This window comes from Propithecus coquereli, unplaced genomic scaffold (genome assembly GCF_000956105.1).
Source record: "Propithecus coquereli isolate 6110/MARCELLA unplaced genomic scaffold, Pcoq_1.0 Scaffold248, whole genome shotgun sequence".
Taxonomy (NCBI): Eukaryota; Metazoa; Chordata; class Mammalia; order Primates; family Indriidae; genus Propithecus; species Propithecus coquereli.
Window position 1 is genome coordinate 3,201,444 of NW_012148041.1, and position 61,564 is coordinate 3,263,007.

Here is a 61,564-nt window from a genome sequence, read left to right on the forward strand (position 1 = left end):
CCTTTCACCCCATCTCCATTCCAGGGAGAAAAAAAAGAAGGAAATGAGAAAGAGGAAGAACCCGTCATGATCATCATTTTAATTGAGTAACTTGAGTTCTGAAGTGTGGTAGAATCCATGCTCTCCCTCCTATAGTTTAGAGTTGTTTCTGGGAAGTGGCTGATCAACCAGGGGCTGCATTTCCTAACCTACCCCACTCCACCCCACCTCGGATCTGCGTGGGGTCGTGTGACCAGTTCTCTCTAATATAACTTTTGGGACAAGACAGTTAAGAAGCAGGTGTGCCTTCTCCATTCTTTCTTCCGCTGTTTTGCTCTCTGGACGCGGAGGACTCCAAGCCCTGGGGAACAGCAAAGCCACAGGATGAAAGTAGTCTGAGTCCCTGAATGACATACTGGAAGACTGGCCACCTCCCAGGAACACTGCACTACACGAATACATGAGAAATAAGCTTTTATTGTGTTAAACCACGGAAATTTGGGGTTCATATGTCACAGCAGCTAGCATTACCCTTACTAATACATAAAGCACACGCCAATGACTGTTCCAAGAACCCCCAGCATGTCCCTACACCCTTCCTGTTCCAGTTCTTTATTGCTGCATAACAAACCACCTCAAAACTAAGTGGCTTAACACAACTGTTGTATTGTGTTCACAGACGTTGCATTGTGTTCCTGTTCACAGGAATTCAGATGGGGTACAACAGGGATGGGTACCCTCGATGTCTGCGGCCTGAGCTGGAAAGACACAGGGCTGGGGGTGATTCATTGTCAGGGGCTGGTATCATCCAGGAGCATCTTCATTCCCATGTCTGTCATTGATGCTGGATGTCAGTTGGGACCTCAGTTGGGGCTGTTGGCCAGAACATCTGCATGTGGCCTCTTCATGTGATCGCTCCACTTCTTCATGGTGACTAGGTTCCAGGAGGGGGCATCCCCCAAAGACCAGATGGAAGCTGACTCACCTTTTATGACATAATATCACTTCTGCTGGAGTCACCTGCCCACCTAGTTTCAAGAAGAGAGAAAAAGACTCCCCCTTGCACTGTGAGCAGTGTCAATGCCACATTGTAAGGACAAGTAGGTGGGAGATCTTGCTGCAATCATCTGGTAAAAGCGTAATCTGCCACACTTCCTTTCCATATTTCTCTCTTCCCTCTCCCTTTCTTCTTGCCCTGTGCTTCCTCCCGTTCCTGTCATTCCCCCCAAGCCCAGTCAAGCCTCTCCATAGTCAGCTCTTTCTACCATTCCTCAGCTCTGTTCAGTTGACGTTAGTTGAGCATACATACTGTGACAGTTGTCAGAGCCACAGACAGATAACACCCTGCTTACTTTCTGCGTCCTGCTCTCTCTTTCCCCTTCAGTTTTCCCTCCTGAGACGGGTGTAAGATAGGGTTTCTCAACCTCAGCATTATTGACATTTTGAACTGGATAATTCTTGTTGTGGGGCTATCTTGTGATTTATAGGATGGTTAGCAGCATCCCTGGTCTCTACTCATTAGATTCCAGTAGCACCCCTGTCCCTGTCATGACAATCAAAAATGTCCCCAGACATTGCCAAATGCCCTTGGGGGAGCCAAATCACCTTCGGTTAAGAGCCACTATATAAGAGAGGTGGAGTTAGGAAAATCCCCAAATCTTAGAAGTCAGTAGTCTTTAAATTGTTTTGATCATACACTCTTAGCAACAACAATGACTGAGAATACAGCCCATATGGGCATATTTATTTATTCATAAGAGTCTACATATCCTCCATGTTCCTTTATGTAATTATAAAATATTCACAAAAATGGACATTTTTAAAAGGATGGGATAAAAACCTAGTTAGATATTCTGTTATATTCTTTCCACAAACAAATGAACCATCTTGTGCACTCCTAAGGGTGGCATTCCTACTCCTAGACTGTAACGAATGCACCCTTTGGGCTAGATAGGTCTAGGCTTACAGGCCTGGCTTCAGTTCCCTGACTGCCACTTACTAGTTGAGCTGCGTTCATTCCTTCGTTCAGTAAAACGTCAGGAATACAGTGGAAAACAAGACAACCCTCACTAAGCTCATGGTAATGAGAACTTGGGCAATCTAGTAGTCTCAGGTTTCTCATAGGTAAACGGGAATGTCTTGCAGGATGACAATGAGGATTAAGTAAGATAATATATGAAAAGCATATAATAGGTACTCAAAAGTGGTACCTACTAATTCATTGCAGGGCTATTTGTGACAGCAGAACCCTGCTGTATGTCAACATGGGACTGGTTGAGTAAACAATGGTACAGCTACACAATGGAGTGATATACAGCTATAATGAGGAGGGAGGAATATATGTATATATTGCTATGGAGTAATCTCCAGAATATATAGTTAAATAAAACAAGCGAGGTGCAAGGGACAGGAGTGGGACTGAACAGGTGAAGCCTGGAGGATTTTTTTTAGGGCAATGAAACTATTTTCTATGATACTGTAATAGTGGATACATAACACTATGCAGTAAGTTTCTATCAGAACTCACGGAACTTTGCAGTAAAAGTGAACCTTAATGTATACATTAGTCAGTAATTTTTCATGTAAAATGTATATAAATTTAAAAAAATCATTTAGCAGGACAGGGAATCCCAGATAGAATGCAGATTATGTGGCAAAAGAATCTAATTTATTACAAACATATGAAACAACCTCTCTGAAGGGTGTGGGGAAAAGGTGCTGACCCAAGAGACTTTGGAAACGGGTGGAACCTGTCAAGACTAAAGGCAAAAGACCTGAATATAAGTACTGAAGTTATTTCCATGAGCGGAGGGTTAACCATTCTGAAACCCTGTACATACACACTGGAAGGGAACGATTAAGTAAAGGAATGACAGATGGGGAAGCCAGGTTTATCACTTTTGAAGTGGAAGGTTATAGATAAGCAAGGGGGGATGGCTAGAATGATCCGGGTAGAATAGAATAGAGTTGTTTAAGACATCAGGATGAACTCATGTTTAGCTTACAGGTATATATATATATATATATATATATATATATATATATAGAGAATGAACATGAATATGTGTGTATATATATATACACACACACACACGTGCATAAATATTCATAAATATGTATATATGGAGGGGTTAGTATTCACCTATATATTTGCTTGCCCTGTCAGCTGAGAGGGCCTAGAAGCAACAACATTCCAGTACCAACAAGTGCACCTAGTGCCCAGATTTTGGTTTCTAATGCCATTTTCCAATAAAAGGAACCAGGACTCCTTGGAGAAATGGCCGATTCTATGTATAGGGCATCTTGTGCCAGAAAGTAAGGAAGTGCCCAACAAAACACAATGGTGAGAGTATGTCAAAGGGATGCCACAGCCAACTGAAAGAGCTCCCTCCATGGCCAAAGTAGGAACAATTTGAGTAACAAATAAAGCAGTATTGGATTACAACCCAAAGTATAAAACAAATACCCACAGGTCCATACTGATATAAATAAATGAATGAATAATCATTTGTAAATAATCAAAATTGAATAATCAAAAGAAGAGACAAAATTCCTGTGCAGAAAAATTCCAAATAGTTTATGCAGAGACTCTGCCCTTAAGGAAATGGAGCACAATTCCCTGTTTCTTAAGTGTGAGCTGGGAAGGGAATAGTGACTTCCTTCCAAAGAGTACAGTATGGAAAGAGTATCCAAAGAGTAAGTTTACAGTGGAGAAACCTGACAAACAGGACCTCAGCCAGGTGACCAAGATTAACACTGACAGCGATCATTCATGTTGAGAGCACATGCCCTTGATATAACATGATGAGAATGGCACTTTACCTCTGTGGTCTTCCTCCCCCAAACCCACAACCCCAGTCTAATCAAGAGAAAAACATCAGACAAATCCCAACTGAGGGACAGTCTATGAAATATCCAGCCAGTACTTCTCAAATCGTCAAGGTGATCAAAAGCAAGTCTGAGAATCTGTCACAGCCAAGAGGAGCCTAAGGAGACACACAGACGTATTGTCAGGGTGGCCTCTAGTAGCACTTGCTACACCTGGGAGCTAAGGTGGGGTGGAGGCACCAACAGGCACCCATGTATAGCATAAGGAAGCACCTCCATGAGTGCAGCTGTGGCTCCCACCAATTCTTGATCTGAGAGTGCCACACGGATAAACGCTCCAGGTTGGGGCTGCAACCATGCTTAGGAAATTAGGCTTTGGAAACAGGCCTACTCCATCATTTAATTTGTTAGTTTGGGAAGATTATTCAACATCTCTGTGCCTCTTTTCTCATCATCTCTAAAGTAGGAATTATAATTGTAACCACCACCATCATATTGTTTGTGAGGAACAAATAAGATAAAGTATGTAGGGTGCTTGGCCTAGCTAGCACTCAGCTCTCAGTAAACGTTAAGCCGTTTACTATTATACTTTGTATGATTCGTTTAGCATATACATTTTCTCCTGACAGAATTTAATATAAGAAAATTCTTAACTAGGTATTGGAAAACTGAAAAGACAAAAGGGGGCATTGAGCTATCAGAGGTAGTCACTAGAGCTATCACACTATATTGGAGGATCCAAGGGAAGAGGTTGAGCTTTTTTAAAAAAAAAAGTTAACAGCTTTATTGAGGATAATTTACACACCATAAAATTGACCCATTGGAAGTATACACTTCAATGACTTTTTAGTAAATTTATACGGTTGGGTTGTGCAGTCATCACCACAATCCACTTTTAAAACATTTCTATCACCCCTCCCCCCAAAATTCCTTCAAGGCCTTTTACATTCAATACTCACTCCCACACCCAGCCCCAGGTAATTGCGCTTTCTGAATAGATTTGCCTCGCATCATTTTTTTAAGAATTCGGTAATAAAAGGAGGTCGTGCAAAATAACTGCTGTTTAGGAACAGAATAAACAGACTTAAAAAGTTATGGAAAGTTTAAAGTTGCTTAAATAACATGAGTATCATCATCATAATGAGGTCATTAAGCAAAAGTTTTTCAAAAAGAGGAAAGGTGAGGAGAAGTTCCAGTCTGGGGCGGCTAGGACTGGAGCGGTGGTTCTGGAGAGGGAGGAGGAAGGCGGGGCGGACAGGTAGAACCCCTGGGGCCCCGCCCGCGCGCCCTTGGAGTTAGCGCCTCGCCCCGCCCAACCGTCTCCGCCCCGCGGCGGCCGTCCTCTCGCGCAAGCGCAGTGCTCCTGCTTCCCTGCCGAGGAGGGGCGGGCTCGCAGCCGGAGAGTGTCTTCGCATCGATCGCGAGCGCGCAGCGATTGCTCCTGTCTGTTCTGTAGATATGGTGCTCACGAGGCGGCGAAGAGGCGGCCGGAACCCGGGTCTGGGTCTGGTTCGGTGGTGACCGCCGGCCACGGTCGAGTTGGCTATGGGGGAGCCAGGCTTCTTGGTCACGGGAGACCGCGTCGGTGGCCGGAGCTGGTGCTTGCGGCGGATGGGGATGAACGCCGAGTGGCTGCTGCTGGAGGATGGGCGCGAGGTGAGAGGGGAGGGTTCCCGTTGGGACGAGGGACTGGGGTTGGAGGACGCTGGGTGGGGGAAGGGAGCGAGGGCGTTAGGGTGGGCGGGATGGATGGAGAAGAAGAGGTGGGAGCTGGGAGGAGGAGCGAGGTGTGAAGGCTGAGTGCTGAGGGAGAGAAGGGAGAAAGTCTGGTTCTGGTGCGAGCGTTTGTGGGGGTCCGAGGTGGGAGGTGTTTGGGGAGAAACAGGAACCAAGTGGGAGAAAGTAGAGTTCGGCTCCGGGGAGACCTGCGGGGCTTCAGCGGGCGGGGTGGGGACCGCGGCCCCGGCCCGAGGGAAGAGAGGTGAGAAGATGGCCCTTTCCCAAGAGGCCTGGGCCTGAAGGTCGAGCTGGGGCAGGCGTCGGGGTTGTGGGAAGGAGCCGAGGGCAGGGGCATCGCGGGAGGGGCGTGTAGCGGAGGTGAGGAGGTGCTGGCGTTTCGAGGAGGGGACAGGGAGCTGGGACAGCCGCAGTTTGGGTCGCACGAAGCCCATCGGTGCTCAGCCTGCGGCCGAGGAACCGGGGCCGAGCCGCCCCGACTCACACCAGAGTCCGCGAGCGCCAGGGGTCTGAGGCGGAGCCTGGAAGGGCCGCCGAGGGCGCGAACTCTCTTGAGTTTGTTTTGAAAACGATTGCGAGTTTTGGGTTGTGTCTCTTAAAATACTCAGACTTTAAGGTAAAAATGTCTTCCTCCTTTCCAACTCTTTGAAGGAAATTGGCACTTTGGGATGGGCCACCTTTATCCTGTGAGTCTGGTACCCTGGAGTACACCCCAAGCGGCACCCCCTGAGGTGGGCCGGGCGTGGGTGGGGATTTAGAGTTCTCTCCAGAGACTGCTTATCATCTTCGTTAATGCAGTCACAAATGCATAGTTTTTTAAACATTTAAAAAAGGAAAGGTGAGGCACGGCTCCAGTTGGGGGCCCATTAGGACCAGGCCGGGGTCTCTAGAGACAGGGAGGGAAGAGGACGGAGGGAGAGTTAGATTGCAGTCAGTTTGGGAAGGAGAACTGGGTCAGGGAGGAGCTTGTGGCGAGTGGAACTATTTGAGTTTTGGAAAGAATTTGTATGAAAGGTTCCTCTTGCAGTGAAAGTGGGTGGGTGTTGATCGTTCTAAGTTAAAGAAGTCTTTTGACTATCGTGTATGTTTAGTTAGATTTTTTCCTGTCCGCCATGCAGCCTCAGTCTCAATTAATAGTCTCTTATTAATAGTAATGAGTACTTACGTTGTTTGGTTTACTGTGAGAGGGAGAAATAACTTCTGCACTCAAAGAGTTTAGGGCTTGAATGGGGAAAGGGTTTACACACTGAAGCAGTCTAAGAACATCCATGTGGGCTGTGTGATCAAGTGCCAAGATGTGGATTGTTTAGTGATATCCTGGGGCAGTGGTTCCTGAAATCAGAAGAGGGATTCAGGTCCAGCCTTAAATGTTGCGAGATTGGGGGGGTTATAAAAGGGTTACATGTGTGCTGTGGTTTGAGGAACACCAGGAAGACATCTCTGCCCCCAGACACCTCTTTTATCCAAGTATTAGTGCCTTCAAGCCCACGTTAGGCACTCATTATTTCAGCTTGAGCACTGACCTTCCCATGGATGGCCCTTTCCAAAAGCATATGTTGTTGTGAATTTTTAACAAATTGAGACACTAACACCTGAATAATACAGTTATACACAAAAATAAGTTATTTCACATACATTACTTAATCTGATCCCTGCACATGCACTGCACTCTCTCACACATCCCTATAAGGTAACTTACGGGTCAAGTGTTAACTCATTCTTTCAGAGTCAGTTGCTGTGGTTTAATATTCCTCTGAATAGCTCGGTAGTATTGCAATCTTGGGCAGGTGGGATGAGGAGAGAGAATTAAAGCATCTGTAGCAAGGGCAAGAGGACTGTAAAGCATTCCTAGACATATTCTAAACTACTGGATGGTTTCGTGTGGGCCATGCTATGGGGAGAGACCCATCCCCAGAGAATGGTAAAGGCACAGTGGGAAGAAAGCAGAGTGCCTCAGGGGCCTATGTGCGGGAGAAGCCTGCCAGGCCTGGCTGTCTTCAGTGTCGGGTCTTAGGCAGTAGTTGGAGCATGGCCTGCAGTGTGTAGAAGCAGAGGTCTGAATCAAAGCCAAGAGATAAAGTTGTACTTATTGTATTGTAATGGTTCCCAAACCATAGCAAAAGCAGGTTTGCACAAGATTTTGAGAAGCATGTTGATATCATTTAGTTATAACAGAAAAGTAAGATTAGTTCCCTGCCTTTCCAGTTCTCAAAGTCTCAGATGTTGCAGATAAAATAATAAAACAGGGTTTCTCTCATTGCATTGAAGAGAATCCTCAGTAAATTGTCTGCCTAGATGAGTGTCCTTAAACTTCTTAAACCAATCTAGAGTTTGGTGGAAAAACAAATAAGTAGAGATTTCTTACAAATTAGCTAGTTCCCAGGCACTGTGAATATCTAGGTCTTTGGGATAAAAACCATAGTACTTTTCTTTTTCCCCTTTTTTTGTCTTTGGTTTTTGTGAAGCTTTCTGCTCCAAGGAAAGAATGGTTCTGAAGTATTTACTAGTCATCTGGAAGACAGCAGGAGTTGTGCCCAGGAGGAAAGAGGTAGCATTAGTGAAGGTGGGCAAGGACAAGATGATCTTTTGAATCAGTAATGTGAGTAAGCTCAAAGACTTGCAGAACTGTTGTAAATGGAAACAACCCCTAACATACAGGTTGACAGTTTCTCAGCACTTGGTTCCCATGGGAAATTTAATGCTACGAGTGGTGCTAAGATTTCCAGATAAGCTCATGGTATTCTTTAACTTTAGTATAGGTAAAATATCAATAGGACCAAGGTAAATTCTAGGACCAGACAGTGAAGGGAAGCATGAAAAAGAATGTTTCCTTTTTCTTGGATTCAGAATCTGTAGGAGGCAATTTCAGAACAAGGCACTCTTCTACCTTTTCTGTACTATTTTCTCCCAGCTACCTACGATGGCAGTCTGGCTGTCTCCCTCTAGTATTAAAGTGGAAAATGTAATACTTCCTCTCTGAGAAATAAATACTTAAATGGACATTTTTGCTGAATATGGAGGACAGATAAATCCTTAAGCATTCTATTTTTAAAGGATATATGTATTAATTCAGAAGGACTTATATAATTAATGGAATTTCTGGCAAACTGTCAAAGAACTGAAAAACCTCATCATCAGAGTTTGGGTGGAGTGGTCACCACATTTTAAAGGGAACAAGTGAGATTTTAATAAGAGTCTCTAGCTGCTGCTCATATTTTCTAGTGGTAATAATATAGTTTACAACTTGTGACCTGCAAAAATGCTCATTCTAGAATCTGGGAGGACCCATGGACAAGATCTCTTTATGCTTTCATTCATTCACAAATACAGTACTTACTGAATACCGTGCCAGGCACAGAAATACAGTGGTAAATAAGACAGATAAAGTCCCTGTTTATGAAATTTGCATTTTGCTAAGTGGGAGGGGGAAAAAGTAAAACAAGCCAGATAATTTTGGATTGTTATAAGTACATCCTAACAACTGTAGAAATGTGATGAGGGGAAGCAGACGGCAACTTTAGGTAAGGGTAGTCAGAGTAGGCCTGTGAGTAGCTGAAATTTGAAAGCTGAGGTGCCCATGCAAAGATCTGAGAAAAGAGTGTTCGTAGTAGAGGGAACAAGGAGATCCTCAGGCAGGCTGGAACTGGGGGCGTGGGGGGTGGGGGTGGTTAAGGAACAAAAAGAAGACTTGAGTGGCTGAAGCAGCTAGTATTGCCACCATGGTGTGAGAGAGAAGACTAAGACTAAGCAAATGGAGGGGCTCAGGACATTCATGGTCTTATAGGCCATGGGAAGAAGTTTGAATGATTGGAGGGTTTTAAGAAAAAAGGGAAATGATCTGATTTAAAATTTTTACATTTCCACTCTAGCTGCTATGTGAAGTTTAGGGGGACTAGAGCAGGAGCAAAAACAGTGAGAGGCCAGGTGGTTTGGACTAAGGTCGTAACTATAGATAGAAATGAACAGATTTAGAACATATTTGAATCACAGCCAGTAGAATTTACTGGTGATTTGAATGTGGGGATGAGGCACAGAGGTGAATGAAGGATGGCTTATGGGTTTTGGGTTGAGCAGTTGGTTGGACGGTAGTGTTAATTACTGAATGAGCGTTTGTGGGGAGGAGTAGATTAGGTCAGAGGGAGTCATGGTGGTCTTTGAGCAACTGAGGAGGACAAGCATGATTCTGATAGATTTTCAAAAGGAGCAAAGAGGGCAGTTTTTAGAAAACCGTAGATTTTGGTTTAATGTTCCCAGTTAAGTTTGCGATATATATGTGTCATTAAAGAGGTAGCTTGTACACCGAGAAGAATAAGCCAGGAATTCTAAGACTTGGATCTCAGAAGAATTCATTTCCTTCCTTCACAGGGTTGTTATGAACTAGACTGATCCATCAGGAAAGCATGATAGATGTGAATTGGGGCTTCCTTTCAACCTTTTCCAGAGGTTCTCATACTGTCCTTGTGGATAAGATGAAGAATATATACTCAATGCAGAGACTTTGTTGAATGCAAAGACTGGTTGAAGGTATATCCAGATCGTGTGTGTTAATGTATACTAAGCTTTCCTGAAAACTTTGCCTTTGGCTACATCCCATTTCAGTATTTTTATGTGTCTTGAATGAAGGTACAGAAGGCATCATATTAATTTGGTGGGTGACTCAAAGCTGGAAGGATACTGAGTGTATTTAGTCTGATGGCAGATTAAAAATTCAGAAAGGTCTTGATAAACTGGTGTGATAGGCTGAACTAAGAAGATGAAATTTAATAGGAACCAATCTAAGGTCCTGCACTTGAATCCAAGTTTTTCTCTATTGGTTAAGTATAGAATGGATGAGACATGACTTATCTTAGCAATTCTTGGAAAAGGAGGAAACCAAGAAATTTAATCATTCCTAAGTCTGAGAGTACATTGGCAGTGTACTAGATCTGCTATGAAAGCTAATTCAATTTATATGCTGCAATAATAATATCTATAACTGGGCAAGTGACACTTGAATTTGACCGTGTAATAGAAGTTTATTTTTCTTAATGTGGCATCCAAGAAAAAAGATAAACCAGCAGTCCTTTCAAAGACTCATTAGAATGGCAGAGAGACTCAAACCCTTGCCCTGGGAGTTAGGTTGAAGTAACTGGGAATACAGAGCCAGAGGAGACTCAGTCGCTTTATAGTTGTGACATGCAAGGAGGAATGGGGATTTTCTGTTGGTGTCCAGGGCAGAGCCAGTGCCAGTGGATGGAATTTATAGGGAGAAAGATGCCAATTCAGAGCCATTAAAAAAAACTGGAGAGCCTGCCTTATATAAAGCCTATAGTTCATGGCATTGTTTAAGATGGGTAGATTTGGGATGTGTAGAAAGAATTTCTCCATCTCATGGGTAATTGAACCAGATGCCCTTTCAGGATCCTACCAACCCTGAGATTCCATGGTTAACTCCTTTTAGCTTTCTTTTGTCACAACTTGTTGCCTTTTTCTATTTGGTGGCTCCCACAGCAGCTGAAGAGGAGATAGCAGATAAACTGTTTGGATTCTATAGGAGGACCTGTGCACACTGCTAGTTGACAAGATTGACTACAATGACTGACTGTCTCCTAACATTGCTGTCTTCCTAGGTGACTGTAGGACGAGGATTTGGTGTCACGTACCAACTGGTGTCAAAAATCTGCCCTTTGATGATTTCTCGAAACCACTGTGTTTTGAAGCAGAATCCTGAGGGCCAGTGGACAATTATGGACAACCAGGTACAGGAATTCACAGGAGCCTAAGGACATTTATTGATTTTTTTGGTTTATTTTTAAATTACGTTTTTTTTTGCATAGGTAATTAATGGTACAAAATTCCAAACTATAATAGTATCTTCTTCTCCCCTAGCTACCCAGTTCTCTTTTCCAGAGGCAACTCCTTCTATATACCACCAGAGATTAGATTATGCCAAAATAATTTCTCACGATTTGGGCTGAAGTTGGTTACCGTGAAGGGAACACCTGAATTGGGGCAGTAGGTCCTATTCCAGAAACTAGACTAAGTGACTGGGAGACTAGTCCTTCTTAAAGCGAAGATCCACAGCCCCCGGGAATCTGCTGAAGCTCCTAGAGTGCACCTGAGACTCAGCAGACACGGGGAGGAGGGAGAGACTGAGCCGACTGCGCTTCGCTCCTTCCCTTCCTCACGATCCTTTCAGTCAGAGTAACACCCCGCCCCCTTTCTAAAGCCTGTTTTCCATATTGGCATTCTGAAGATTTCCTTTGAATAAATGCTTTTTCTGCGTTAAACAATTTTGAAAACCACTGGTTTAATGGTAAATGTTCTGAGGGTGGTGGAATCGTATATAAAGCCCGGCAATTAGAAAGTATCTAAAGTGCAGATAATCCAGCAACCAGGAATATAATGAAAATACAGGCTGTGAGGTGAGAGGAATTCTAATGCAAACAGTTAAGGTTTAGGAAGCATAAAATGTCTTCAGGCACCATTTCACACTGCTTCACTGCCCTGGCTAGAAGGATTTTAAAGGTACCTATTAGAAGGGAAGGATGTCCCATAGACCTGCCCAGCAGCCTCATTTTGCGTGGGTAAAACTGCTAGATTTAAGCTGGTGGAGAACAGCTTAGAATTCCTGCTCTAGAGTTGAATTGACAGTGTGTCGAAGGAGACAGTATAAATGCTAAGTAAATTCGTTCAGCACTTTTAGCAAGGCACCATGAGCAGAGGAGAAATTGGCCCTGAGATCATCTAGTTTAACTCCTTATGTAGACAGGTGAATATGAAGCCCAGAAAGAGAAACTGTTTTGCCCAAGATCTCTGGAACTGGTGAGTGGGTAAATGAGCCAGGACTTAAACTCAGGTAAGTTTCTTTACTATACTCTCTTGTCAAATACCAGTAAAGTACGTAAGTGATTTATTATACTGGCTTCATGATTTAAAAAAATTAATTATGCATTATAGCTGCAAGGTTTTAAAGCCTCTGTAATAGCTTATATCAAAACACGTTAAGGGCCATGTAAGGTAGCGCTTTAAGGGGCCAAGGCAGGAGGATCACTTGAGCCCAGGAGTTGGAGACCGGTCTGGGAAACTTAGTGAGATCCTGTCTCTACAAAAAATAGAAAGATTAGCCAGGCATGGTGGTGTGTACCTGTAGTTCTACCTACTTGGGAGGCTGAGGTAGGAGGATCGCTTAAGCTCAGGAGTTTGAGATTACAGCGAGCTACGGTGATGCTACTGTACTCTAACCTAGGCAACAGAGCGAGATGCTGTCTCAAAAAAAAAAAAACCTTAGGAGATATGGGATTACAGTATTATAGAGGTGAGTTCTCTACTGCTTCTTTCCTTGTGTGCAGTGTGGACGTGATCCAGTTATGGGATTAGCAGATTTTAGTAGGTTGGGAAGCCACCAGCTGACCAATTTTAGTGTTTCTCGAATGTCACCCACAGGAATACAGAGGCAGCCTGTGCCAGCGACAGATCATGACTGCTGTGGGCTCACTCTCCAGTGTTGCTTTGTACCCTTTTTTCTAGGGCTGTTGTTATCATATGACTCTCTTCTCAGGTCTCTGTCAGGTAAAATAGAAGAAGGGTAGGTTCCTAATTTTTCTAAGACTTTTCTGTACCATTGGCTTAAACCTTTTAGCTATGATTGTGAGGTGTAACGATTTTTTTTCTTTTTATTTTTATTTCAGTAGATTTAGGGGTACAAGTGGTTTTTTGTTATGTGGATGAGTTGCATAGTGGGGAAGTTAGGGCTTTTAGTGTACCCATCACCTGAATAATGTATATTGTAACTGACAGGTGGTATTTGGTCCTTCAGGCCCCTCCCATTCTTCCCTTTCTGAGTCCCCAAAGTCCATCATACCACTCTGTATGACCATGTATACCCATCATTTAGCTCCCACTTATAAGTGAGTACATGTGGTATTTGTTTTTTCATTCCTGAGATAATTCATTTAGTTTAATGGCTTCCAGTTCCATCCACGTTGTTGCAAAAGACATTGTTTTATTCTATTTTGTGGCTGAGTAGTATTCCACGGGGTATGTATGTGTGTGTGTGTGTATCCATTCATCGTTAATGGGCACTTAGGTTGATTCTATATCTCTGCAGTTGTGAATTGTGCTGTGATAAACATACAAGTGTATGTGTCTTTTTGATATAATGACATCTTTTCCTTTGAGTGGATACCGAGTAGTGGGATTGCTGGATTGAATGGTAGGTCTACTTTTAGTTGTTTGAAGTGAGGTAATTGATTTTTGAGTGAAGCTAGGACTGGGGTGTTTTGATGGAACAATTTTTGCAAGTAAACCTTCTGCCTCCTTTTTTGGCATAACAGATGCTCCCTTTCTTTCTGGTTTCTTCATGGCGTGATGCAACAGCAGCCCTCTTCTGCTGATAAGGGACTTGCATTTCAGCTGCAGGATATTATTATTATTTTTATAGTCATGTCTGAAGTCATTTGTCAAGTCTCTTTCAAGAGTTAGGTGTTTCTAATAATTCAGAACTCAGGGCCAGGCGCGGTGGCTCACACCTGTAATCCTAGCACTCTGGGAGGCCGAGGCGGGAGGATTGCTTGGGATCAGGAGTTTCAGACCAGCCTGAGCAAGAGTGAGACCCTGTCTCTACTAAAAAATAGAAAGAAATTGGCCGAACAACTAAAAATATGTATAGAAAAAAAAATTAGCGTGGTGGTGCATGCCTGTAATCCCAGCTACTTGGGAGGCTGAGGCAGAAGGATTGCTTGAGCCCAGGAGTTTGAGGTTGCTGTGAGCTAGGCTGACGCCACGGCACTCTAGCCCAGGCAACAGAGTGAAATTCTGTCTCAAAAAAAAAAAAAAAAAACAACTCAGAACTGAGTTCTCTCATCATAGTCTCTTTCACCTGCTGGAATGACCAGAAAGTGAGAGCTTTAAGTATAGATACAAAAATTGCACCAAATGTTATTTTGGTTTAAAATTGGCTTAAAATAAAGAAAAAAAACCTTGGCGAACAGCTAACTCTGCATACAGTATGGGGATGGTTCTAGTTGTATAGATTTCAGGTAATTGATAATCTTCAGACGGTCCGCCCTTTGTATTGGTATCCAGCTCTTCTGTAAAACCAGTTGTTTCACAGTCACAATGCGAAGTGCTTTAGAGGCTTGGATGTGTCTTATTTGAGGCTTTTCCATTATTCCTCTCCTCTCCTGTTGCTTTTCACCTGCTACTTGGTGATTCCTACCTTCGTTCTTCTGTGGGCTCCAGCATTTGAAGTCTCTGGTGAGCATACTCTATGGGAACAAACCTTGCTGCTTGGGATAGTTCATATTCTGGTCTTCCAGCAATGGGTTTCAACCCTGTTTCCAGTTTTTGCCCTTACCTGGGGTACTTTTTAAAAATAACTGATGGTAGCACAATAAAATTAAGAATGTCCATTCATCAAAAGACACTATTAAGAGAGTGAAAGGCAAACTCAGAGTGGAAGATGTTCGCTACATATTATAATCAATGAAGGACTTATATACATACAGAACTCCAAATCAGTAAGAAAAAGACAGATACAAGCTAATTTTAAAAACGGGCAAGAGACAGACCCTTCACAAAAGATTATATCCAAATGTTCAGTATCCATGGAAAGTGTTCAAACTCCTTAATGATCAGGGAAATGCAAATTGAAACCACAATGAAATACCACTGCACGTTGACCAGAATGGCTAAAGTCGAAGACTGCCGATGCCAGGTATTGGCAAGGATATGGAACAAGTAGTGCTCTTAACTCTTCTGGTGGGAGTATAAATTGGTACAACTACTTTGGGAAATTATTTGGCATTATTTATTATAGTTGAACATATGTATAGCTCATGACACAGTGTTTTCACTCCCAGGGAAACAACCCAAATGTCCATCAATAGAATGGACAAACTGTGGAATATTCTTACAACGAAGCACTATGCTGTAGTGAACATGAATGAGCTACTCTACACAGCAACATGGCTGTACCACACAAACATCATATTGAGGGAAAGAAACCAGACACAAAGAATACGATACCATTTATATAATGTTCAAAACCAGGCAAAATTAATATGTGCTGTTAAGTCAAAGTGGTAGTCACTTTATCTGGTGGAAGGAAGGACTTACTGACTGGAAGGGAGCACAGTGGGTTTCAGGAATGCTGATAATGTGGGTTTTGTTTTGTTTTTAACCTCATCGTAGTTACATTGAAATGTTCACTTTGTGATAATTCATCTATTTGTACATTATGATTTGTGCACTTTTATGTTTGTGTGTTGTGCTTTAGTAAAGCATTTTTTAAAAATCTTGACTGATACACATCAGTTAGAATTGCTAGAATAAAATTCATGATACCAAGTGCTTGGGAAGCATGCAGAGTAACTGGAACTCTTAAACATTGCAAGTAGGAATACAAAATAGTACTTCCACCTTGAAAAACTATTTGGTGGTTTTGTGGGGGTTGTTTGTTTTTAATTTTTTTTTCCCTTAAGAGATGAAGTCTTGCTGTGTCACCCAGGCTAGAGTGAAGTGGCCCAATCATAGCTCACTGCAGCCTCAAACTTCTGGGCTCAAGCTATGTTTGGTGGTTTGTTTCTTTCCTTCCTTCCTTCCTTCCTTCCTTCCTCTTTCTTCCTTCCTCTTCCTTCCTTCCTCTTCCTTCCTCTTTCTTCTCCTTTTCTTTTTTGAAACAGAGTCTCGCTCTGTTGCCCGGGCTAGAGTGCCGTGGCGTCAACCTAGCTCACAGCAACCTCAAACTCCTTGGCTCAAGCGATCCTCCTGCCTCAGCCTCCCAAGTAGCTGGGACTACAGGTGTGCACCACCACACCCAGCTAATTTTTCTATTTTTAGTAGAGACGGCATACAGGTGTGCACCACCACACCCGGATAATTTTACTGTTTTTAGTAGAGATGGCGTCTTGCTCTTGTTCAGGCTGGTCTCGAACTCCTGACCGCAAGCAATCCTCCTGCCTAAGCCTCCCAGAGTGCTAGGATAACAGGCGTGAGCCACATGCTCCACTGATGTTTGGTGTTTTCTAAGAGTTAATCATCTTGCCCAGTGATCCTATTTCTAGATATTTACCCAAGGTTAATGATAACTTATGTGCTCATAGAAACTTGTACGTGAATATTTATAGTAGCTTTATTCATAATTACTAAAACCTGGGGCAAAAATTAGGGAATGGATAAGCTGTGGTCTCACATAACCTTCAGTATTACTCAGCAATATAAAATAACAAAATACCGATAATGTAACAACATGGGTGCATCTCAAAGGCATTATACTGAGTGAAAGAAGCCAGATTCAAAAGGGTATTTACTGTATGATTCCATTTATGTTACATTCTAGCAAAGACAGGTCTATGTAGGGCGCAGATGAGCAGTCGCCTGGGAATGGGGGAATGGTTAACTACAAAGGGGCATTGTATCTTGACACAATTACACAGCTACATGTGTTTGTGTATAAACGTGACTTTAGTTCCCATGTCAGACCAGTTAACTCACTCTGAAGGTGAGACCCAGACACTGCTATTTGTTTTAAACTTTCCTCAGGTGATTTTGCTTTACAGCCAGGTGATTTTACTGTACATTCAGGGTTGAGAATCACTGAGCTGCATAACTCATCTAGAAAACTTAAAGAAAACATTGCCTTTTGGCGTTGAGTTTCCACTGTCCTCAACAACTGTGTAAAAACAGCTGGACAGAGCATCAGGTGAAGTAATTCGTGTCTAAGGGGGTGTGGGTTATCCCACCTTTTCTCCAGTGATGGCAAGGAGACATCTGGCAGGCTTTTCTCTGAGTGTTATTTTACTGCTGCTGACATTCAAGTTGGTGGTTACGAAAGCCAACATCAAGAAAGCATTGAACAAAGCAAGATTTATTTAAACCGTTGTGTTTGAGGTCGTATCCTGGGCAGTACTTGATGGTTCTTATGTAGCCATGGGATTTTTGTCCTTTTCTATGGTCTCCTTGTGAACGGACCTGATTCAGGGCTATGGTCCAAATTATAGCACCAGGTGTCACCAAGTAGTGATGAATGGGTAAATGGAGAGGAATCCAAGGACAAAGCGTGACGGGAGGATTTCGAGAGCTTATTTTCCAGATTGAAAGGGCTCCAAAGGAGGTGGGTTAATGCAGAGGACCTAGTGGAGGGCTGCAGTGTGTCTTGGAAGTTGCCCCAGCTTTTAGGGATTCCTTGTTCTCTCTAGCCTTGGGCTTCTTCTGTAACCTTATTTATTTTACCTAATCTTTGTCTGTGAGACTTCTCTTAAATTTCTATAACTTGGTATTAGGTGACCTCCTATGTCATATTGTTTTTTCTGAGACCCTTTTCCTGTGTATAATCTAAAGTTGACTATTCTACTCTCAAAGTGTTCTCAAATAGATTGTTCTGGCTCCACCCCCCTCCTTTGTTATTTCCCCATCTGTTGTTTTGGAAGTCAGCGGAACTGATCACTGCCCGTAGTTTCTCAGGCTGAATAGAAAGGATGGGAGAAGCAGGTTAGGCCCAGGGCAGTGGAGAAAGACCAGTCTTTCTCTTCCTCTTTCTGCTCAAACCAAATAATGTAAGATAAAACCGGAAACAAGAGCCTAATACCAAACCAGAGCTAAGATCTGGTCTCTACTTCCGCCTCTTTCTCTTGTGCTTTGTGGGCAAGATTCCCGTCCCTCATATTTGGATTGACCAGGGATTTTTTTCTGGCTGAAAGTAGGTAGCTGTAGATGTCAGTGTAAACATAAGTCTAAATCTCAATTCAGAAGTGAGCTTCATCTCTGGCCTGTCCCCCAAGTTTAAATCTTTGATGTGGGTTAAAATGCCCACTAATATCTTTTAAGTCTAAATCCTGCATTTGTTTCAAGTCTGTTTTAGGACCTATCATCTTTGTTTAGTATCCCTTGGCTTACCCAGCTCCACATGATATTCCTTTGCATTTGTAGGCTATGCCATGGAATCCCACATTTATTTCTTTGTGCCCTTGTGTTGTCCTTTCTGCAGTCAGCTGCTAAAAGTTGTCTTTATATCTTCTACTTCACACTACTTTCTACTTTAGCACTTCACACCGTTTACCTTGCAAGACACTGAGCGTTGAATTGAAGCGATTGTTGATAAATCAATTGAACCAAGACACAATAATAGTAGTGAGCATTTATACATGTAATACCATGTGCCCAGGCTGTTCTAAGTACATTACATGTGTTACCTCACTGAATCCACACAGGAAGAGACTGCTAGTATCACCCATTTTATACATGCAGTAACTCGGCCGTAAAGAGGTCAAGAAACCTGCTCAGAGTCACACAGCTGTTAAGTGATGGAGCCGCATTACAAACCAGGCAGTCTGACTCCAGGATCCATGCTCTTAACCCCTGTACCATGACTTCATTAAAACTATAAAAGTAAAGATTTATCAAGCATTTATTATATGTGGGTCTCTACGCCAAGTATTTTACATGTATTATCCATTCGTCACAGGAACAGTGTGAGGTAGGTACCGTGCTATTACAATTCTACAGACAATACTGGGCTACAGAGAGGTTAAGTAAATTGCCAAACACCATGCAACTAGTAATAAGCCCAAGGTAGTGCACTTGGGCTATGAACCAATATCTATCTGAGTCCAGAGCGCCAGCTCTTAATCACTGTCTTGTATCTCCCTTGGTTAGTGTTAATTGGGTCAGATCCTACCTGCAGTTTGACCCCAGTACAAGGTAGGGTACTCTTTTTGGTTTATGTGTACTGGGAGGTACTTTGCTAGTTCACCAATGTGTTGAGGGACTGCATCCATAGACAGTACTTGAGTAACTTTCCTGGCCAAGCCTATTCATGGCCCTCACCATTAGATACTGTTTCCTTCACTAATAGCATTTTTTTCCAGTTTGGGGCCATTGCCTCCAGTTTAGGTTAATAGGAGTGATCCAGTTTCCATTTCCTTTTGTGCTGTTGCATATGCTCGAGTGAATCATCCACCAGTAATAAGATAATTCCTGCCTGTTATACAGGCAGTGCTCTGTGGAGGCATGAATGTGAAATACAGGTAAAAGCCAAAGCACCGTTTGAAAGGTGCTGTTTCTCAGGATAGTGGTCTATGAACGTTTCTTTTCTATTTGTTTTCAAGGGTTTTCCTTCTGAAAAGGCAGAGGTTTTGCAGCAGCAGGAGAGAAGTTTTGTTAAGAGGAAGAAAATCATGAAGCTTATTTTGTCTGTCTTTCCCTTTCCCCAGAGTCTAAATGGTGTTTGGCTGAACAGAGAGCGTCTGGAACCCTTAAAGGTTTATTCCATCCATAAGGGAGACCACATCCAGCTTGGAGTGCCTCTGGAAAATAAAGAGAATGCAGAGTATGAATATGAAGTTACTGAAGAAGACTGGGAGAGGATATATCCCTGTCTTTCCCCAAACGGTGATCGGATGATGGAAAAAAATAAGGGCTTGAGAACTAAAAGGAAATTTAGTGTGGATGAATTAGAGGGTTCTGGAGCTGAAGGACCCTCAACTCTGAAATCTAAAATAAGTAAAGTGTTTTATAAACCTGGTCAGCTAGTGAAGTCTCATGGGAGAGGTGAAGTGGCCAGTCAACCCTCTGAATATTTGGATCCTAAGTTGACTTCTCTTGAGCCAAATGAAAAGACCACAGAGTCTGGCTCCCCAAAAGTCATAGAGCTTCATCACAAGAAGCAGAAAGCCTCAAACTCTTCAGCCTCTCAGAGCAGCTTAGAGATCTTTAAGGTGACCATGTCCAGGATGCTGAAGCTGAAAACACAGATGCAAGAAAAACAGGTAGCTGTTCTGAATGTGAAAAAGCAGACCCAAAAGGAGAACTCAAAAGAAATTGTGAAAATGGAGCAGGAACTGCAGGACTTACAGTCCCAGCTGTGTGCAGAGCAGGCTCAGCAGCAGGCAAGAGTCGAGCAACTAGAGAAGACTTTCCGGGAAGAGGAACAGCATCTCCAGGTACCACACAGGAGGGAAAGACAAGAGTGCCCCTCAGGGGTGGGCAGGCAGTTTGTGAGCCTCTGGCCAGAGCTCCTAGTTTCGGGGCCAGGTACCAAATGCCGAGCACCAGGGACAGGAAATGGAATGGGAACAGAAAACTTTGAGATAAAAGAAGGGGGTCGAGTAAAGGGTTAAGGCTGATGATGAGATCAGGAGCCAGAGCTGAGGTGCCAAGATAGGGTAAGGTGACAGCAGAGCCAGCCAGGATGTAACTGATTTCAGGATACAAAGCTCAGGCATCTCAGAACCAAGGTAAACTCGGGGAGAAGTTGGGTGAAGGTCAGATGCCATTGGGCCATATCCCTTAGTCCTAAAGCAGATACAGGTCAGCTGGTTCCTCTACCCTCATTACACCTGACAGCTGTGAGGGTTAGTTAACGCTGCAGCTAACCTAGGAAGTGGGAGGCTAGAAAGGCAGAAAATGTGTTTCTATCCTGAGCACCTAGCATTCGAGGGGACAGGTATGCCATGAATGCATCGTTGGGTTGAGTGATAAGCCACCTTCCTGTAGGAAGGTAAAATAATGACTGTCTTAGCTGTGTCAAGGTAAGACCAAATGTGTTCCCATCCCCAAGTCATTTACTTAAATGACAAGCCCTTGCATAAAGCTTTAGGCTAGAGCTGATCCTGTCCCTGCTCAAAATGTCATTTCTCATCTGGCAGGAACCACAGGTTTTATTCCCACCCAGTTGCTTGGGTAATATTGAATGTCAAGAATTCCCCATTGTTGACTTAGAACTCAGAAGGGCCAATCACAAGTCAAGTGAATAAGCTTTTATCTTTTGTTTGAATTGCTCAGGGTAAGGAATAACCAGGAGTAATGTTGGCTTATTTCTGAACAATTTATAAATTTCATTCTGATCTCTGCTATCCCCTTGAACTGATAGTATTAGCGAAGGCCATGGATCTATTTAATAGATCTTTTAAGGGTATATGCTGGTTGCTTGTGTGTACCTTTTTGCTTCCCCTATCCAGCCTAGAGTAGTTCTTGAAATTAATAGAGGTTGGTTTATCTCTATATATTTAGGGTATCACACCATCACCAGAGCAGAACTCTCTTTAAAGGCTAATACGTTCAGGAAGAAGAGTTACTGTTGATTAGTATTTGTGGCTGCTCTGGGCATTGCTTCAAGATGTAGCTTCAGGATCTTTTTATGGTACCAAAATGTTAAAGGTGAAAAGGATTGGTTTAGAGACTCTCTAGGTATGAGTAGGTCGTGTGTAAATTACGTGGGAAGCATACCTAGTCCCTTGTTTATTAGCCACATTTCCCTCTGCCCACCGAGCTCCAGGGTTTTACCCTTCCCCTACTACTTGTTCAGAAGCTTGTTCAACCCTTGCTGCTTCATGCAGGCTTTTTTTTTTTGAACACCCACCTTGCCAGAATTCTGGTGGTTATAAAGATGCTTAATAAATGGTTTTTACCATTAAGGAATTTATCTTGTTGAGAAGACAAGATGTATTATGCACATACAGTCAATATAGTATAGTATGCAATATAGTATTATGCACATTTCAGTCAATATAGTAAACTAGAGAACAATTTCAAGTTGGCATATTAAATGGGTATGTAATTCTTAAGGAGGGAAAGGCCCAGAGGTTCTTGTGGAAGGTACTGGACATAGGTTTAATGATGGTCTGGAAGGTGTCTGTATTAGAGGGGGCTGATGGAGGAAATACAACATAAGCTCATGCAAGGAGAGAGCGGAACAGTGTATAGGCTAAAAGTCATAATGAGACTCAGAAGGAGAGACAGGTTGGCCAGAACAGAGGGAAGAAACATGGTAGGTCTTGTGAGTGACAGCATGGGGGATTCTGCTTGAGTTTAGACATTTGGTGGCTCGGAAGTTCTCGGGTTATATCCTTTCGGGAATCATAGCATTAGCTGATGAAGGAGGTTTGAACTGTTAACCCATAGTTTTTTCAGGATAACCAGAGTGATAACTTGAAGCTGACAGCCCTGAGGCGTGCGATATTTGAGCAGTTAACTCTGCTCAAATCCTTTACTGCCAGCAGCTTGAAATAAAACAGGAGATTTTCCATCTGCTCCCTGCATCCTGTTGTTTCCAGATGCTCACACTAGCGGGTCTGCTCTGCTTGTTGCTGGATTTTGTTCCTTTTTTCCCACCCATGCAGGGAAACCTTCCATTTTGTTTTGGCTTTGCAGGACTTGGAGAAAGAGGAAGGAGAAGAGGACCTGAAGCAACAGCTGGCCCAGGCTCTGCAGGAGGTAACTTATCTCTTGCCACTGTACTGAGATTATAGTGGGCCATGGAGTGGGGGGCAACCAGGCATCATGTGGCCACTGGCTGCCTCTGCTGCTTAGCCCATACCGCTGTGGCTTCTCCAGTCTATAAACAGAGCAGGTGGCAGCTGCTCACACCATCAGGTTGGAGATTTGGATCCTCACAGACGTGCCAAACCTCAGCATGAAAACTTACGTCTTCATCTGAGCAGCAGTTGCTCTGGTGAAGATGGAATGGAGCCGTAGCAATTAGGAGGCTCTCTGGGGAAGTGGCTTCACTTCCAGAAAGGTGAGGGCAGCAGAGGGGAAATGTGAGCTATGACTTGGCCACCAGGGCCTGCTAGGACCTCCATTACCTCACTGTCCCTGAGCTGTAGCCATCTAAAAACCATTTGAGAATGTTCCAGTTAAGCGTTTTAGGTCAGTTTGAATTCCCCTAAAAGATTGCATGTAATTTATTTCATTTAACTCGACCACTCATTTGATTATTTTTTGTGTGTCTTTCGCATCTTTTAAAACCTTTGTTTTCTTTGTGTATTAAGATGAATAGTTTGCACATTTAGTCAGGTGGTTGGAGGGATGGTTCAGATTTCCTTGAGAAAAGTGAGCAAATTGCATAAGAATTAGTTCAGAGGAATTTATCCTTACATTCTTTTATTGCATACCTACCTCCCAATCTTACAGTGCTAACAGTCATGTAGTTATTTGTAAGCGTGACAGGGTGCCTTCCTTGGTTTTCTTACGGTTTGCTCAAACAGCTTTGGAAAGAACTAGGTGAAAATGAGTTAAGTTTTTTTGGAATTTTATTTTTTGAGCTTGTTTATTTTCTAGGGTGGGAGAGTAGACATGTTTCCCATTTGAAGCATTATTAAATTAATATTCAAATATTGTTTTGAAATTGACTGAAAAAGAATATGGTAGTTCTACTTGGAAATCCCTGAGGAACCACTGAGTACCTTGCATCCACAACTTAACCTCTTCTGAGACAGACAGGAAACATCACTATCATCGAGGAATACTTGGCCATACATTTATTGGCCTAAAATGTGATACTTCTAGGTCATGGTTCTATACCATCATGCCTGGGGGACGTGCCACTCTCAGATGAAGCAGTGGTTGGTTTTTGTTCCACCATGCTGGTCCCTCTGAAGCTGTTCTTTACCAAGCTGTTACAAAAACTTGCATTTAAATAGAACTTAAGAAACTTTCTGAATGCTTTTCATACCTGTTTTATTTTTATATATGCATTGAGGTAGGAGGGGGCATCTGTTTTCCCATTTATAGATGAGAAAGTTAAGGCCCATACATCTAATTAGTGGTCAAGATGAAGACCCAGACCTTCTGATGTAACTGCTTTTTTTGGGAGACCACACATTTTAAAATTTGTTTCTTGAGTAATATATTTTCAAAAATACTTACCTTTATTCTGTCTTCTTTTAAAAAGGATTTGAGGTGAAATTCTAAAGTATAAGCTGTACTTAAGCATCAGAGAACTCATAAATTATGTTTCATAGATGTGGAACCTCTGGACGTTTGGTGTAGGCAGTTCGTCACATTGAATGGGCTATCAGCTCTTGGGCATGCCATCTTCCAGAAGATGCTGGGAGGGTTCAGGCAGCATTGCCTTATGAACATGTAGTGTGTGATTAGTAGAATAAAATCGGTTAAAGATCTTTTTCATGTCAATGAAAATGACTGTCTAGGTTCCCTGAATCCCATTTCCCCCTGATTATTTCTTAAAAGCTACTCCCAGTGCTGGGTAGCTCGTAATTACTAGTTCTTAAGCACTGGTTCCCAGAATTATTTGGGTAGCCTTTTAAAAAAAAAAAAAATGCACATTTCTGGGCATCAAGACAAACCTACAGCATCAGACTCTCTGGAAGGCAGTGAAAGTTCTTCATTTGCTTTGGATGGCCACTCATGTTGGGTTAGTTTCAGACGGGCTAATGGATTTGGTGCCCTCTTACCCGATCGGCCCCCATCCCTAAAAAAAAGCAGCAGGTAGGTAGGATTTCCTGGTGGAATGAAGGCATTATTTTGAAATTACCAATTCATTGATCTTTGAACCAAAATCACTTACTGGAGCGAGGGAGCAGGCATGTAGGTAGATAAAAGGAAGTATGCTGTGTAGTTCACCACGAGTGTATATCTGCTATGTTTCTGCAGCACCGGGCTCTAATGGAAGAGCTAAATCGCAGCAAGAAGGACTTTGAAGCAATCATTCAAGCCAAGAACAAAGAATTGGAGCGGACCAAGGTACTGGAAAGAAGATGGAGGTTTAGAATTTGGTTAGTACATGCAACTCAGCATTTTCAACAGTGCAAGGGTTGCTATGGTGAATGAAGAGAGAAATTATGGCTGCTCCTTGCCTCAGGGGAAATAATCTATAAAATTATTCAAGCCTATAGAAGATTCAGCCTGTAAGACGATATCTTTTCTTTCCTTTGTTCAGAAACAAAATACTGGGAATAAGGGACTTGCACCCTGCATTCTAGTCCTTTGTCTATGGTGGATGCTTCTTTAGGGTGTGTCACTGGTACAGACTAAGGAGTGTTGTAGTCAAAATAAAAAAAGTAGTTCCTCCTGATGTGTTCATGTAATTTCTTCTTATGTCAAATCAGTAGAACTCTTAAATTAGGGTTATAAACTTAAATGCCCACCAGGGCCAGACAGGTAATAAAAGTGAGTGAAGGTGAACTCAGTGGCTCATACCTATAATCCCGGCACTCTGGGAGGCGGAAGCGGGTGGATTGTTTGAGCTCAGGAGTTCGAAACCAGCCTGAGCAAGAGTGAGACCCCGTCTCTACTAAAAACAGAAAAATTAGCTGGGCATCACGGCACCCGCCTGTAGTCCCAGCTACTCGGGAGGCTGAGGATCACTTGAGCCCAGGAGTTTGAGGTTGCTGTGAGCTATGATGATGCCTCTGCACTCTACTGGGGGTGACAGAGCAAGACTCTGTGTCGGAAAAAAAAAGTGAATGAAGCGGCCCGGGTGTGAGAATGTAGTAGAAAGCCGTGAGGACTGTGGCTCACTGGATGGGGATACTCACCCCCTACCCCAGGAGGCAGCTATTCTCTGCTCAGCCAGTTGTTGCCATCCAGAAATGTAAGCCAAGTATTGTCAGATCTTCTTGATTTTTCCATAGCAGATGGAAATCCAAATGCTCATGTGGAATATTCTAGTTTTCATATATTGGCAACAAGTTCAGTTTTTGTGTACTTTTTAATACCACTAAGGCGAAACTAAATAATTCTGCAGGCTAGATCCAGTGTACAGGCCACCAGTTTGCAGTTGAGTCTAACTTTGTCTCTCATCCTACCCTGTTCCACACAGCTGAGTACAGAAAGGAAGAGACAAGACTTTCATCTTAGTTGGTTTGATATACTTATCCTCTGTGGAAATCACATAGTACCTTCTTCCCCAGTATTCAAGAAACTGTATCTGTTTACACCCAGTGATTCATAAGGTTTCCGGGAACTCAACTCTAGTTAGAAATGGATCCAGGCCCTCTTCACTGCCCTAAGCAGTCTGACAATCTTTGCTTTGATTGGAAAAGAAAAGAAAAGATGAAAAATGAGCCAACCACTCAAATATACCCCCAATGGCTTTTCCTTTCCCCATCAGGGGCTCTTGATGCTTTGTTTTGGGGAAAAGGTACTAACTTAAATAAATGTCTGCTTCAAGAGAGCATCCCTAGGATCCTCCCTAAAAAGTGTGTCCTCAAGCAGTCTGACCTCTTGGGGAGGGCACAGGGAAATTGCACTGCAGACCTCAAGCTCAACCTCAACCTGTGAAGGTGTGGGAGGTGGCGAGTATTGCAGGGCAGGGAGCCCGCAGGTACTTCGGGAGGCCGTCTCCAGCCTCCTGCCTCCAGAGGTACATCTTTATGTTATAGAAGAGGCAGTGACAAAGAACACAGGGACCTTAGAACTAATTCAAGCTTCCTGCTTCTGTGGACTGTTCCTCGTATCTTTTATTGTCCAGTGAGTTTTTAATTGGGATGATTTTATATCACCTCTGAACTGCAGCTTGCTATAAGAATACTTAATGTCCTATCTGGTCTTGGGTGGTGGGGGAAGTTAGTATGCCACCTTCATTTTTTCTCATTCGGTTAATATGGGGGAAGGAGACAGAACCTATAATGCAAATACTGAAAAAGTGGTGTTTTAGTCCATTTAGGCTACTATAAGAAAATGCCATAAACTGGGTAGCTTATAAACAACAAAAATTTATTTCTTGTGGTTCTGGAGGCTGGGAAGTCCAAGAACGAAGTGCTGGCAGATGAGGTGTTTGGTGAAAGCTGCCTTATTCATAGGAGTTTTCTCACTGTCCTCACGTGGTAGAAGGGGCAAACAAGCTCCTTCAGGCGCCTTTTATAAGGCCACTAACCCTATTTATGAGCACAGAGCCCTGATGACCTAGTTACCTCCCAACGGCCCCACCTCTCAATAGCGTCACCTTGGGGATTAAGTTTCAACATAAGAATTTTGGGGGAACACAAACAGACCATAGCAAGTGGGGAGAGGGAAGAAAGGAAGTTAGCACTCTGTATTAGAAAGCAATTCTTGAGAAACAATAATCCATACGGAAAGTTTTATTCTCATGTTGCTGCACCAGAATGAATTATTAATTAAGATTCCTGAATGCTATTCCAGACAATTAACCCTGCTCCTTGTCCTGTTCTGCATTCTTGTTGGTTCTCTCAGAATAACAGGTGGGGTTGTGTGTCTCTGCAGGAAGAGAAGGAGAAGGTGCAAGCACAGAAGGAAGAAGTTCTCAGCCACATGAATGATGTGCTAGAGAATGAGCTCCAGTGTATTATTTGCTCAGAATACTTCATTGAGGTAATTATGAACAGGTGCTCACCTGGTCATATTCTCCCAGCGCTGAATGGAGTCTGCGCTATACAAGCTACTTTTGCTAAAGAGAAGCATTCTGAAGAGGCTTTTCTTCCAAGACCTTGTTATAGCTATTTGATTTGAAAGTGACCTCTAGAGATGACCACTTCTCATTTGTTCTTTAGTCTTCTTTCCTTTCACTATCCTTTTCTGTATTTCATCTGTTCTTAAATATTTATTTGGTATGGTTAACATTTTTAGCTGTAATAAAGTTTTTATGTCTTTATTATTTGGGGGGAAACATGGTCACATGGCATTAGATTTTTCAAGTATCAAAATAAGGCTGCTCAGTAAAGGCATTTTTTCTTGACTCCGAATGGGCACAATGCTGAGAGTAGGCTTACAGTGCAGCCTCTTAAACAGGGTGGTAAATGTCACTGATGCGTGCTCACTTTGGGAATACAGGGACCAAGTGAATATATTTCAGGGACTCTGAGGCTCCTTATGAAAATGAAACATCTCTCCCCTAGGTTGCCATTTGTTATCCTGTATATTTTTGTACCAGCTCTTTTATTTTTTAAATATTCTACCATTTGTGACCAGTTCATCTTAGAACCACAAGTGTTAAAGTCGGGTTGTTAAATGACAGTGCTTTACACACTCCTTTAAAAAGGAAAATGCTCATACACTCTGCTTCCTTTTCTCAGGCAGTCTTTAAGGAGTTTGAGTCTATCAGCCTCCTGAAAAATCTCTCCTGGGCAGACTTGTTTCTTTTTCTGTGGATTCATTTAGACTTCAGATATAATTTCCCCTATAGTTTCTAGTCATATGATGCCCTACTTTGAAGAGCGCTCAGTGTTGTTTTGGCAGGGCTTGTGGACTCCAGTAGAGAAAGACAAGGAAAGGGGGTTGGAATGGACGACAAGTTAACCATCCCAGAGCATCTGCACAGACATGTAAGAGATAAACAACTTGACCTGTGTTTTGTTTATGGAGTAGTGTCTGACTTACTCTACTGGTAACCTCTTAAAGTCAATCTCAGCAAGATGTTTCATTTTTTTTTTTTTTTTGAGACAGAGTCTCACTGTGTTACCCGGGCTAGAGGGCCGTGGCGTCAGCCTAGCTCACAGCAACCTCAAACTCCTGGGCTCAAGTGATCCTCCTGCCTCAGCCTCCCGAGTAGCTGAGACTACAGGCATGAGCCTCCATGCCCGGCTAATTTTTTCTATATATTTTTAGTTGTCCGATTAATTTCTTTCTATTTTTAGTAGAGACGGGGTCTTGCTCTTGCTCAGGCTGGTTTCGAACTCCTGAGCTCAAACAATCCGCCCACCTCGGCCTCCCAGAGTGCTAGGATTACAGGCGTGAGCCACCGCGCCCGGCCAAGATGTTTCATTTTAATCAGGTTGTTAGTCCTTTTATTAGAGTTTATCTTATGTAGTAAACACAGTATCTCCTAGTTTCCTAGCTTTCTGTGTTCAACCTGGCATTTGAAAAATACATAGTATCTCTTGTTATTTTTCCACTGCTATCCTAAAAGCAGGAATGAGGACTTTGGAGCCTCAGAAAAAGTCGTCTTGTAGGAGATACACATAAACGAGAATAACAAAGAGAATGGTTTATGTTCTTGGGAGTGAAAAGACCCTGGCAGAAATCTGACGAGGGGTATATTACTCAGAACAGCCTCTCAACACCGGCTCCTTCTGCTTTCTCTCCTCACAGGCAATCTGCTTAGAGGTTTAGGCACTGTCAGTGAACCCATTACATTTTTTTTTTTTTTTAGTAGAGACGGGGTCTCGCTCTTGCTCAGGCTGGTCTCGAACTCCTGACCTCCAGTGATCCTGCCACCTCGGCCTCCCAGAGTGCTAGGATTACAGGCGTGAGCCGCCGCTCCCGGCCCCCATTACATTTTTGACATTTTTTAGTTCCTTTTTTGCCCAGCCTTTTTAATTGCCTTTTATATTTTTAATTTCTTTAGGGATGATACTTCCTATCATTCTGTACACTGACTATTCAGTATGTACTCCCCTTCATATATTAAAATTGAAGTTCTAATTCACAATTAACAGGACATAAATTCGTTTTTCATAAGAGAATTAGTAATGTAAATGTACAGCACTTACACACTTATTAGTCCTACTTGTGTCCAGTGACATTTGTTTGCAAGGTGGCTAACCCATGTTGGCAGTGTGGTCTGAGTTGCTAAATCAAGACAGATAAATCAGCCTACCTAGAGCCTGAGTCTGTGACCTTAACTTTGAGAAAGGAGGATATGAGTTGTCTTAACATGAAGTTTAAAAATTTCCAACTCCTCTGGATGCAGTGTGGCTCACGACTGTAATGCTAGCACTTTAGAGAGCCAAGGTGGGAGGATTGAGTCCAAGAGTTTGAGGCTGCAGTGAGCTATGATCATGCCACTGCACTCTAGCCTGGGTGACAGAATGAGACCCTGTCTCCAAAAAAAAAAAAATCCAACTCCAAGAATGATTCTAATACTCTTTGTAAACCCTCCAGATGGGATTGTGGTTACCTTTTCTGAAAATGAGCTCCTGTCCTACCTTTCAGATCATAACTACCGCAAGGAAGTAAGGGTGGCGGTTCTGATGTGTTGTTCACATTTCCATTGTAGGCTGTCACCTTGAACTGTGCCCACAGTTTCTGTTCCTACTGTATCAATGAATGGATGAAGCGGAAGACAGAATGCCCCATTTGTCGGAAGGACATTAAGTCCAAAACCCGCTCCCTGGTTCTGGACAATTGCATTAATAAGATGGTAGATAATCTGAGCTCAGAAGTGAAAGAACGACGAACTGTCCTCATTAGGGAAAGAAAAGGTGAGTGAGTGTGAGAATCCCTACCCCTCAAGAAAGAATTTATTTACTTCCAGATTTTAGTAAAAAAGTTTCTTTTGATTGGGGAAGAGAGAGTCAGGTTAATGATTCTTGAACTAAGGAAGAGGTGGAAGAAATGGGAAAGAGTAAAAGGAGTTAAAGATAGTGAATGTGTGAAAGAGTTTAGGTAGAATTAACCTCTGTTATTTGAACAGCAGGAAAGTGGGGTTAAGTGTGTGTGTCTTGGTTGTGGGGGTCAAAGATGTGATTAGCAAACACACAGACGTTTTGCTATACTGATCACTAGATGGTGCTGTTGCTCAAGACAGTTTAGTTGCCGTCTAGGTGTTGCAAAAACCTTCGGTTGGGTGTATAGTGATTATATATAAGTAGGATGTGTACAAGTCAAAGATTAACAACTTGGAGAATGCCTAAAGAAAACACATATGCAGGTTCTACCTACGAGTCACGGTTACACAATTTGGGCATAATGTTAAGCCAAAGATACAAATACAATCCTGCATGTATTTCCTCACAAGTCTCCAGTTGGAGAGAGAGATTGGGGAAGAGACGGGTGAGTTTCCCTCATGAACTCGCCTTCCTAGTGAATACCTGTTCATTTAACCAAGGGACACTTGAGGCCTCTCGTGTTGGGACCTGCAGAGAGCCGCTCTGCTTGAGACTTAAGTGTCTCTGTGGCAAATGAATATGTCCTGGGGCAAAGCGCAAGGAATTAAGGGGTAGAAAGGATTGGTTATTGGGCAGGGATAAGAGAACAAAGCAGCAAGGTAGGTGTGATCATGTTCAGCCCCTTCAGTGTCCAGTTAGGCTCTGCCTTCTGGGAAAGCTTCAGAGCCAAGGTGCTGTGATGTCAACTGGCTGCCCATAACAGGCCCATGAGAGAGGAAGCAGAAGCTCACTGCCCTTACAGGTGCTTCCCCCACCTGGCCGTTGGAAACCCACTTTTGTGTGTGTTCTTTGGTTGTACCTTTCTCTAAGTCCAGAGAAGCTGGAAGGGTCAAAAACCGCACTGCTTAGAATAGGATCTTCTGTCCACTTACTCCTTGTCCTTAGCCCTTCAACAGAGGTCAGCCACTTCGGGTCAGGAATGTGGTACCGACGCGCAAGCAGCTGTCGTCTGAAGCTGGCTCTTGGTTGGGCAGCCAGCTTGGAGGCAGCAGGCTTGTCACAGAAGCGGGTAGTGCAGGTGCCGAGCAGGAGGCGCGTCAGCCTGTTATGCCCAAGGAGGACATTCTGACCCTTGGGAGGGTGGGGCAGCCGTCAGTGGGTTCTTTGGAACCAAAGCATTTTCCACTTTTCTGACACGTGTCTGCTGTTGGATTTTGTGCCCAATTTTGAGCCCCCACAAATTTTTTACCTCCAAAAGCTACTGATTTCTGGCAGAATTCCATTGTTCTTCAATTTTACCTCCCATCACTCGATAAGCATTTATAGGAATACTGCACTAGGCGTTGGGATAGAGATGAATAACGCATGATCTCAGCACGCAGTCTGGTGAGGACAGACACGTAGATAGTGTGATGAGTTCCACAACAGGCTGAAGTTACGAAACTTCAGAGGAGGGGACGCTTACTTTGGCTTGGGCAAGTTAAGGTATGGGAGAAAGCTTCACAGACGAAGTGACATTTGAACTGAGCCTTAAAGGTTCCCTAGGGGTTAGCTTTCCAAGCAGAGGAAACAGCACAAGCAAAACACAGAGGCATGAGAAGCGTGACTGCCCTACCTTCCCCTGTGTGGTTCACACAGGACATGATGTTCTCGTGGTACCAGACTTGCATGAGGACAGCCAAGGCTTAGAAATTACCTACTGAGGCCTCGTGAATTCTTTTTTTCCTTACTTCCCATTCTGAGACGAACCAGTGACCAGGAACCCAAATTGGACCAAGACGAGGTTACAGCCCTTGAGCTGAAGGGTGCTGAGTCTGTGGGAGTGGGGACGCATGAGCCTTTTCCACAGCCCACTGCCTGGGCTCCCTCCCTGCGGTCCAGCACGGTAGGTGCCCTCGCGAAGCACTAGGAAGGGAAAGGGGAGCCCCACGTCCTAAATTCACCTTTGACTCCCCTTACACAAAGTTAGTTCTGCGAGTAAATAGTATCAGGCACCTCCTCCTTTTCCTCTCCAAAGGCTAAAGAGGGTGCCTCTCCACCTTTTTGGTAACACTAGGGGGCTGCGCAGTAAACCACATCAGCCTCTCTGTCGCACACATCGACTGAGAGCATTTCTGGCACTCATTTCAGTTTCTGTGGTTATCGCAGCGAGTGCAGCTTTGAGGTTTTCTCTAGAGACAGACGGAGGTTCTGAGACCCGATTTAAGGAAAGATGTGCCAGAGCCATGAGCAGCTTCACTAGGCTGCAGCGTGAGGTTAGAGAACATTCAGTTTAAATGCGAACCTTCCTTGCATATTCCAGGGCCGGTTGAAAGCTGGTTTAATCCCCTGTGCATGAAATTTTTTAAAAGGACCAAATTTAGGATCTGGGAACTAGGATTGGCACACCTGTGATTGTCAAAGTCTTGACACTGTGGCAGGGCCCTGGGCAGGGATTGCTCTTATCTCAAATTCAGAGAGGGAGACGTGCCCACCTGTGGCAGCAGGGGCTGTCTGTGCAGATGTGCCCGTGCTCCGATTTCTCCAAGAGCAGCCTCGTTTTTAAGGCCTCTTTGGCTGGTGATGGTCCTGAAGTTCCATAGCCCAGTGGGAAGAGTGATGCCTCTGACCAGTTAGCCATGATCTCTTGCAAACTCTGCGAGGCCAGAGGAGAGGAGGGTGGGGATGTGAGGATTCTGGGTCCTGAGCTGGAGAAAGGATGCTCTGGAGCGGGGGCAGATGAGAAACGTTCAGTAATTCCTATCGCATGAGTAATCGTGGCTCTCTGCAGTGTTGGCAAGAGACTGCTCTGGAGGGAGGAGAGTTTCTGAACTCTCCTCTGGAGCTGGTGAGGTGAGGGGGCAGAGTCTTCTGTCAGCCGCTCCCCTCCCGTTTCTTCTGTTCTCATTAGTTGGTAGTTGGTTGACAAGAGTGTTAACACTCTCACTTTTTGCTTTTCCTAGCAGTTTCTCTGGGTTGTGCTCAGAAAAGAAAAAAGTAAATGATCTAGAAGTAAAATCTCATTGGTCTTTTAGAACAGTGGTTTTTAGCCCAGGAGCTTTTAAAAGCCACATTGCCCAGCTCCCGTGCTGTTGTGGTGGTGAATAGAGAGGCTCCTAGTGAGAGTGGCCGTGGCCTTCAGGTGTGCTGAGGTGGGGAGAAAGGTTTGTGAACCACAGCTTTTTTGAATCTGAGACAGGACCCTCCAGAGTTGGGGGTCTCTGGGAAGATCAGCCCAGGTCAGACCACATGGCCAGTAGCTCTTGGCAGCTTCCTGTAGGCTAAGGGATGGGCGGTCCGGACATAGGACAGGAGACACTGGCAGAGCCCAGGCTCTGAAGAGCATCCATGTGCCCACGGGGCGGGCGTTCCCTGGTAATTGCCCATCCCCATTTGCTGAACGACAGAGCCTTGTAAAGGAACGTCTCGGGGAGCGGCAGCAGTACTGGGGTCTGGCAAGCTGAACTCATCCAGGGAGAATACTCGTTAGCAGGAGACGAGGAGAGGAAGGCTGGGCAAGGGGCAGTTTGCGCAGGGCCGCGTGGGCTGCGACAGGGCCTTGACTGTAACTCCCAGTCTGAGAGGAGTAGGGGTGGGCTTCGAGCAGCGGGACGCGGTCCAACTCCACTTCTCCATTCGCCCTGGCTGCTGTGCGGGAGGGTGGCCGAGGGCAGGGATGGCCAGGGAAGGGGAATGCGGCCTCCTCCCTTATCTTCCTTTCCTTTCTCTCCAAAGCAAAGAGGCTGTCCTGAAGACTGTGCTTTAAGGGCATTTGAAAGACTGCCAGGCAATGGGAGCTTAGAATGGTCTGGAGGATTCTCTGGCTGTGACGTGACGTGGCCGCTCTGCAAGTCACCTGAGGAGCCACGTGGGGCAGAGACTGCCGAGTTGGGAAGCCCCCCCGCCAGGGCGCTGCCGTCACTGGAGAACCGCTGGGGCTTACTGCGCCCAGCTCTTCAGGGTATTTCGTAGACTCCGCCTCACTACGTGCTGAATGGGTTATTTGAGTTTTGTTTTGTTTTTTAAAGTTGTTGTTGTTATTTTGATACCTCAGAAGCACCCTTGTTGACAGTTGTTGTGGACAGGTTGGGCGTGCCCCATGGCTCCCCTGACGCCCTGATTCAGTAGTGGGATGAGGATGAGAGGATGGCTTACCTCTTCTTTGTGAAAACAGTATGTCGTTTCCTGGAAATAAAATGTAAAACCTGTCAGTTGCTCAGCTGGGCTTTGGTGTATTTACCTTCCTCCCCTTCCAGCTCACAGACAGTCTCACAAGTAAACACTGGCAGCTCATAGATTACAGCCAAGAAAGTGACTATCAGATGATAGACTTCAAGTGAACGTCAGCCTGAGAAGCTAAGCCCGCGCTCCCAGCCACGCCTGATGGGCTCTGTTAACACCTGACTCTCAGGTTCCTTCTTATTACAGAGGCGGGTCACTGCTTACCTTGCGTTGGGGTGAGGGGAGTTCCTGTTCTTCAGCTGGTGTTCTAAAGATATTTCCAAATCTGTTTTACCCAATGTCATGAACACGTGGGCAATGATTTTATGAGAACTTGATGTGCTTTTTTTTTTTTTTTTTAAGTTGTCTTTCTTTTTGCCCACTTCCACTTTTTAAACAGAAAGAAAACTTAGGACAGCCTGCGATATTGGTTACCTGTGATGGGAATGAGGAAAAATACAGGAAGTTGGAGAATGGTCATTTGAAACCAGGAGCCCGCTAGTAGGATTGTGAAACCACATTATATCCTTAGTGATTTGCTTCCCTCTCCCTTTTCACTGCTTACCTGGAGAACCATTCTTTTATATATTAATAGTTCTTTATATCCCAAGTATTTTCATGAAGTGTTGGAAACTATTGACTTGCCAACATTTTAGGGATAGTGGATTTTTTTTCTTTGTTGAGTATGCCATGTATATGGGGATTCTAATCTTCATTTCTGTCCTCCTCCCCATGATTGCTGATTGGAATTCTGGTAGAGTCAGGGAGGAAATAAGTTAAATATACAAAAAATACTTTAAGAATATTTATTATAACCACATCGTAAAAATTCTGGAAAAATAGAGAAGGAAAAGATTGTTATCATCTCGATGTAATAAATTCCTGTTTCCTGCTACATGTGTTTCGTTTGCATGGGTATACGTAAATTTTTATATATTCTGTCTTTAAGTTCACATATTGTAATTCACTTTTAAAAGAGTACAGATGCACATTTTCTGAATAGGTAGCAGTGTGTTCACATGGTTCGAAATCAAAGGTACAGAAGGACGTAGAGGGAAGTGCCTCTCACCCTTCTCCCCCACTTCCCTCCTCAGAGGCAGCTAGTGTTGCAGTTCCTCACTGTCCTTCCAGAGATCTTCTGTCCGTACAAGCAGATACACACTTCTTTTGCACAAATGGCAAACTGTATGCTATTCTGTACCTTGCTTTTTCTCAGCTCTACGTTGGCAATAGTTCCATACGTAAAGAACTTCCTGTTTCTTTTTTATACCTGGCTATTTCATTGTGTGTTTGCATCATAATTTACTTTTCTAGCCTATTTTTGAAGGAAATCTAGGTTGCTTCAAACCTTTTACTCTTAAAACAATGCTGCAGTTAACAACACCCTTGTACATAGATAGTTAAAGGAAAGATCCTTAAAGAAAAAACATCTTGACTTGAAGAGCCTGAGGCCATCTGCAGAGACTGACTTCACAGACTGTTTCCTTCCACAGCTCCTGGACACAGTGACTTGTCACCCTTCCTTTCAAAACATCACATCCCCCTCAAGTTTTCCACAGGGTTTAAGAAAGTGAGCTCTTAAAGACAGACTAAGCACAATAATAAATAAAACAAAATTTAAAAGCTAGACTAGCTGGGTTTGAATCCCAACCCTGCTGTTAGTAACGGTGTGATCTTGGGCAAGTTACTCAACCTCTCTGAGCCTTGTTTTCTTCATCTCTAAATAATCATATCTCAGTTATTACTGCACTGCTCACAAACAAAAGTCTGAATGTTCTATTTTTAAAAGACACAAACCAAAAATTACCCCAAATTTGCATTATTCCTCTTAGACTACATAATGTTCTTTCCCTGGAGAGATATCTGGGTTTTTTTTTGTTTTGTTTTTTTTGTTGTTGTTGTTTTAAGCCTCTTAATTTTTATTTAAAAAGCTTCATTTTCTTATTTAGCTTTCTGGCTCTGTGCTTGTGCCTTCAACACCTTCACAACGATTTTCTGCTCTTCGATAAGGAAAGCACGCTTGATCCTGTCACGAACACATTTAGCACACATGGAACCAGCATAGGCCCTGCTGACATGTTTTTTTTGTTTTTGACAACCTCATAAGAACTTTAGGTCTCACAGCACGAACCCCTCGAAGTCGCCTGAGCACACGCCACATGCAGATTTTGGTGCTTTCCCAACCTTCTTGGTATACAGGTAAGCAATTCAATCACCAGGGAGGGGTTCAGGACAGCCTAGTTTTGTTAGAGGCTGTGTTGTAGGAAAGCCCACGACCATATGTCAAATGCTGGACCATTCTGAGTGCCTGCAGACAGCGACCCCAGAAACGGTATCTGTTATTAAACGTCTTCTGCATTTTGCTTGCCCAGAAAAATACATTGTAACTTCTCTGCTTTGCAGCACCAAACTGCTGTATAGCTGAGCCCCACTGCTATGCTGTCTGGCTCTAATTAAAGGCTTGTTCTTTACAACAGGGCTCTGAGAAACTGGGTAAAGAGGGTTTGTTTCATATTCTGGCTTTACTAAGCAGATGAATGCAGCCAGCTATGTGAAGCGCTCTGCAGCGAGTGGCAGGTGTCCCATATCCTTCTGGTTACATTAACCTAGAAAGGGCTTGCTCTGCCTCTAGGCATGCTCCATCACAGCAGTCAGACTGCCAAGGTGGGCGACTTTGTCCTTTGTGGGTCGGATAGCTGGATGCTCATCGTCTGTTTCTCTGGAAGCTGCTGTTTTGCAGAAAGACCTAAATTCCCTCCTTTGTCTCCAGTTCTTCTCTCACTACCTTTTCCTTTGTGAGTGACCATCCAGGCAGTCAGCACAGCTACAGGAGCGCCTGGGATGGTGGGTGGGCAGCTCTCTGCAACTGCCTGTTTGCTTTTTACAGCCTGACTGTGGCTAGAATCTTTCCACCCCACGTCTAAGAATAACCTAGAAACCTGGCGTGCCCTAGGGGTGTTTATCTTGACGCTCATCCCCCAGGCCTCTGATGAATCCTGCTCTACTGACATGGAAAATAAGAGGAGGAATGTCTAACTTGTGGTCCTAATCCAAGATCGGCAGGATCCGGGAGTCGCTGTCTCCCGCTCAGAAGCGCAGTGCTGTGAATCGCTGTGAATCGGTGCGAGGCCTGACTCCAGCGGGACGCTGCCGTTGGCTGCAGGAGGCCAAGGGCGTGTGAACACTCGTTAGCTCCATTCAGAGAAAGAAACTTCCCCCCTAGTCAGTTTTTTTGGCATTTTCCACAAATTCGAGTTGAGGCAGTAGGAGAGGGAGGCCCCTGGGGAGAGGATGGGACCTTGTGTTGATGAGAAATAATGAACTGTCTTGTTCAGGTGATCGTTCAGTTTAGAAAAGCACATGAGTCCTGGTAGGTACTTAACAAGTGCACAGATGCTGTCGTTGCTTGGACCCCAGCATCCTCCGACCGTGTACCCACGACGGGCTACCTGCTTGCTGCTGCTGTTCTGCCAAATTCTAACCCAGATCCAGTTTCTTTCTACACCCACTGTTCCTGCTGGCCACCTCCCTTTAGGCTCTGTGAATACTTCGACCTGGTGTGACGTTTTGTTTTTTTTTTAGTCATACATTGGCCTTTGTACTCTTTACATATCCTATAAATTTAAGTCAGCAATAGTTACTGAATGTCTCCCTGCCTTTTTTTTTTAACTAGGTACTGCTCTAGGTGTTGGGTATGGCAATGAGCAAAACAAAAAAAGCTGTTGTGAGATGACCTTCTGATAAGGGGTCAAAAGGCCACAATGGGCTCACAAAGGTTTTATGAGATGCGGCGGGAGGGGTTCGCACAGTGCTGCCTCCTGAGCTAGCTACTGGGTGTGTCTTCGCCTTCCTCGCACTCCAGGCCAGACAGCCTGCGGGACACGCTGGGCCCCTCCAAGATCCAAAGCTGGCATTTCACAGCTCTAGGGCCTGCGGCCCCAGCCTTCTCAGTCTGCTGCTTTCACCCTCCTCGGGGCAGGGACCAGCTCCTTAGAGATAAGCCCTCCTGGGCCGCTCCCTAGCCCTAGCCAGGAGCTTCAAGGGCATCTCTGGCAAATGTGGGCCTTCATCATGGAGAACAGGCCCTGAAGCACCACGCTACGTTCCTGGGCAGGCAGGCACCCAGGAGACCTCTGAGGAAGCCTCAGGTGACACTGCAGCTAAGGTAGGCACAGCTCAGTGTGCCCCAGCTTGCCCTGTGGAGGACACGGAGTAACCAGTGTTTAAGCAGGGACAGTCCTGGGCCAAGAAAGCATGAAGAGGGGCCCTAGCCCAGACCGAGGAGCACAGGAGACTTCCTGGGGCCTGTGACGTCTAAGCTAAGACCGATACCAAACCTAACCTGGTGGTGGAGGGGGCTGGACAGGTCTTCAAGATCATGAGCTTTTGTGAGTTTATGCCTGGCCTGAGAGTGTTCCCCTGACCTCATGGCCCCCCTGGACCCCTCCCAGCGGTGCTCCCCTCACTGGGGAGGTCGTGTTAGTAGCTTGAAATCAGCCTTGGTGGGAGTAATTAACACCATGGAAATTGGCCGATGCTGTGAATCGGAGCTCCCCCCGCCCTGAATAGCCAGGTGAACATTTACCAGAACATCTCCGGCATCTCCCCACACAGTTGATTCCTGAAGCCTTCTCACCCCAGTTTTCCAGTTCTCATGAGAAAGTCACCACTCAGGCTAAGGATGCTGTCTCCTTCCCAGTGCTCCGGATTTGTCCCAGGATGGTAGCAGTGTCACTACCGGCGCGGAGAACAGCGCTTCCCACGACTCTAGACCACACTTCGGCACCTTTCGAGGCACCAACACCCTCAGAATCCCCAGTTTCTCAACAAATGGCTGCTGCCCATCAGCACCGCTGGGGCCCAGACCTAATCCCAGAGGCCAGGGAGATGACAGGTGCCATGCCATCCCTGGACCCCCCACCCCATTTCCTTCCTCAGTCACCTGAGCCCTCATAGCCACCAATGTAGGTAAGACGGACGCTTGGTGGAGGGGTGGAGGAAAGGGATGTCACCAACAGCAGGAGCGCCTTGCCGCTAGGCTCAGCCAGTCCGTGTGCCCCTCGCACTTCCTCAAGCCGCTAGCTGAGTCCTTCAAAGGAGAGCGGGAGCGGGCTCTGCGCCTGAGGCTCTGGGCGTTTCTCCAGGGCTGCGAACCACCCTTCCCCCGAGCGACGCGAATCTGGATGTCAGCCCTCCCTCCCCACCCGGGACGGTCCTGCCACGCAAGCCAGCTCTGGCTTCTTCCAGCAAGGGCACAGGTTGTCCTGAGCCACATCCTTCCTGATTGTGGGGAAAATCCCCCCCACGCATGCTATGACCTGGAAGCTGGCAGCTGACCTCGACTCAGAGATCACGATGTGGGGCGTGAGGGCCCACGTGGAGAGCAGGCCAACTTGCCGGTGACTGTCTCTCGTCTTGTCATTGGTTTCCAAGTGTGCAACCCCCACAGAGCAGTAATGGCCATCCTCCTACTCCCATCTGGAAAACCTGCTCACCCTTCTGCCACAGGTCCTGAGGTTCAGGGAACGGAAACCCCTTAAGAGGCCTGAATGTGAGGGGCAGGACTGCTCCCCTTCCCCTGCCCTCTGGACTTACCCAACCCCTTCTAAGGAGAACCTACCTTCTGAACCCCTGGAGAAGGAGTTCTCGGCACGCATTCATTTGTCCCGCAAATACTTACTGAATACTTACTACATGCCAGGCACTGTGCTAGGTCCTGGGGTTACAACTCTGGAAAGGACAGGCACAGTCCCTGAGCTTAGGGAGCTTGTCCTGTGGGGACACGGAGTAACCAGTGTTTAAGCAGGGACAGTCCTGGGCCCAAGAAAGCATGAAGAGGGGCCCTAGCCCGGACCGAGGAGCACAGGAGACTTCCTGGGGCCTGTGACGTCTAAGCTAAGACCTGAAGGACAACTAGCCACTAGCGTCAGCGGAGCGAGAGTGGGAACAGGGCAGGGCTGGGAGGGGACAGGAAGTGGGAGGGTGGGGGTGGTAAGAGAGCAAAAGGCATTCTGTGTGGCTAGATTGTAGAGTTCCGGGAGAGAAATGACAATGTTAACTAGTAATAGAGCAATAAATTTTGTGGAGCATTGTTACCAGCACTTCGGATGAATGAACTCTCATAACAGCCCTGCTATTAACTCCATTTTATAGATGAGAAAAGGGAGGCAGTGAGCGCTTAAGTAACTTGCCCAAGGCCACACAAACTGGTGGAAGTGGAGAAAAAAGCCGAAGAAGTGATCAGGCCCATTAAGGAGTTAGGGCTTTATCCTAAGAACAGTTGGAAGCCACTGAAGGCCATACCGTGGGGTGACATTTTCCTGTGTTTTAGGAAGAAGGCGCTGGCTGTTGTGTGGAGGGTGGCTTGAGGGGCAGGACCATTCCAGGAACCCAGGCAGGGGACTGGATGCTTGCATTGAGGCGCTGGCAGTGGGGGTGGCGAGAAGTGGGGGGTTTCCAGGTGTTTAGCAGGTGTATTGAGTAGATTTATAATTGGTTGGATGTGGGGGAGAGGGAGAGCCTGGAGTTAAGGGTGACCACGGATTTCTGCCTTGGACAACAATCTCAGCAATGGTGTTCACTGAAATATTAATAACTCGGGAAGAGGAAAATGTCTGGGGAAGATGGTGGGCAAACATGAGTTCTGTCCGGGGATTATTGAGATTGAAGATGCCAGAAAGAAAATTGCTACAAAGTCCCCCTGCATGCTAATTCGTATGTTCCCCTCCACTATCCACACACATTTAGTTTTTCCTCATGGTCTTCTGGGCAACATCTTCCATAGCAATGGGTGGAAGTCATTAAAGTCATCCTAGATTAGGCGGAGTTGAGAATTTATTCTTCTACAATACCCAAAAAGCGAATGTCACACATTATTACGTGTGCCACATGGTACCAGACCCACATCCATTCCGGAATCCACTGTTGTCGAGATAAATATTCCCTAACTGGGAGAGACGTAAGCGCTGGGGCAGCAGAGCTCTTGCTTCAGGACCTTTCTCACGCAGCTGTGGGAATATTCACATGTGCCATTTATACTCAAGTGAGCATTGTAGTTGACGTTTGTGACAAAAAGAAATGCCCTCATGAAGTCAGGACATGAAGCAGCTACTGCCCTGGGATGGAGGACAGAGTGTCAGTCACAAGGACTTTGTGGCTTCTCAACACAGAATTGAGAGTTCAGAGGTGAGAGCTGGGCTGGTGATACAAATGTGGGACTTGTGGAAGTGTAGACAGTCATTGGGGTCGAGAGAGGAGCTGAAGTCCCCCGAGGAGAGTGGGCAGAGGGAAAAACTACCCAGGACAGACCCTGGAGATGACCGACATTAAAGGGGAACACCTCGCAGAGGAGGCAAGAGGCGGGAGACGTAGGCGGCGATGGGTCTGAGAGCGCAGGCGAGGTAGTAGCAGTTAGTTTCCCGCGTTGACGTGACTGGGCCACGGGGTGCCCAGGCATTTGGTCAGACATTATTCTGGTCTGTGAGGGAGTTTCCGGATGAGATTAGCGTTCGAAACAGCAGACTGAGTGAAGCAGATTGTCCTCCCTAATGTGGATGGGCCCCAGCCAATCAGCTGAAGGCCTGAACAGAACAAAATGGCAAGCAAGAGGGAATTCCTCATTCTTGGCTGCCTGAACCGGGACATTGGTGTTTTCCTGCCTTCAGGCTCAAACTGCAACAAGAGTTCTGCCCGGGTCTCAGGCCTCAGGCCTTTGGACTAGAACTACGCCATCAGCTCTCCTGGGTCTCCAGCTTGCCAACTGCAGAGGTAGGCATTTGTCAACCTCCGAAATTGTGTGAGCTAATTCCTTACAATAAATCTTTTCCTATAAATGCACATCCTGTTGGTTCTGTTTTCCTGGTGAACACTGACTAATACAGCCAGTCAGTGTTTCAAGAAGTAGGGAGTGGTTGGTTGAATGGGCCAAAGGTTGCTGTTTGGTCAAGTAAGATAAGATCTAAAAATACCAATGGCTTTAGCAACCAGGAGGCAATTGGAAGAGCAATTTTAGTGGCACAGTGGAGGCAAAACAAGAAGTTGCCCTGCGTTAGGGAGTGAGAGAGAAATAAGCACTCATTATATTTCTGGAGGGGAGAAGGAAAAGAAATGGAATAAAGATGGAGAGAACAGTATGAAAATATGGTAGAGGAAGTTGCGGAATATTTCTACCAATGGTCTCTGTTTATTCAGTGACGTTGGAAAGGGATCTTCTGGCGGGAATGAAGGGAGAGGGAAGTGTCAGGACCGGGGTTGGAGGAACGTGAGGAAGTCTGACATGGCTCCTGCAGAGCGCCGGGGGGCTCACTGGGGAAGCAGAGGGACTGCCGGGCTGTGCGGGGGCACGGCGAGGGGGGCCCGCGGTGTCTTGTGGCACCAGTAGGCACTGTGGCGTGGTTTTCCCTGGCAGGGCTCAGCCCCTGTGTCTGGGGAAAATGGAGCTGGCTGGATCCAGGGTTGGGATTTTGGGGAGAGAGTGCCGTGGGGGTGCAGAGGGTTGAAGTGATGGAACTAGGACTCAAGGCTGGTTAAGGTGGGAAATGAAGACAGGAGGGAGCTGAGAAGTACAAAGCAGAGGGGTCCAGGGCCTGAGGCAGTACCTGGTACCTGCAGGGTCAAAAACAGTATGCGTATGTTTGTGTGCGTGTGTGTGTGTGTGTGTGTGTGTGTGTGTGTATATATCTCCATATCCATCTCCATATATATATATGTGTAGTCATCTGTGTGTGTGTGTGTGTGTGTATCTCCATATCCATCTCCATATATATACATGTAGTCATCTGTGTGTGTGTGTATATATATCCCCATATCCATCTCCATATATATACATGTAGTCATCTGTGTGTGTGTGTGTATATATATCTCCATATCTATCTCCACATATATACATGTAGTCATCTGTTTGTGTGTGTGTATATATATCTCCATATCTATCTCCATATATATACATGTAGTCATCTGTGTGTGTGTATATATATCTCCATATATATACAGGTAGTCATCTGTGTGTGTGTGTATGTATATATATATCTCCATATCCATCTCCACATATATACATGTAGTCATCTGTGTGTGTGTGTGTATATATATCTCCATATCCATCTCCATATATATACATGTAGTCATCTGTGTGTGTGTGTATGTATATATCTCCATATATATACAGGTAGTCATCTGTGTGTGTGTGTATGTATATATATATCTCCATATCCATCTCCATATATATACATGTAGTCATCTGTTTGTATGTGTGTATGTGTGTGTATGTATCTCCATATCCATCTCCACATATATACATGTAGTCATCTGTGTGTATACCTCCATATCCATCTCCATATTTATATGTAGTCATCTGTGTGTGTGTGTGTGTATACATACATATGTGTGTGTATGTGTGTGTGTGTGTGTGTGTATATATATAAAATGGTATGTGTGTATGTGTATACACACACAGTCGTCCCTCACTGTCTGTGGGGGGTTGGTTCCAGGACCCCTCACAGATACCAAAATCCGCAGATACTCAAGTCTCATATCAAATGGTGTAGTATTGCATGTAACCTATGCACATCCTCCAATATACTTTAAATCCCATCTAGATTACTTGTAATACCTAATACAATATAAATGCTACGTAAATAGTTGTTATACTATATAGTTTAGGGAATATGAGGGGGAAAAGTCAGTACATGTTCAGTGCAGACACAGTCATTCATTTTTTAAATAATATTTCAACCCGCAATTGGTTGAATCCATGGATGTGGATTCAGAAGACCATGGATACAGAAGACCAACTGTATATGTACACACACACACACATACACACAAATACACTGCTCTTGTGCCTATATTCTAAAGGTATTAAAAATAAGAATATATTATTAAAGACTATATTCACAGGAACTCCTCATTTTCAAGAATGTATTCTGATTACACCCCTTAATCTCCCACCCTCTTTCCCTTAATCTTCAGTGTCAGCAGCAGCAATGAATTAAGCATGCTCATAAAATGCTATTACAAAAATCTTCTGTGGTTCCTACCCTTTTCCTGAAACTGTCCCACCTACATTTGTCCTTCTTTTTGGCCATCAGCTTCTGAACTACTTTGTTATGTTCGATGAGTCCCTTTCCTTATGAAGCAAAGCTTCTCCCTCCTCAGAAACAAGACCCTTGCTTTCCCAGCATCCCTTGCAGCTAGAGCTGTCTGCATGACCAGGACTTACTAATGAGACACACTTAAGCTGTGAATTAGAAACTTGTGATGCAAAGAAGCCAGGAACTGCAGAATCATGGTTCTGTGAGGATGGTGGCCGATAAGTCCGGTTTCCAGAGGCAGTCATGGCAGTGGTACTAGCGGCATTGTCTAAGGTCAGGGGCATTTGCCAAGCAAGCTTTGGTCTGTGTGCCCAGGCTCCAGAGCAGTGACTTCACCAGACTGGTCCTATGTATGATTTGGGGCATCATTCCTGGTCACACAGCTGCCAAGCCTCTTTGTTTGACTGTCTCAAAGATACACCCTTTAAATCCTTTCAATATATTTCTTTCCTAATTAATGCACTCAGAATCCATTTATGTTACCGACACAGCGTGGTTCCAGCCTTGCCTTGATTCTGTGAGCTGGCCTATATCCTTCCAAAATGTTGTCTTTCGGTTTGGGTTAGCAGCATCCACGTCCCATTGCTTGTGCAGGTGCAAATGTGGTGAAAAGAGCGTGAGCTTTGAGTCTGCCTTTTATTTATTCGCTCTGTGGCCTCCGGCCAGTTACCCACCCTCTGTGGGTCTCAGTGACTCCTCCAACAGAGAAGAGGGCACATCCCACTCTGACCCACTCTGGTTATAGAATTTGGGTGGCCCCTCAAAAGTCTGTGCTAAGGCTGAGCCGCTGATTGATGGTACCGCCCCTTAACCCTCTCCCATGTACCCCCACTATCCCCGCCCCACTGAGGATTCTCTGTTAAGTTCATGACATTCTAAAGCGAATGTGTTTGTCACCTCTTCTCTTCCACCCGTCCTCTCCCCTTCACAAACTCCGGTGAGACTGGGACGGTGGACACCCCGGAGGCTAAGTAGGTGAGACAAGAGGGGATGGAGAGAGCTCCCTAAAAGCCCAGGGAGGAGAGAGACAAACACACTCAACCTCTCCCCCTCTTGCAGAGGACCTGTCCTGCAGGGAGCTTCCTCAGGGCACACGTGTCACGCATCCTGAAGGCAGCCCCTGGACAGGCTGAGCAAGTGTTTGGGTCTTCTTCCCTTCTCGAAATCTTTCAGCAGCCCTCTGACTGAGCCCCTGGTCTTTGCTCTTCCCATCTCCAATCCATTTTCCACACCTTATCTAGAGGTCACTTCTAAAGTGTACACGAGCTCATGTCTTGGCCGCCTATGTCTCTGCTTGAGTCATGGACAAATGACTTAAATTTTCTATGCCTCAGTTTCCTCATCTGTTAAATGGGGATAATAACCCCTACCTCATGAGACGGTTGTGAAATTATGTTATTAATTAAATGAAATTAAGTGAAATTAAATGAAATTATAAGTATATAACCAGTAGCATGGTGCCGGGTACCTCACGAGAGCTCCTCGAGTGTTAGCTATTGCTATTGTTGCTGTCACTACTGTTATTGCTATTGCAGAAAATGTAGATCACCCATGCTGAAAGGCAAGCATGAAGTCTAGTGTCCGTCAGCACAGCCTGGGGAGTAAGATACACCTGGATTTGAACTTCTGCTCCACCTTTACTGTTCATGTGAGTGTGGGAAAGTCAGCTAATCTATCTGCTGATTTCCTTTCCTATAAAATGAGGATAATAAAATCTTTCCTTCCAGGCTTTTCGTGAGGTTGAAATGTATGCATATCAGAATTACGTTAGGCTAATACAGAGTCTTAAGCTATCCATTTTCTCCCCAATAAAAGAAGCTGAAGGGAGGCTCTACCGTTACTAAAGACCCAGTCTCTTTCTGTCTTCCTCTTTCATCATCCTTAGTGGTTGCCTGAGCAACCACTAAGAGAGCAACTGTCTTTCTTTTAAGACGACTTCCCAGAAGTTCCATCCAGCAACTCCTATTGACATCTCATTGGCCAGGACATAGTAAGATAGTCACAGCTAGCTGCAAGGGAGGCTGGGATTGTAGCTTTTAAGCTGGACAAATTGCCACCCAGGATGACGTAGGATTCAGCAAGAAACAGGAATTTGCCTGTGACTAAGACACATGAGTGAGCTTGGAAGTGGATCCTCCAGCCCAGTCAAGCCCGTAGAAGGTTGTAGTCCTGGTCAACAGCTTGTCGGCAACCTCATGAGAGTCCCCAAGCCAGCACCACCCGAAACATGAACACATGTACAGTCCATAAGTGTGGACAAGGCAATTTCAAACATGTCTAATGGTTGAAGTAACTATTACAAGGTATTGAGATAACTTGTTACTGCTAGCACATGATATAGGTCATATGTAGAGTTATAAGTTCTGCAGATAGCAGATGTTTCTCCTTTTACTTTCCCCTTTTTACTCCCTTTCTCTTCATTGTGTTTTGAAGTAAAGGCATGAACACATAGTGTGTTATACTAGCGGTGTTTATATATTACTTTTCCTTGAAAAATACTAAACATTTAAAAAAAGTAAACTGGGGGCAAGACTGCTGGGTGTAGCCGAGTGAGGAGATCGGCATATCCTTTTTCCCCAAAACAAACCATTGACAAAAACAATAGTTGGCAAAAACCAAGATTGACAAAAACAACCATTTCAGTGCTCTAGAAATCAACCAGAGTCATACAACAATCTGAGAAGCATTTGTGCTTGAAGAGCTGCTGAACTTCAGGTAAGAATAGTGGGAATCTGTGCTGTTTTGGCCCAGGGCTGCTCCTCCTCCTCTCGGTTCAGAGAGGTTCTGCGAGGGTGTTGCAGGCTGTCAGGATGAGCAACTTCTTCTCTGTGGCCAATGGGGACTCACTCAATTTTGAGCAGTGGACAGCGTCCACACTCAGCAGCATTGTTGATGAAAGTGACAATTGCAGATGCAGGCAAGTGAGGAGGGCCAGTGGCTCTACTAGCTTGAGGTCGTAGACTTGGCGGGGCAAGCATATTCAGGCCGAGGCTGCACGTGTGCACAGAGAGGGCCCACCCGAGTCAGCTGCACACTCCTGACCAACCCTAAGGTTATGTGCATGTGTGGCAGAGATACAAAAAGGCCCAACAGGAATTAAAAGCTGAGTAAGAGTTGAAAACGGTCTAAACTTTGAATGCACTCTCCTACTCATACACAGCTCTATCGGTAGATGACAGAAGACTTAGTGGCTTGAGGTGGTTGAGCACAACTTCTGTCCAGTCAGTGGTTAACCACTAAGCTACACAAAGATGGGGCAACCCTTAGGAAGTCAGAAATAAAAATAAGAATTAAAATAACAAAATGGATCAGAGACATCAGCAGCTGCATACTATAGGAGAGACAAATTTCATAGCTTTAGCCCAGAAAAGTTATAAGCAGAAAAACAACAAACAAAATAATAGCAAAGGCTGGGCGTGGTGGCTCATATGTGTAATCCTAGCACTCTGGGAGGCTGAGGCAGGAGTATCACTTGAGGTCAGGAGTTCGAGACCAGCCTGAGCAACAGCGAGCGCCATCTCTACTAAAGATAGAAAAAATTAGCTGGGCGTGATGGTGCAAGCCTGTAGTGCTGGCTACTTGGGAGGTTGAGGAAGGAGGATCACTTGAGCCCAAGAGTTTGAGGTTGCAGTGAGCTATGATGACACCACTGTAATCTGGCTGGGGCGACAGAGAGAGACTCAGTCTCAAAAAAAAAAAAAAAAAACGAAAATAACAAACTGCAGGGAAATAATTAGAATCCAAAGTTGCTATAAGACAGTATGTAAAATGTCCAATTTTCAACAAAAAAATTAAAAGTCACACCAAGAAATGGGAAATCGTGACCCATACTCAAGGGGAAAAAATCAGTAATAGAAATCAAGTGTTCCCAAATGTTGAATTTAGCAGACAAAGACTTCAAAGAGGCTATTATAATTATGATCAAAGAATTAAAGGAATTTCATGTTTACAGAATTAAAGAAAAGTATGACAACAATGAATTAACAAATAGAGATTCTCAATAAGGAAATAGAAACAATTTAAAAGAAACCAAAGAATATTCTAGAGTTGAATGGTATAATAAGTACCCAAGGTGATCTACAGATTCAAAATCCCAATAATTTTTTTTTCAGAAATAGAAAGAAAATCTATCCTAAAATTCATATGGAATCTCAAGAGATCCCAAGTAACCAAAACAACCTTGAAAAAGAAAAATAATGTTGAAGGTCTCACATTTCTTATTTTCAAAACTCACTATAAAGCTACGGTAATCAAAACAGTGTGATGCTGGCATAAAGACAGGCATGAAGACCAATGGAAAGAGTAAAGAGCCCAGAAATAAACCCTCACATATGTGGTCAAATGATTTTTGACAAGGGTGCCATTCACCAGGTAAGGGACAGTATTTTCAACAAATGGTGCAGGGAAACCTAGGTATCCATATGAAAAAGAATGATGTTGGATGCTTAATTAATACAATATACAAAAAGTAACTCAAAACAGATTAAACACCTAAATATGGATATATATAGTTTTATAGTTTTAAGAGCTAAAACTATAAAACTAGAAAACATAAGGGGAAAGTTTCATGATATTAAAATTGGCAATTACTTCTTGATTATGACACCCAAAACATAGGCAGCCAAAGAAAACATAGGTAAGTTGGACTACATCAAAATTAAAAACTTTTGTACATCAAAGGACACTATGAAGAATGTGACAAGGCAACCCTTGGAATGGAAGGAAATATTTTCAAATCATATATCTATTAAGGGAATAATATCCATAATATATAAAGAACTCCTACAACTCAACAAGAACAAAACAAACAACCTAATTTGAAAATAAGGAAAGGACTTGAACAGGCATTTCTCCAAAGAAGATATACAAAAGGCCAATAAGCACATGAAAAGATGCTGAACATTACTAATCATTAGGGAAATGCAAATAAAAAGCACAATGAGATACCACCTCACACCTATTGTTAAAAACAAAACAACAGAAAATAACAAATATTGATGAGGATATAGAGAAATTGTAACTCTTACACATTGCTGGTGGGAATGTAAAAGGGTATAGTTGCTGGGGAAAGTGGTATGGTGGTTCCTCAAAAAATTAAACATAGAATTACCCTATGATTGAGCAATTTCACTTCTGGTTATATTCTCAAAATAACTGAAAGCAGGAACATGAACAGATATTTATACACACATGTATAAATAGCAGCATTATTCACAACGACCTAAAGGTGGAAGCACCCCAGTGCCCACTGACAGATGAATGGATAAAGAAAAATGTGGTATATACATAAAATGGAATATTATTCAACCTTAAAATGGAAAGAAATTCTAATGCTTGCTACAACATGGATGAACCTTGAAGACTTTATATTAAGTGGAAAGAGCCAGTCACAAAGGGCAAATATTGTGTGATTCCACTTATACAAGGTACCTGGAATAAGCAAATTCATAGAGACAAAAAGTAGAATGGTGGTTACCAGGAACTGAAGGGAAAGGGGATTGGGAAGCTACTGTTTCATGGGTACAGGTTCAGTTTGGGAAGATGGAAAAAGTTTTGAAGATAGATGGTGATGATGGTTGCATGACGATGTGAATGTACTTAATTCACTGAACTGTACATTTAAAGATGATTAAAATGATAAATTTTATGTTATGCATGTTTTACCACAAAAAGTACTAAAACTAAATGAAAAATACATTAGAGGGGCTTTGCAGCAGATTCTATATGGCAGAAGAAAAAAATCAGTGACTTTGAATATGTATCAATAGAAATTACTGAATCTGAAGAACATAAAGAAAAAAATGAAGAAAAAATAAACAGTGCTCAGAGACCTGTAGGACAACATCAAGCATGTCAACTTATGTCTAATGGGAGTGCCCAACAGAAAAAGAGAAAAGGACAGACATTTTTAAAAGAAAATAATGGTTAAAAACCTCCCAAATTTGATGAAAACATGAATCTATATATCCAAGTATACAAAAAAAAAAACAACAAAACCTCAAGCAGGACTCATACCAAGAGATTTACATTTAGACACCTCATAGTCTGTTAAAAGATAAAGAAAAAACTTTGAAAGCAGCAAGAGTAAAAGGACTCATCACATACAGCGAGCACCAATATGACTAATGGCTGACATCGCATGAGAAACAATGGAGGCCAAAGGACAGTGGAATAACATATTTACTATGCTGAAGGAAAAATTCTATATCCAGCAAAACTAACCTTCAAAAATGAAGGTTAAAATAAAGGCATTCTTGATAAAGACTGAGAAAATTTGTTGCTTACAGAGCTGCCTTACAAGATATAAGCTTCCTTACAAAGGAAGTCATTTAGACTGAAAGTAAATAACACCAGAAAATGACTCAAATCCACAGGAAGAAATGAGGAGTACCAGAAATGGTAAATATATAGGTTAATATAAAAGGTTCTGTATTTTTTCTATACTTTTATCATTTCTTAACTACCTTAAAAAACATAAGATTATATAAATCAATAATTATAGGCACTGTATTGTGTGGCGTAATATTTATGACAATAAAAACTTTGTGAAAAAGCTGTGAATGATATAAAAAACAAGAACCATTATTTTCTAGGAAGGCACAGAAAGCAGTTCAAACATCATGTACAACAATAGTCCGATTCTTGGAAGGATTCAACTCTTGAGCTATTTGCTGCCATACAATTCTTATAGCCACATATCGACCTGAGGATTAAAAATCATTAGAGGTGATAAAACCTAGGTAAAGTGTAAATCTTGCTTTGTTTTATAAATTGTTATATTTATTTCTTGAATATCATCGTACTTAATATACAAATTATTTATTTCACATTAAGTTTATGAAAACAATGTACTGAAAAACCATACAAAAGTTGAGTTTCAAAATGTCACTTGAAGTATTAAATAACAATAGTAATGTATAATAACCTAAGACTATTGTAAACACATACATACACACATACATGCATACATTAAGGAGAAGGAAATGTTCTTACTTATGATAGAATGCCAACTAATAAAGGAAGAAGGAACGATGGTGTTAGATAGCCACCATTTAGCAGCTATCACAATAAACATTGATTCAGGTAAGAGTTATCATTGGATGCTAAAATTAATTGGCAAAGTTTGATGAGAAATACAACATCTGAATAGTTTCAAAATACTTGTTTATCGCCAAGGGAAAAATAGTAACTTTTTAGTGGATAAACTCGACAGGCACCACCTTAGGCAGGTGATCAAAGTTAACATCACTAGTAATGGTACAAACTAACATGCCCTATGATAGGAGGACACAATATCATTCCAGTGGTATTGTTACCAAAAGAACATGATTCCAATATGATCACAAGGAGACATTAGACAAATCCAATTGAGCGACCTTCTACTAAATAAATTTTTTAAAATATCAAGATTTTAAAACACAAAGATAGATTTAGGAACTGTTCCAGATTAAAAGGGACTAATGAGGCATTACATATAATTTGATGTATGATCCTCAATGGGTCTCTTTATTATTTAGTACAAAGGACATTATAGGACAACTGGTGGAATATAAGTAAAGTCTATAGGTTTGTGGAGGCTAAAGTAACTCCATCTTGGATGGTAATCTGCCATGTTGACTTCTGAATAACACCAGTTCCTGCAATGCCTCTAGGATTTCTACTTGATCTACTGTTCCTTGTGCATGTACTTACCAGCAATCCTGCGCTTAGATTATCGCACAAATTACAGGCTATGACATATATAGCATTCTTGTCTTCTCCCAGAAGGTCGACTTTAATTGTCCTAAACATTCCCTACAGAGCACATATACCCTTTTCCTGTGGTACATAACCCCTGGTCTGGGGAGTAACAGCGCGGGGATCTGTCTCACGGCTGTGCAGGACCACACTTCTGTCCATAAGTTCCCCAATAAATCGCCTTTTACTGTCAAACTGGATTTGTCTGCCTCACTCATTGGTTTCTCAGTTCCGTCTGCATTTGGGGGTTGCTTTGCATATATGACCCTTTCACGAAACAAGATTAGAGCATCATATCAATGCTAACTTCCTAATTTTGATGATTATACTGTGGTTAAGAGACCATCCTTGTTTTTATGACACAAACGATTCAATATATAGGGATAAAGAGGCATCATGCCCATAATTACTTTCAAATTGTTCACAAAAACATGTGTATTGATATAGAGATAAATATGTGTGTATAAAATAATAATGGAGAAAACTATGTATGTATAAAAGACATATATGTGTATATGTAGATAGAAAATGATAGAGTAAATATGGTAAAATGTTAGCAATTAAGAATCTAGGTCAAGGATATATGGAAATTCTTTGTGTTATTCTTGAAACTCTTCTCTAAGTCTGAGATTATTTCAAAATAAAAAAGCTAAAACAAGTAAATTGAATCAAAGTTTTTATTTTAGCTTGATTTTGTATGTTTTTTACAAGTCCAATTTAAAATGAAATGTCAAAGAAAAGGATGAATAATGAAAATCATTTATTGTTTCACTTCCATTATTGAATGTTATGGGGCACAAAAAGCAGAGTGGGGGGGTGTGTATGCGTGTGTAAAAATTAATGTGAATTGGCCGGGCACGGTGGCTCACGCCTGTAATCCTAGCACTCTGCGAGGCCGAGGCGGGCGGATTGTTTGAGCTCAGGAGTTCGAGACCAGCCTGAGCAAGAGCGAGACCCCATCTCTACCAAAAATAGAAAGAAATTAATCGGACAACTAAAAATATATAGAAAAAACTAGCCGGGCATGGTGGCGCATGCCTGTAGTCCCAGCTACTCGGGAGGCTGAGGCAGGAGGATCCCTTGAGCCCAGGAGTTTGAGGTTGCTGTGAGCTAGGATGACGCCACGGCACTCTAGCCCAGGCAACACAGTGAGACTCTGTCTCAAAAAAAAAAAAAATTAATGTGAATCAAAGTATGGTATCAGAGAAATTGAAGAGTATCTCACATCCTCACATCTGCCCAGTCTGAAAGGGCATCTAAATAAGATTCGTCTCCCGACAGACACCCCTCAATGCAGCCAGCTCCCTCTTTTTGTTTTCTGTATGCATGCTGATGCCATCAAAGAAGAATTCTTATTTCGTGAGTCCTTTTGGAAACTACAAAGGCTGTGCGTTTTGGAAATGGCAAAAGGATTTTATGCCAAACAGAACTTTGGAAAGAAAACCTTCACACCCTGCACAGATGGAGCTCCTGCGATGCTTGGTGATGCATCTAGTTTTGCTACTTTAATAAGAAAGCAAACTCTTCACATTGGAATCATTGTTGTTTTTTTACACAGACGTGCACTGACAACAAAGATTCTTCAAACAACACTGAAAAAGAAGTTTTGTCAACAGCTATAACGTCATCCACTTTATCAGGCGAGGTCTCTGAGCCAAACATATTTACAAATTTTTCGTCAAGCTGGGAGAGCCAAATGTGAATTGCTCCTCTACCACACAGAATTTTGTTGACCTTCATGAGAATATGCCTTGAAGCGCCTTTTCAAAATATGGGCAGAAGTTTTACTTTAACTGAAATAAAACAAGAATGAAAGAAAAGAAAATCCACTCTTGGGATATTATGAGAAAAAAATGTTATCGGCGTGTCGGCTTACTTGGCAGATACTTTTAACCACGTGAACGAGTTGAACCTGTCAATTAATTCAATGTTATGAAGTCGACATTTTGGATGCTCTTGAAAAAATTAAAAACATTCTTGGTTAAGTGGTCGATAAGGAAAAAGCTGGAGGATATGCTTCTCTAAGATGGAGTTGTAATACAAAATTCTCTGTCATTTTCTTTGAAAAGAGAAATCTGTAAATTTCTGGAACACTTCAGAAGTCTTCCAAAAGCTACTTCTATCTTGATGACTTCTAAGTTGAACCACAGATATGCAATCCATTTCTTTCTTGTATAAACTGCATCAAAGATGTTAAGATGAATTCCTAACTGAAGATGAATTCATTGATCTTAGGACAAAAAAAAAATACAGTTGGAGTTTAAAAAATCCTCAGAGATTTATTGCACTCCTTGAAAAAGGATTATTCTTGCCTTAATTAAAAAAATACTCTAGAAGCTTTAATTCTATTTGCAACAATAGGTTTTGAATCTATGAAAGGGGATTTTCGATACTTAGGTCCATTGAAACAAAAATTAAAAATTGATTGAATGTCCAACAAAACATGCATGTCCAAGACCGTCTCACAATTTAATTTTCTTATTCAAACTAAGTAACAGCCTTCTTTCTCTCTCTCTCCCCCCTCTCTCTCACACACACCCCCCCCATATATATGTTACATTTTTTTTATTGAGCTAAATTTTACATACAGCGAAACCACAAATCTTAAGTGAATGATTCCTTGGGTCTTGACAACGTATGTACCTGTGTAACCACCAAATCAATCAAGATATAAAATATTTCCAGCACCCCAGAAAGTTCCTTCATGTCAGTTTTGGTCAGTTTCTCTGTCCCAGAGCCAACCATTGTTCCGATAACACCACAGATTAGTTTTGACTGTTCTTGAACTTCATATAAATGGAATCATAGGATATAGACTTTTCTGTGCCTAGCTTTTTTTGTACAGCATTTTATTTTTGAGGTGGTTATGAATAAAGCTGCTATGAACACTCATGTACAAGCCTTTTTGTGTGCATATGTTTTCATTCTCTTGTAAATATCTAGAGATAAAATTGTCAGGCCATAGAGTAGGTGTATATTTAACTTCATGAGAAACTGCCACAGCGATTTCCAAAATAGTTTTACCATTTTCCACTCCCACAGCAATGTGTGGGAATTACGGTTGCTCCATCCCCTGTCGGCATTTGGTTTTGTCTGTATATTTAATTTTAGCCATCCTAGTGGGTGTGAAGTGGTATTTCATTGTGGTGGTTTAAATTTGCATTTTCTTGATAACAAATAGCATACAGTTAGATTGACTTTTTGGTGTACAATTCTATAAGTTTTAACACCTGTATAGATCTGTATAACCGCCACCACAGTCAAGACGCAAAACAGTTCCTTCACCCTAAACAATCCCTCATATTAAATAGATTCCCCTTTGTTCTGTGGTCAAACTCTCCTCCTATTTCTGAGCCCTAGCAACCACTGATCTAGTCTTTGTCCCGGGAGTTTTGTCTTTTCCTGAAGGTCATGCAGACCAGATGTAGAAGCATCGTGCAGTATGTAACCACTGGAGCCTGCCTTCTTCCACTGGGCATTTGAAATTCTTTCTTGTGATTGCATGTGTCAATAGTTTGTTCATTTTTATTGCTTGTATAAATAGTCCATTGTATAGTTATATACAGTTTGTTTGTTCATTCTCCCGTTGAGGCACATTTGAGTTGTTTCCAGATTTTGACAATTATGAATAGAGCTGGTATAAACATTTGGTTTTCCTGCGAGAATAAATTCATTTATCTAAGATAAATAGCTAAGTTGGTCTTCTGGGTCATAAGGTAAGTATATGTTTAAGTTTTATTATAAAAAACTGCCAAACTGTTATCCAGAGTGCCTGTACCATTTTGCATTCCCGCCAGCATGTATGAGAGTTCTAGTTGCTTTACATCTTCTCCAGCACTTGGTAGGATCAAGCTTTTAAAAAAATTGTGGCCACTCTGGCCAACAAACATATGAAAAAATGCTCAACATCTCTAATCATCAGGGAAATGCAAATCAAAACCACAATGAGATATCACTTATCCCCAGTGAGAATGGCCTTTATCAAAAAGTCCCAAAACAATAAATGTTGGCGTGGATGCAGAGAGATAGGAACACTCATACACTGCTGGTGGGACTGTAAACTAGCACAACCTCTGTGGAAAGTAGTATGGAGATACCTCAGAGAGCTAAAAGTAGAATTACCATTTGATCCAGCAATCCCATTACTGGGCATCTACCCAAAGGAAAAAAAGACATTCTATAAAAAAGACATCTGCACTAGAATGTTTATAGTAGCACAATTCACAACTGCAAAGATGTGGAAACAACTCATGTGCCCATCAATACATGAGTGGATTAATAAAATGTGATATATGTGCGTCATGGAGTTCTACTCAGCCACAAAAAACAATGGTGATCTAGCACCTCTTGTATTCTCCTGGATAGAGCTGGAATCCATTCTTCTAAGTGGACTATCCCAAGAATGGAAAAACAAGCACCACATGTACTCACCATCAAATTGGTTTTAACTAATCAACACTTAAGTGTACATATAGTAGTAACATATTCAGCGGGTGTCATGCAGGTGGGAGGGGAGAGGAGGGATACACACCTAATGGGTGTGCTGCGCACCGTCTGGGGGATGGACACACTTGAAGCTCTGATTCGGGTGGGGCAAGGGCAATACACATAACCTAAACGTTTGTACCCCCGTAATAGGCTGAAATAAAAAAAAATTTTAAAAATTGTGGCCATTTTAACAGGTGTGTATCTTGCCAGGGTTTTAATCTGCGTTTCCATAATGGCTAATGATGTTGAGAATATGTTCAAATGCTTATGTTTTCTTTGGTGAACTGTCTGTTCAACTCTTTTACTCATCTTAAAAATTGGGTTGTTTTCTTACTGTTGAATATTGAGAGTTCTTTATGTATTCTGGATGCAAGTCCATTGTGGGATAAATGATTTTCAGATATTTTCTCCCAGTCCGTACCTTCTCTTCTCATCTTCTTAACTTTTACAGAACAATAGTTTTATTTTAAGTAGTCTTTGCCTAACCCAAGGTCATGAAGATTTTCTCCTGCTGTCTTCTAAAAGTTTTATAGTTTTACAATTTATGTTTAGATCTATGATCCAATTTGGTTTAATTTTTTAAATAAGGTTTCAGTTTAGTTCAAGGTATTTTTTTTGTAGGTAGATATTAGTGTTCCAACACCACTTGCTAAAAAAGATAACCCTTTCTCCACTGACATGCCATTGCACTTTTGTCCAAAAGCAGTTGGCCATGTTTGTGTGGTGTATTTCTGGACTCTATACTCTGTTCCATTACGTGTCTATTTCTTTACCAGCACTGCACTGCCTGATTATGGTATCTTTATAGTGATCTTTTTTGTCTTTTTTTTTGAGACAGAGTCTTGCTCTATTGCCCATGGTGGAGTGCAGTGAAGTCACTGTAGCTCATGGCAACCTCAAACTCCTGGGCTTAAGGGATCCTCCAGCCTCAGCCTCTCTCTAGCCTCAGCCTCCCAAGTAGCTGGACTATAGGCATGCGCCACCATGCCTGGCTAAGTTTTCTATTTTTACTAGAGACGGGGTCTGGCCCTTGCTCAGGCTGGTCTCGAACTCCTGAGCTCAAGCAGTTTGCCTGCCTTGGCTTCCCAGAGTGCTAGGATTACATGCATGAGCCACCATACCCAGCCTATAGTAAATCTTAAAATCAGGGAGTATGAACCCTGAGGCTTTATTCTTTTTCACAATTGTTTCTCACTATCCAAGTTTCTTTGCCTTTCCACATAAATTATATTAATAGAATCAACGTGTCTATGGCTACAAAAATTTCTGCTAGGATTTTTACTGGACTTGCACTAAATCAATGGATCATTTAGATAATTTACATCTTAATTGTTTAGTCTTCCATTTCATGAATGTGTTATGTCTCTCTATATAGATCTTCTTTGATTTATTTCATCAACATTTTGTAGTTTTTTTAGCAGATATACCCTGTACAAGTTATGTGAGATTATTTCATTCTCTTGAAGATATTATAAATCATATTTTTAAAAGTTTTCAATTCCTAATTGTTAATTCCTAGTATATATAAACATTGATTTTTATCTGTTAACTTTGAATTCTGCAATCTTTTAAAACTCACTTATTAATTCTAGGAGCCTTTTTGGTAGATTCCTTGGTATTTTCTATGTAGACATCATACCATGTGTGAATAGGACACTTTTCTTTCCTTTCCAGTTGTATTCCTTTTCCCCCTGCCTTACTGGACCATCTAGGACTTCCAGAAGGATTTGAATGGGAGGGGTGAGAGTGTTAATAATAGCTTCATTCCTGATTTTTTTTTTTTTTGAGACAGAATGTTGCTCTGTTGCCTGGGTGTAGTTTCAACTTACTGTCTAGTGTTTTTTCATTTTAGCCCAAATGACTCTTCAGTGTTTTTTGTAAGACAGGTCTGGTAATGACAAACTCTCTCAGTGTTTGCTTCTCTGGAAATGTCTTTATTTTGCCTTCATTTTTGCAAGATAGTTTTTCTGGATATAAAATTCTTGGTGTTAAGAGTCTTTTTCTTTCATCATTTTGAATATGTCATCCCACCACCTTCTGGCTCCCATGGTTTCTAATGAGAAGTTAGCTGTGAATCTTATTGAGGCTCCATTAAATGTGACGAGTTGCAGGCCAGGCGCAGTGGCTCGCGCCTGTAATCCTAGCACTCCAGGAGGCTGAGGTGGGGGGATCACTTGAACATCAGGAGTTTGAGACCAGCCTGAGCAAGAGTGAGACTCCTAGAGTGAGTCTCTATTTAAAAAAAAAAGAATTAAATGTGATGAGTCTTTTGTTGCTTTCAAGATTCTCCTTGTCTTTTGACACTCAGACTATGATATGTCTGAGTGTGAATCTCTGAGTTTATCCTACTTGGAGGTCATTGAACTTCTTGTATCTGTAGATTAATGCTTCTCAGCAAATTTGGGGAGTTTTTGGCAATTATTAATATTTCTTCAAATATTATTTCTGCTCTTCTCTCTATCCTGTCTGTATGGGGCTCCCATTATGTGTATGTTGGTACACTTGATGGTGTCTCCCAGGTGTCTGAGGCTTTGTTCCTTTTTCTTCACTTTTATGTCTTTCTGTTCCTTAGCCTGGATAATTTCATTTGACTTCGAGTTTTGTGATTCTTTCTTTTCACAATTCAAATCTGCTGGTGAGCCCTGTCTTAGTCAGCCAGGGCTGCCATAACAAAATACCGTAGATTGGGTGGCTTCAACAACAGAAATGTATTTTCTCAAAGTTCTAGAGCCAGGATGGTCAGGTTCTGGTGGGGGTTTTCTTCCTGGCTTGCAACCAGCCACATTCTCTGTGTGTGTTCACATAGCCTTGCTTCAGTGTGCGCACGCATGGGGGGAGGAGAGAAAGACAGGAAAGAGATCTCTTCCTCTTTTTATGAGGACACCAGTTCTGTCAGATTAGGACTCCATCCTTATGATCTTATTTAACTTTAATTACCTCCTAAAGCCCTATCTCCAAACACAGTCATGTTGGGAGTTAGGGCTTCAACATACGAATTTTGGGGAACACAATTTAGTTCTGTTTGGTATTTCAAAAATAATTTTATCTCTTTATTAATATTCTCTATTTGATGAGACATTGTCCTCATACTCCCTTTTATAGACATAGTTTCCTTCATTTCTTTGGACATATTATAATAACTGATTTAAAGTCTTTGCCCAATATGTTCAATGTCTGGGCTTCCTCAGGTATATTTTGTATTGATTATTTTTTTTTACCCCTGTGCATAGGTGATACTTTACCAATTCTTTGCATGTCTCTTAATTTTTTTGTTGAAAACCAAACATTTAAAATAATGTGGCAACTCTGGAAATCAGATTCCCATAGCTTTGTTTGTGTTGCTGTTTTATTAGTCACTTTCTGGGACTAATTCTGTAGTCTGTATTCTCTGTCATGCATGGCTACCGAATCTCTGCTTGGTAAGCCTAGTATTTGCCTAATGACTGAGTAGATTTACTTAAGTGCCTTGAAACAACGTATCTCCCAGCCTTTTTTGAGGGTCTCTGTGTGTGTTTTGGGCTATGGCTTCAATGCTCTGGCGGGCATTTACAGCTGTGCCTTAGCCTTCGTTTCCTGCTTGTGTAGAGCCTCAAAGTCAGCCAAGAAGTGAGAGACTGGGGCTTTTTCAGGTCTTTCCTGGGCACCTGCATACCCCTGCACATTCATGTGGCCTTCTAGACACTTGGGAATGTTCTGGGGTTTTTTTGAGCCCCCTATGGGTATCTCACCCCTCAGGTTTTCTCTTTAAGATTTTTGTTAGCAACAACTGGTAGTGCTACCTCAGGCAGCTGCAATGTGAAACAATTGCCACTGAGTATTTTTGACAATGCTCGCAGACTGGTGTGTTTGCACAGAGTGAGCCCCAGGTAGGTAAAATAAAGACGAGCCCTAAGAAATGGAGCTTCTCAGAGAGCTACCAGACAGGTCAAATACTAACAAATTTTCTGGGGGTGGGGCTTTTGGGGAGCTAAAGCCTGTTTTCCTCCCCTCCAATGGCAGTTGCCTTCCTGGTTTTCACAGCTACCATACTTGTAGGGCTGTTGGATTCCAATGCTATCATGGAGCCGGCAAAAAGGGGGTGGAATTAGTACAAGTTAAAATACCACAAAGCCCTCTGTTCTTACTGAGATCCAGCCATTTTTGTAAAATAAACACTTTTTTTAATTGTTTTAAGCCTTTCATTATTTTCCAGAGTTCTGAAAAAGTTGATTTTGACTGTTTTTCCCCCACAGATATTATTGCCTGGGACTAGGCCAAGTTTGTTTTCAATTTCTTTCATTGCCATAAAATACACATAACACAAAATTCTCCGCTTACCAGTTTGGAGTGTGCGGTTCGGTGTTATTAAACACATTCACGACGTTGTGCAGCCATCACCACCGCCCATCTCCGTGTCTCTCTTCATCTTGTGAAACTGAGACTCTGTACCCATTAAAGATAACTCCCCTCCCCCCAGCCTCTGGCAGCCACGATTCTACTTTCTGTCTCCGAGTAACTCAT

General features: G+C 43.0%; 1 protein-coding gene and 1 pseudogene across 3 annotated transcripts; one reads left to right on the top strand and one right to left on the bottom strand.

Annotated features, from left to right (window-relative positions):
- The first annotated feature begins 5,211 nt into the window (after nucleotides 1–5,211).
- On the top strand, nucleotides 5,212–34,726 carry RNF8 (ring finger protein 8, E3 ubiquitin protein ligase). 2 transcript variants are annotated; one of them, XM_012646649.1, is made up of 8 exons: nucleotides 5,212–5,463; nucleotides 11,154–11,282; nucleotides 19,737–20,465; nucleotides 22,675–22,737; nucleotides 24,919–25,008; nucleotides 27,490–27,597; nucleotides 30,221–30,425; nucleotides 34,266–34,726. In XM_012646649.1, the coding sequence occupies exons 1-8, from the start codon at nucleotides 5,353–5,355 to the stop codon at nucleotides 34,280–34,282; spliced, it is 1,452 nt and encodes a 483-aa protein (XP_012502103.1). In that variant the 5' UTR covers nucleotides 5,212–5,352; the 3' UTR covers nucleotides 34,283–34,726. The 2 variants fall into 2 exon arrangements, with proteins under 2 accessions (XP_012502103.1, XP_012502104.1); XM_012646650.1 differs by lacking the exon at nucleotides 30,221–30,425.
- Nucleotides 34,727–36,653: 1,927 nt separating this feature from the next.
- On the bottom strand, nucleotides 36,654–37,050 carry LOC105812208 (annotated as a pseudogene). Its single transcript, XR_001137601.1, has one exon. The product of XR_001137601.1 is annotated as a 60S ribosomal protein L34 pseudogene (transcript).
- Nucleotides 37,051–61,564: the final 24,514 nt, after the last annotated feature.

Bases quoted from the DNA above. Each gene is read 5' to 3' on its own strand.
- RNF8 (XM_012646650.1), top strand. From the start codon at position 5,353: ATGGGGGAGCCAGGCTTCTTGGTCACGGGAGACCGCGTCGGTGGCCGG. The intron at 11,283-19,736 runs GTACAGGAATTC...CCCTTTCCCCAG, and splicing joins GGACAATTATGGACAACCAG to AGTCTAAATGGTGTTTGGCT. The intron at 25,009-27,489 runs GTACTGGAAAGA...GTGTCTCTGCAG, and splicing joins AAGAATTGGAGCGGACCAAG to GAAGAGAAGGAGAAGGTGCA.